The 71,178-nt window shown below is 47.0% G+C and overlaps 3 protein-coding genes, 2 long non-coding RNA genes and 4 pseudogenes across 5 annotated transcripts; 7 read left to right on the forward strand and 2 right to left on the reverse strand.

Moving 5' to 3' along the window:
- Positions 1-5,751: 5,751 nt before the first annotated feature.
- LOC136551066 (benzyl alcohol O-benzoyltransferase-like) lies at positions 5,752-7,361 on the reverse strand. Its single transcript, XM_066542655.1, has 2 exons — positions 6,858-7,361; positions 5,752-6,772 (listed from the first exon to the last, which is right to left on the reverse strand). The coding sequence occupies exons 1-2, from the start codon at positions 7,293-7,295 to the stop codon at positions 5,885-5,887; spliced, it is 1,326 nt and encodes a 441-aa protein (XP_066398752.1). The 5' UTR covers positions 7,296-7,361; the 3' UTR covers positions 5,752-5,884.
- A 1,745-nt stretch (positions 7,362-9,106) lies between these two features.
- LOC136548161 (exocyst complex component EXO70I-like) lies at positions 9,107-10,412 on the reverse strand (annotated as a pseudogene).
- A 4,333-nt stretch (positions 10,413-14,745) lies between these two features.
- LOC136549494 (uncharacterized) lies at positions 14,746-16,069 on the forward strand. The gene is made up of 3 exons (XR_010781929.1): positions 14,746-14,838; positions 15,672-15,751; positions 16,013-16,069. It is a non-coding gene; the product is annotated as an uncharacterized lncRNA (long non-coding RNA).
- Positions 16,070-16,600: 531 nt separating this feature from the next.
- Positions 16,601-25,558, forward strand: LOC136548162 (methylmalonate-semialdehyde dehydrogenase [acylating], mitochondrial-like). Its single transcript, XM_066539782.1, has 10 exons — positions 16,601-16,645; positions 16,747-16,898; positions 16,973-17,063; positions 17,947-18,027; positions 18,109-18,186; positions 24,722-24,757; positions 24,849-24,892; positions 24,978-25,056; positions 25,239-25,374; positions 25,452-25,558. The coding sequence occupies exons 1-10, from the start codon at positions 16,601-16,603 to the stop codon at positions 25,556-25,558; spliced, it is 849 nt and encodes a 282-aa protein (XP_066395879.1).
- Positions 25,559-30,927: 5,369 nt separating this feature from the next.
- On the forward strand, positions 30,928-31,443 carry LOC136548163 (uncharacterized mitochondrial protein AtMg00810-like). The gene has a single exon (XM_066539783.1). The coding sequence runs from the start codon at positions 30,928-30,930 to the stop codon at positions 31,441-31,443; it is 516 nt and encodes a 171-aa protein (XP_066395880.1).
- Positions 31,444-43,290: 11,847 nt separating this feature from the next.
- On the forward strand, positions 43,291-54,632 carry LOC136548165 (putative F-box protein At1g19160; annotated as a pseudogene).
- Positions 54,633-61,761: 7,129 nt separating this feature from the next.
- Positions 61,762-65,499, forward strand: LOC136551067 (uncharacterized). The gene is made up of 3 exons (XR_010782433.1): positions 61,762-61,897; positions 64,401-64,456; positions 65,371-65,499. It is a non-coding gene; the product is annotated as an uncharacterized lncRNA (long non-coding RNA).
- Positions 62,393-63,829, forward strand: LOC136550643 (zinc finger BED domain-containing protein RICESLEEPER 1-like; annotated as a pseudogene).
- A 5,611-nt stretch (positions 65,500-71,110) lies between the features above and the next one.
- The window catches only part of LOC136548166 (uncharacterized), a 5,879-nt pseudogene continuing 5,811 nt past the window's right edge, over positions 71,111-71,178 (forward strand).

Genomic DNA, 71,178 nt, shown 5'->3' on the forward strand with positions numbered 1-71,178 from the left:
GATAGATCTTTTTCCGAAAACTGCACGGATCTTAAAGTAAACAAACAATTAATTTTAGTTTTTCTTTTTGAGAATTACACAGTACAGTACGACAAGTTCGGCCCCTACCCGTGCCCATCGCAAGCCCAGCCCATACCATACCCACCCGAGCTCTTGTGGATCTTAACTGTTGTTGTACCATCTCAATCACTCCGCCGCCGCGCCTTTGCATCTCCCGGTAACTTGGCGTCGCCGTCGCCCCGGCGCAACAACCGCAAGGGCTGAGGGGAAGCAGAGCTCCATGGCGGCGGTGTCGACCGCCAGATCAGGTAGGGGATGAGGAGGTGGGAAAGCTGGAGCGCCGGCTCACCGAGGTAGGGCCGACATGTGTAGACTGTAGATGGGACGCGACAGCATGTGCAAGGCTGGCGGAAGCACTGGTAGATGTGGAGCGTGATCGAGAGCACCTATTTGTGTAACACTCGTAGCGAGGATGATGGGAAATCAAGCGAATGCAAAATCCACCTTGCCGCTGCCCTGCCTGCAGACCATGCAGAGATACACTTTGCGCGGGGGCCAGTAAAGTGGTGTACGGGGATACGAACAGATGGCCGGAGCCAGAAGCGAGGCTCGCGCCATCACGCTCGCGGTTCAACTCACCAGTCGCCTCTCCGCCGGCGTCCGCACTGAGACTGAAAGCAGCACAACACGCAACTGAACGAAAGCAGCATCCGTCAAGATCCTAAATATCGGTCTGGGCTGCATTTGGGCTTCGTTTGGGCATGGGTATTGGGCCGGTCCCAATCCAGACTCATGATGAAATTAAATTAATTATCAACTGCTTTAGAATTCGTGCAAGGTTTTTGAAGACGACCACCGGAGTATAACTCAATGTTGAAATAGGTATGAGTGCATGTGTTGAAATCCATAAAAACGCTGACAAACTCGGCTTATTAGTCTTCACATACTTGAAGTTAAGCAACAAGTAATTTAATTTGACTTGGAAATTGAAATTCGAGCTTCAAGTTAAGGTGTGGTTGGCTTTAACTCTTAGAAATGTTGCCTATTGTTATTGGTGAGAGAGAGACCGGTGCAATTTGTGCCAATCTGGTAAGGTCAACAAGCTATGCATGTCAACGTTTTAGGCTGGAAAATTTCCTTGCGATAGTTACATTGATTCATCACGTCAGTGTCTTCATCTCGTATATAGATGTACTTTTGTTCCAAATTATAAGATATTTTGGTTCTTTTAGATACATTGTTTTTACTACGTATCTAGACATTGTGTATATTTAAATAAAAAAAAGTTATGTACACAGAAAAGCTAAAACATCTTATAATTTATATTGAAGGGATTCTTACGTACACAGAAAAGTTAAAACATCTTAGCAAACTAGCACCATAAGACTTTTCTCCATCGATCGGCCCATGTAATGTAAGTGTTGTCCATGTACCATGAACACAAACTCTACAACTCGACCCATCACGCGGAATGTGGACAGCACGTCCCCGTGGCATAGGAGGGCCATTATCCCGCCTTTGGCATCAGAGACGAGGAGCTCGCCGGCATTAGGGTTCGGGGTTAGGGAATCCAATCACTGGTGCATGTAGAAAGTGGTTTGGGGGTGGACGTGACATGGTGGTGGTGGTAGCCGAGACAGCACAGCTGGGCGGGGGCGGCGGGGGCATAGCCCGCCTAGGCAGTGGAAGACTACGATTGGGCGGAGCTGGCAGTTGGGGTGTCATGGCACGAGTAGTTTCCGACCGCGATTAGGGAAGGGCAGGGTCGAGGAGTGGCGGTGGGAGGTGGGTAGCGCTGCGAGGCCACCGTCGGCCGCCGGTGGAGATAGTAGAAGCGCAGGGGAGGCGGGGCGGCCAAGGTGTCGAGGTCGGGTGCAACGGCTGCCAGAACTGGCAGGGCGAGGGCGGGGGCAGCGAGGATACCGGCGCCAAGAAAGACGAGTTCTACCATGAAGTTTTTTTTGGGGGGAAAATACCATGAAGTCTTTTCTAAATTGCGTCGTACTACATGATGCAGCCGGCCTATACATCATTGTCCTTGATCTTTGTTGAGATGCTTTTGCTAATCCTCAGTCGATCTGCACATCTCCATTTACCACACCACTCGTCGTGACCCACCGGATAAACAAATGGTTGCTTTGACACTGACAGTTACGTGCGAATGATTGGGATTCGGTATTGTATAAGCCAACGTTTCCTTTTGGGATGGGGCCAGCGTAGAGAGAAACCCTATGGAAGAGTCACTATGCTACTCCTATAGCCTTTCCTTATCGAAGTCGTTTGAGCTGATAGAATTTGGGTCAAATGTTTTGCCACAAAAGGTAAAAATAAAAATTGAAAAAGAAATGCTCGACGCTGGTGGTGCTGTAGCCCTGGCCGGAGCACGTAGAGTACACCACCACCGGCGTCGAGCTCTTCAAGTGGACAAGCAAATACATCGTGGAGCTCTCGCTGGGGTGGCCGGAGCCCCGGCCGGAGCACGTAGAGTACACCACCACCGGCATCGAGCAGCGCCCCCACTCTGCATCCCCGGCCCATGCCAGGCTCAGGAACCTGGCCACCGAAAGCTTGGCGCTCCGTCGTCATCCGCCGTAGCTGCGGCCGGCCTAAGCCAAAACGGTGCCCTGTCGAGACAAGGAAACACCAAGCTTTTGGCAAGGCGCATCAGCGGAGGGCAGAATGGACATTTCATCCTCCAGTTAAGGCACGTTAGAGGTAAAGTTCATGGCAGTGGTTCGTAGGGGACGAAATTTGTGAACCGGTGGTCGACAAAGGAAGATGAATTTTTCTGGTGTCGTATAAGGAAGTTGCATCTTTTATAATGGTCTACAGGGAATTCTCTCTTCAATAATTAGTGTGCATGCAACTCAAGTGGACTCTCTCTTTTGTAGTAAATGCCGAACCTGCTGCTCAGTGGGCGGGCGCAGCAGCTACATGGACCTCTTTTCTTTAAGTTGTTGCCGGTGCTTTCCCGGGCCGAGCCAGAATTCTTTATTAGAACGTGGGCAGGCAAAGCCCGAAGAAAGGCTGCTATCCCCTCGGCCTTCTTCCTTTTCGATGAAAAACAAATCGACATCTCAGTCTCCGAAAGCGTATCAAATCATCCCCAATATATGAAATTTCAGTCTAGGTGAATTTTTAATGGTTGGATACTGAATTGCAATCAAGTCTGGCTATATGCATGTTAGATTAGTGGTACTCTACTCAAAGTTTAGGTGGGTAAATATATTAGTACAAAAAATTCATAACCTGACTGGCTTAGACCTCTCATGAAATGCGGGATTTTTATGTATTCCATTTTGAGTAAAAAAAATGATTCGTGTAAAAAAAATTATACGATTTATGCACGTGAAAACCTGCGTTCCAAATAAATCTCAACTGGGTTGTGGGGTTAGGGGAGGGGGAGGATTTTTCATATACTTTCGAAACGTTGGTATGCTTATGCTTATTTACCGATAGGTGAATTAAGGTTTGTCAATAATTCTACTGACATGTCTATTCTCTGATTTATTTAAAACTTTGAAAAAAAATGGACTCCAACCTAATCCTTGGCTTCCCTGTGAGAGGTAGCGCCAATAAATTGATGCCCCTTCCTTCCGAGTCTGAAAAGAAGCAAAGTGCTTAAGAGAAAATCTATTTGTCACACCCAAATAAAAGTTATTAGATTAAAACAGAAAAATGAGAATAATTACACAGGCAGGGTAGAATATATATGAGGCAGAACAAAATAAGGGTAGAATGACCCAAATCAAGGAAAAGACATAGAGCGTGGCTAGCGTCCGGACGTCCGGAAGGACGCGCGCGTCCGGAGGCTCGCGCAGCCCGACTCCGTCCGCTTCACTCTGACACACGTGCACCCCGCCCTTGATGCTGCACCTGCAGCTCCTCGTGTCGAGACGGACGGCCGCGTAGCCCGCCCCCCGTCCACCTTGCCCCCGCCTCGCACGCGCACCCTGCCCCTCGTTGCACCCCGCTCCTTCCTTGACCCTCTTTGCCTGCTTGGACGGGACCCGGAGCCGGCCCCCAGCTCATTGTGCCCCCATCCGCCGATGCCTAGCTCTGCCGCGCCCCATCCCCCATGCCCGGGCCGTGCACCCATCACTCACCGTGCCCCCGTGAAACATTTGCAACATGAAACACTTGGATGCAACTTTTGTCGGACACAGATGAAACATTTGAAATATATTGTTGCAACGTATGTGTGAAACATATGCAACATTCAGATAAAACACTTGCAACTTGTGTTTGAAACATATGCAACATCCAGATAATACACTTGCAATATGTGTGTGAAACATATGCAACATCTAGATAAAATACTTGTTGCAACATACGTCTGAAATGGATGAAACTTTTTTTCAAAATGCTGAAAACGTACCACCAAAAACACTTGCAAAAATATGCAACATCCCGATCTACTTTTGCAACATCCATATGTAACAATTGCACCATACCTCTGAACACATACATTTGCAACAAAAGGGAGGAGAAGGCTGGGGCCGGTCGATTCCGGTCGTCAGGGTGGGATCTGGCGGCGCGGCGAGCGAGCACCATCAGCACCGCCCACGCTCGTCGGTGCCCTTGGTTCGGCCGGGGAAGACCTAAGGCGCCATGCCACGTGCGTCCCAGCGGCCATGGCGGGGTCAGCGGCGCGCCCGACGGACAGTGACGGAGTGAGCAACGCATGTGAGCAGCGTAGGGAGGGCGCGCGGCGTGGCGCGGCCGGCTATGGGGGGAGGGCACGGCGCAGCAACCTGACAAGCGCGCGGTGGGCGAAGGGGACAGACGGATGAGCGGCCACGCTGCTTCGAGCGCTGGCGCGGATAAGCATACGAGCCAGTGGGGATTTGTTTTTTTTTCTGAGAGAGATGGGGCCTGCTCCTATGGAGCTGCGTCCGGACTGGAGTCACGGACGCATGGGCGGAGCCACGTGAGGGCCATAGGGGGTTGCGCCCCCCCCCCCCCTGGTCAAGGGAGTTTTCTGAAGAGCGAAATGTGAGCAGCTGCGACGTACGTTATTAAGTGCAATACGCTTGAGTGAATTCTTCGTCTAGTGCTATCCCAGCACCTCTTGCCGAACTCAGCACACGGTGCTTCGATTAAAAAATTGGCTTGCACTGCTATATATGCACCTGAAGTCTTTGAACTGCTCTTCCTCCCTCCCATCCTCTCCCTAGTCTACGTGTAGGAAGGTAAAAAGTGACTTTTTATTTGTTACTAATGCTTGATACTTGATATGCTAGGACTTCATGCTAGCTTGGTGCAATATGCTGGACTGAAATTTACTAAGATATATAGCCTCTTTGACATGGATTGTGGCTAGCAATACCTTCTATTCTAAACGCTACAACTGCTATCAGGCACTATAGATTTTTTAGCTCTCATGACAGTTGGCTGCCACTGCCTACAACAATTGCTATACTACATAAAGATAATATGTGTTTCGCAAGCATTTCTCTTCTTCAAGCATTGGCAGGCATTGTATTCAATGATGTTGGAGCTCATCCACGATGTCATCAAACGAGTTTTATATATGCACAAGCACTTCATCTCATTTTTCATTTTACTTACTGGCTTCTCTTGTTCATGGAGCAAGCGCAAGCTGGAAGGTAGTAGCATCTAGCTAGGTGTGGCATGAGCTTATGGAATTGGCCCCTCTTGATTTTAGCTCAGGCTCCGCCACTGCACGGACGGACGCCCGGTGTTAGATCATTATCAAAGACATAGGTATGGATAACAGCCATGGTAATAAAGAAAGAAAATACAAATTTATTATAGAGCTGAAGACAGTACAACGATACATGTACGCTTGATTTTCTTTTATACGCCACCTCACAACATAACAAACACACCGAAACGCGCAAAACGCCGGCACTACAACTCTTCAACACAGCATCTTCACCTCGGACGCGAACCGGTCCATGGCTGACCGCGGCAGCGCGATCTGGACGGCGATGGAGTCCTCGTCGTCGCCGTTTGTGACGGCGACGATGAAGCTCAACACGAACAGCGCGCCCGCGGGGCCGCCGTACACGGGCTCGCCCCACCCAAAGTCGACGTGGCGGAACCCCGCGTGCCGGTTGTCGGACACGATGAGCATGTTGGCCGTCGCCAGGGACGGCCGCTCGCGCAGCGCCATCAGGTCGGCCGTGGACCGCACGTACTCGGCGCTCACCGCCGACCTCTTCACCTCCCGCACCAGCTCCACCGCGTCGCCCGGGGTGCCGCCGCCGCCCCGCAGCGACCCCGCGGTAGCCACCGCCGCCGGGTACACGCACGCGTTCCCGTAGTAGCCCGCGGGGAGATCCAGGTCGCGCACGCCCCGGACGCTGGCGGCGATCACCAGGCGCGCGTCCTCGTCCGCGGGGATCTCCAGCGCCGCCGTGCGGGCGCGCCAGATGAACGCCGCGAGCGCCTCGAAAGTCGTGGCCTTGCTGCTGCCCCGCTGCTCCGACAGGCCCTTCTTGATCGCGGCGACGTGGTCCGGGCCGAAGGTGAAGGTCCGCATGACCATGTCGTCGCCCGGTGGTGGACACGACGGCGGCGGCGGCGGCGGCGGCAACGGGTCGTACTCGTGGTGAGGGAACGATGGCCTTGGTGGGCTGCGGGCGTCCAGGATCTCGCGGGACCACACGGGCGCGACGGTCGGTTCCGGGAGGCCGCGGGCGAGCTCGCCGACGGCGCGCATGAACTGCACGATGCCCGCGGCGTCGCACATGGTGTGGTTTAGTCGGAGCGCGAAGACGAAGCCGCCGCATCGCAATCGGGTCACCTAGGGATACGTACACAACATACATCATTACAATGACATGCATGCATTTACAATCGTTCGCCACGTAGGACTGTGTGTTCTATACCTGGATAAGCAGCAAGGGGCTGTTGAGAAAGCCGCCGGAGCCTTCGACATCGAACAGGAGCTGATCCATGCAGGGGAACGGCGGCCTCAGCCGGGCCGCCTCGAGCTCCGCCAGCCGCACGTCGGCGTCCGCCTCCACGAACACCACGCCCTCGCCGGTGCAGTCGACGACCAGCTTCCGCCCCTCCACCTCCCTCAGCCTCCCGGCGAGCGGGAAGTACGGCACCAGCGCCTCGCCGAGCGCGCGGCGGACCAGGGCCGCCGGGTCGTCGTTGCCGGCCGCATCGCCACGGCCGCGGTAGAAGAGGACGAACGGCACATGCCAGCGCAGCCCCACCTGGTCCTCAATGTCGGACAGGCGCTTGGTCTCGCGTGGCGTCTGCCTCGCCGGGCCGACGAGCTCCGGCTCGCGCCGGCGCACGGCGAAGTCGAGCTTCATGGTGATCAGCACCAGAACAAACTATATGATGTATTGTGTCCCCCTTCCTACGTACAACCTGCTACATTGGAGCAAGTTTATAGAGGTTGCATTTGGAGATGTCACCACTGTGTGTAGTACTGTGTAAAAGTCACGAGTGCGTCTACGTCACCAAGTTGGATCGGGCCCGTTCGCTGTTCTGAAACTTGACTGAAATTGGCTGAAAACACTGTTCTGGCTAAATGCTGGGAAGAGAAAAACACTGTTCCAGCTAAAAAAAAAAGCCGAACAAGCCAAGTTTCAGACGAGCCGAACGGCCCCCAAGTTTTGGGAATATTACTCTCCTTGACATGGTGTTTCTAGATTACAACAATTTGTACCCACATGTATGTTTCTGTGCTGTTGCTTTCTCTCTGCCTTCTAAAACATTTATTTTAAGACGGCAATTCTCTTGCTGCTTTTGGGAAAAAAATAATAATACCCATATGTCTACAGAAATGCTATGCAACACACATGTGTTTTAGCACAAAAAAATACATAGATTTTTTTTATCTCTCTCCCTCTCTCTTTCTCACGTTGCCTATGGCTGCTGCATGCAATGGCTATAGCTTGATCGATCTTTTCATTGTTTCGGGCCCACCTGTCAACGGCCTGGTTGTCACCGCCGCGCTGACATACATGATCCGGTAACGGGGGAACCCAGTTGCATTAGTCTGCTCGCGATACCGCATGGTCGATGCAGTCGGCCGCTGGCCGTTGCACCAATTCCAGTGTAAAAAGAACAATGTCCGTCTACACAGCCTGTCGTACGAGCCAGTGGAAGGTGAAAACCAACACCAACTGTCTGAAAAGCACCAATGGATGAATGGAAGGATATCGATCGTCATATCAGAAGTGGCGGCGGCGGCAGGACGTCAGCAGTGGCAACGGCGGCGGCGACGGATCTATGATTTGTCCTTCCATAAAAAAAATTATAATATGTGATCTGTGGAGGCTAGAGGCTGGAGGTAGAAGAAGGGTGGAGGCTGTTGGATCTTAATCCTATGGTGCAAAAAAATTCATGTGTTGAAACTGCATAAAACACATGGTTGTGTAGTAGACAGACTCTATGTCTATTAAAAATTGTTCGTATGTAAGCTGATTGCTATATGGTGTTAATATGTTGGCTCCACTGCTGAAAAATGTATATATCAATAACAAATTTTCTTTCATGAAAGATAGGAACATCATTGTAGAGGTTATGGCTCTGCTTGGGAGAAGGTTGGGGCAATATACATGTCAATAAATTATATAAGTTGTTTTCATAGATAATATACATTGCAGCTGAAAAGTTATGACATATTAATATTTATATAACTGTAAGCACTCTACTTTTTATTAAAAAATCGCTACTACACATATAGTTCAACATCTTGAGAAATGGCCATCCCCGGCCCTATGGTACAGACTTTCACTACCGTTTTTTTAAAACATTAACATCCAAACTCCCAGAGACTCTCTATATTGTTTTTAAATGGTAGAAATAGAGACTTTAGTAAAAAACTACGCTCCAACAGCTTATTTAAATGAATATCCAAATATAGTCATCTTCTATTCTGGATTTTTCACTAGCCAAAAATAAGAGACAAGAATGGCTCTCCAGAGTATGCACGAGATATAGAAAAACTGTGAGTAAAATGCATGCGCATGGATAGTCCCTTACTTATGAGGGTGTGTCGATTTGGTTCATCAAGTTTGGAAGTGTATTTTTAGGTCCAAAATCTTGATCAGTAATGCATAAAAAGTTCATATCCCTTCGTTTTATGTTTCTATTTGTAGAAAACCCTCTATATTTATTTTTCTTTAACAGGCTTATCCCTCACGTGCAAATTAAGGGCCGGATCGCGGCGCCTCCTTTTCGTCCGGCGCCAGGTCTTGGGCGCCCCAGAGCTACTGCCGCTGACAAGCCGGACCAGTGGGGTCCACACCGCGTCCTAGTGCTCCCACGCCGCCTCCTCGGCCGCCGCCTTGTACCGGCGCCACATGGTGTCCACGCCACGCACACCAGCTTCGCTAGCTCCGAGCCCCGGGCACGCATGTAGATGTACCAGTACGCGTTCATGGGCATGACGTGCGATGCCACCGTGTCCAGCACACCCGGCGTGCTGCCTCGAAGTGCCGGTGCAGCGCCTCCAGCACGCTCGCCGCCGCCTCGTCGAGCGGGGTGCGGTCGCCGCCCTCGTCCGTGTCGTCATCCTCGTCGCCGCGCTCCAAATTCGCGTGCAGCTCGGTGTCCATGAGCGCGCTGTAGTCGTCGGACGCAAGGCACTTGAGGTAGTTCACGGCGTACCGCACGATCTTGGGCACGTGCCCAGCGCCGGCGCCGGCGCCGGTGACGTAGAGCGTCTCGATGCGGAGACCGAACTCGAAGAACACGCCGGCCGCGCTCCACTTCACGCGTATGCTCGCGGATGGCGACCAGCGTGGCCGACTCACTGGAGAAGAGCTCGTCCAGGCACTCCCGCCCCCGGACCACCGCGTCGAGCACGTCCAGCAGATTGAATAGCCTCTGCGGCTCGCGCACCGCGGCGGCCACGCCGTCCGCGAAGCGGAAGAACGCTGCGACGATGCGGGCGCTGATCTTGGCGAAGCACTCGGGCCAGACTGCCGGCGGCAGGGGCTCGAGCACGCGCGCGCAGAGCCGGTGCTCCGCGACGAGCACGGAGGCGATAGCCACGTGGAAATGTGGGCTCCATAGCGCCATGGCCGACTCCAGCGACTCCCACTCCATGGCGTCGATCTCCTCCGGCGTGTACGACTTGAGGTACACCGGGTTGAGCCGCATCATCGCCTTGGCCGCTCTCGTGTACCTCGTCTGACTAACGTCACCCACAGTTATTTCAGTTACTCACATCGCAACTGTCACAGCAAAAAAGTGCTAGGCTGTAGAGGTTAGGAAAATGAATCACCGTGACGTAGATGTCGAGGCAGATATCCAAGCAGTCGTTGCCGGCGAGAGTCCTGGCCATCTTTGCGACGCAGTGTGGGACGCGTGCGGGTGGGTGATGAGCGCGGCGAGCGACGCGTGATGCCTGTGGCACTGGGTGGAGCACAGTCGAGCGGCAGCACAGGTCGCGGCGGGGGCGAGTGCGGCGGCATGGGCCAGCCGTGACGAGCGCGACGCGTGCGTGCGTGCGGCAGTTAGGCCCTCTTTGGCACGGCTCATCTAAAACGGCTTCACCGGTGAAGCAAAAGCCGATGAAGCAAGAAAAAACTGGCTTTTCCCGACTTCTAGTTTATTTTAACCCCGGCTTACAAAACGGCTTCACGCTACAGTGCCTCGATTTGCGCAAAATAGATGAAGCCGAAGCCGGCATAAGCCATGCCAAAGAGGCCCTTAGCAGCGGCTAGGGTAAGCTTGTGAAAGAAAAATAAATATAGAGGGGTTTCTATAAATAGAAACATAAAAAGAAAGGGTAAGTTCGTACTATTGAAGTGGTTATGTGTTGGATTTATATTTGAAAATATTTTCTAATGATCAAACTTTTGTTGCTATAAATCAGGTCGAAGTATGTTGTTGAAGACCGTACCAAATCAAAATCATGCCCTTATGTTTTGACACAAAAGGGTGTATGCCCTAAGATTTTAGCCTGTGGAGGAGAATGGGTTAATGGACTAGTATTATTTAGTGGAAATTTGAGCAGATCTATATATAGGTACAGTATAAAGTATGAACCACGTACAGGAGCTAAAAATAGGTTGGCCACTTGCAAAGAATCTGCCGGGAAATTCAGTAAGTCTTGTGTCGATTTGAATTTGCATGTATTGCATCGATTACGACTAGGCTGCAGGTGAGAGCGAGGTGTGTATCTTTGACTTTAAAATTTGAAGTGTAATGTTTGGTTGGAGAGGCACAAGTGCTTTGACTTGGAACAACAAGAGCTGTAAGGGCTAGTTTGGATGCCAAATTTTTGGCAAAACGCTACTGTAGCGTTTTCGTTGTTATTTGGCAATTAGTGTCCAATCATAGTCTAATTAGGCTTAAAAGATTCGTCTCATGGATTTCGTCTAAACTGTGTAATTAGTTTTATTTTTTATTTATATTTAATGCTTCATGCATGCGTTCAAAGATTCGATGTGACGGAGAATCTTGAAAAATTTGGCATTTTGAGGTGCAACTAAACAGGGCCTAAGTCGAAGTGTCTACCTCTGGAAAACCGAAATGCTAGGTGTGGGTACAGTTACTAGTCATAGATACTCATATGGGCCCCGTTCGCTTCGCTGAAAAAAGCTGAAACACTGTTCCGGCTAATTTATTGTGAGAGAAAAATACTGTTCCAGCTGAAAAGACAAGCCGAAAAGTACGGTTAAAAATAGGTTGGCCACTTGCAAAGAATCTGCCGAAAAATTCAGTAAGTCTTGTGTCGATTTGAATTTGCTTGTATTGCATCGATTATGACTAGGCTGCAGGTGAGAGCGAGGTGTGTATCTTTGACTTCAAAATTTGAAGTGTAATGTTTGGTTGGAGAGGCACAAGTGCTTTGACTTGGAACAACAAGAGCTGTAAGTCGAAGTGTCTACCTCTGGAAAACCGAAATGCTAGGTGTGGGTACAGTTACTAGTCATAGATACTCATATGGCCCCGTTCGCTTCGCTGAAAAAACAAACTGAAACACTGTTCCGACTGATTTGTTGTGAGAGAAAAACACTAAGTTGAAAAGACAAGCCGAAAAGTACAACTAAAAATAGGTTGGCCACTTACAAAGAATCTGCCGGGAAATTCAGTAAGTCTTGTGTCGATTTGAATTTGCATGTATTGCATCGATTATGACTAGGCTGCAGGTGAGAGCGAGGTGTGTATCTTTGACTTTAAAATTTGAAGTGTAATGTTTGGTTGGAGAGGCACAAGTGCTTTGACTTGGAACAACAAGAGCTGTAAGTCGAAGTGTCTACCTCTGAAAACCGAAATGCTAGGTGTGGGTACAGTTACTAGTCATAGATACTCATATGGGTCCCGTTCGCTTCGCTGAAAAAAGAAGCTGAAACACTGTTCCGGCTGATTTGGTGTGAGAGAAAACACTGTTCCAGCTGAAAAGACAAGGCGAAAAGTACGGCTAAAAATAGGTTGGCCACTTGCAAAGAATCTGTCGGTAAATTCAGTAAGTCTTGTGTCGATTTGAATTTGCATGTATTGCATCGATTACGGCTAGGCTGCAGGTGAGAGCTAGGTGTGTATGAAAGTTTTACTTTTCTTTGACTTTAAAATTTGAAGTGTAATGTTTGGTTGGAGAGGCACAAGTGCTTTGACTTGGAACAACAAGAGCTGTAAGTCAAAGTGTTTACCTCTGGAAAACCGAAATGCTAGGTGTGGGTACAGTTACTAGTCATAGATACTCATATGGGCTCCGTTCGCTTCGCCGAAAAAAACAAGCTGAAACACTGTTCCGGCTAATTTGTTATGAGAGAAAAATACTATTCCGACTGAAAAGACAAACCGAAAAGTACGGATTATAAGACAAGCGAACATGACCATAATCAGATGCAACTGGCCGGGACAACGCAACGTACTTTTCAACAACGTTTCAAGTTGCACGGTCATATATGCTTATCCACGCCAGTATGTGTAGTGTAATACGTGTGGTTATTATGAATCTAGCAAATGGGACTACGAGGAGTAAACATTAGTCTAGCAAATGGGACAGCAAGAAGCCACTTTTTTTTAAGTAACAAAAGTGTCATTTTCTTCGTGGCCACGCATTTCTAAAGTGTCATTTAAAAGGAGAGTAACAAGTCCAATTTAAAGTGGACATGTCATATGCTGCAGACCGCTAGTACGAAGATTTTCTAAAGTATAAGTGATTATCTTCTAAGAGGTTTATAATAATTCGAATCGCTGCCGCCCGCGTTTCCTTCCTGTCATTAGGCGTGTTCAGAAAGCAGGCCGTGCTACCCATGTAGTGCATTCGGCAGTGGGCAACATGGCCCAGGTCTATAAGGTTCTCATGGGCTAGCGGGGCTGGGCTTTTCCCCGACCCACCGGGAATGCCCTCGTCTAGGCCATAAGCCCATCCCCGGTTCCGTTCACCCCTTTGCCCTTTGTGATGAGAATTTGGGCCTACAACAACACAGCTGACCCTTGTGAGGAGAACAGGCGATCCATCTCCAAATGCTACTGCTTTCTTCTCCTTGCAGAGTGCAGACTGACCATAGCTTGCCTATCCCTATATATGACAAGCATTTTGCCTGCGCTAGTATAGCCTGATTCATTATGCCTAGTTAGCGAAATCGTATGGCTGAAATTCCGTTGGCAGCATGAATTTGCTTTAGGCAACTTTTGTGTTTTGAACCTTGTACGAGATTGTCAGCATGAAAATAGGTCTCAACAGCACAGAAGAATAAGTCCATTTCAAATTTCTACAGCGCAATAGTGAACAAAATGTAAGAAATTTTTTACGCTTGCTGAAGTAGAAGGTAGCAAGTAGCAACATGTGTTTGTTGAGGTCAAAAAGAGTTTTAGCCCATTGAAGTGATAATGCCTGATCTTGCTGTGGTTATAGACGAGTCCGTTTGATTGAAATGGTACTGAACCCTTACTATGGTCTGGTCTTTTTCTAGTAAGACCCGCCTGGAAATCTTAGGTAGCATTTGGTTAGGAGACACGGTGGGACGAGATAGTTCTGACCCAGTTTTGAGGGACAGGATGACTTCATCTTGAGTTTGGTTGAGGGGACTGGGATCATCCCTGTCATACGTTTGGTTCGGGGACATATGAAAGTGGGATTTGGCTATGACATATGGGACCCACATGTCATATTTTTTTTATTTTTTCTTCCTCCTTTCTTCCCTCGTCTCGTCCGCATCTCATCTCCCACGCTGCGGGGCTGGGACGGAGCCCCTTGCGCTTGCGACCCCGCCCACCCATAGCCCCTTGCGCCGCCGCCATCTGCCAACAGTAACGGGCACAATCGCGTGCGCCCATGCTCGTCCCAGCTGAGATAACCCCATCCGTGAGCTTTCTAGGGCCGAGGTGAGCCCGGATATAAGGAGTATATATATCTCTTATTAGTGGGATGATTCTGTCTCTGGTTGACTCTGAATCAAACACCAAGTCAAGGTGGGATATCTCACCTGGGACCATTTCATCCCTGGAACCAAACAGTACATTAGTTGTCAGCGCCTCTTTGTCTACATGGACGGTGCCACTGACGGCCGGCGACAACCCTTCTCCGTGAGACTGTCAACTCTTTTTTTTCGAATTTTATTGCTCCCTCCGTACTAAAAAGAATATAATTCTAGTTTTTAGACAAGTCAAATTTATAGGAAAAAATCAACAGTTATGTCTTTGATTAGTTTAATATGAAAATATATTTTATAATCAACGCAATACGCAATGATACATAAATGTTAGTATTTTTTTTAAAATACTATGTGTTCGTCAGATTTGGTCAGTTATGTCTTTGATTAGTTTAATATGAGAATAGATTTGGTCATTTGAATGTTTCTTCTCTCCAATGGCTGCAGATGTTTCCCATAGCAGTTACATGTGGCAATACTTTTGTCCTTAAGCCATCGGAAAAGGACCCAGGTGATTTTTTACTTTATCATCAACATTTATCTATTATATTACTCCCTTCATTCCAAATTATAAGACGTTTGACTTTTCTAGATACGTAGCTTTTGCTATGCACTTAAATATACACTATGTCTAGGTACATTGTAAAAGCAACGTATTTAGAAAAGCCAAAACGTCTTATAATTTAGAATGGAGGGAGTACTTAATAAAATATGATCTTACATTCAACTAGTTCAGATCTTTATTTAAGACAAGTAGCAAGCAGCATAAGCATTCCCTGCACCCCTCATCGCCAAGCCCAACTAGTCATTGGGCAGATCCTTTTACCTTTATCCAGTTTCTTGACAAAATTTGTTGTCGTCATGATATCTATGAACTAAAACTTGAAAATATACATGGCTGTATGCCTACTTGCTTAGCTACCATTGCAGGTTAGTAACTAAGTTGCATGTTTCTTTAAATCTAATTACGGAAAATGTACTCATATGCATATATTCTTTTTTAACTGTAAGGGCTATGAATATGAGTACTGATTTTAATATGCGGTGTGTATCTGTTGCACCCAAATTCAATATTTGCACAAGTGTTATAAGATATCGCAAGGAAATGATTTCTCTGGGAGCAGAGAGCTGCTTACCACACTGGCTCATGAAAAGGGTTAAATGTAGATTATAGGTTGCACTGCAATTCTTTTGAACAATGGAAACTGATTACTCATGAAGAGCTGAAGATGAGGCATTACAAAGTAGCAAATACTACACAAAGTCCTTCAAATTGCTTTAAGTTTGACTAATTTGGACTGGAAATCTTACGGTATGCTCCGTTTTTTAAATGTTATACTACAGGGGCTGCTATGATGCTTGCAGAGCTAGCAATGGAAGCTGGTTTGCCTAAGGGTGTTTTGAACATTGTTCATGGTACCAATGTATGGTATTCTTTATTAGTTTGTTACCTTTCTATTTTCAATAATATGTTCTCAGTTGCCATGTATTGCTGGTGTTGGTAGTGTACACATGAGACATGACAACTGCCAATTTTTGGGCAACACTGCCTAATGTACTCTGTAGAATTGTTTGATCTTATTATTTTTTTCCTTTTTCAAAAAAAAAATTTATTAGCAAATTTAATTCTGCTGACCTTCATACCTGTTAGATTGTTTGGTTCTAATTGCTCTTCACCAATGCAGGATGTTGTCAACAATATTTGTGATGATGAGGATATTAAGGCTGTATCTTTTGTTGGTACCAATACAGTAAGTGAATCTAGTGACTTATCTATTTCTCTATTTGTTGTACAACTTTTGCTTCAATGATGTGTTGGATATTTTGTTCTGCATAATATGTACAAATGATCCTTCAACCTTTTCCTTTTCATCTTTGTATGTCATTAAGTTACTAATCTTTAATGCTCACTAAAAACCATTGGACTGCTCAAAACATGTCTCACATGTCTAATCTTTTGAATCAATGTTATCGTAATGCTTCAAAATATAATCAATTTTGATCTTTACATAATTTATTTATTTTGAATTTATCAAGATTCCAATAAGAGCTATGCATTTACGCAGTCATTTATGTTATTGTATTTATGTTAACAACATGCTAATGTGTTGTCACAATATTATAAAGAAGCATTTATAAACTCTAGTTGAACTTTTTACATTAGACTTACAAGCATATACTACATTGGAATAATGATGCTTCTAGTTCTGAAAGCTAGTCCCTTCCTTTTCTCAATTGAGCAATACTTTGTGATTTCTCTGTCTCAGGCTGGTATGCATATATATTCTAGAGCATCTGCAGCAGGCAAGCGTGTTCAGGTGAGTTTGTATATCTGCTGACTTTCAGTCAGAACTATTTTTTATTTTCTACCTTGTTATAAGTAGCATGATCCACAACATATGTTTCTGTTTCTTTATAGTGCAATATGGGAGCAAAGAATCATGCAATTATGCTTCCTGATGCTGATAGAGATGCTACATTAAATGCCCTTATTGCTGCTGGGTTTGGTGCAGCAGGGCAAAGGTGCATGGCATTGAGCACTGCTGTTTTTGTTGGTGGCTCAGAATCATGGTATACCCAATTAAGATGATTTTTTTTCTTGTATTGTCTTCTGAGGTAGCAGAACTAACCAAAGTTTGTCCTAGGGAGGATGAATTAGTCAAACGTGCAGGTGGCCTTGTTGTTAATTCAGGAACGGTTAATGATGCAGACCTTGGTCCAGTGATCAGCAGACAGGCATGTTTTGTACTGCCTCACAATTTATGTTATTTGTATTATGCAACTCGTGGATACACAGTGTTAATAACTCTGTGAATGTTAGTTACATAGAATTACCTGTTTTTCCCGAGATACAAGAGCTGTTTTCCCCTATATGATCTGACTATTGAAAGATTAAGAGGAGAATACATTGCATCCTCATTCCTCAAACTGAAAATGATTGGTCTATCTGAACTTTGGACCTTGATGAGCAACTATTGGTAAAAAGGAGATCCACATAAGTATGATATTCATCGAACCTTTTTGAACTTGGATGGGACACAAAGACCTTTATTTTGCCAGAGTAAAGTTCAGGGGCTGTTTTTTATTGTCAAAAAGTGTCTGCAAAAGTGTAAATAGGGTTCTTGATGCCCTTCATTTGTATGACCTGAATATTGAATAGAATTCTACTGGTAGGTGGTAATCAGTGCTAACACTGAGATGGACCTATTGTATTAAAATTAATTGGTTTGGGAATTAGTGAGTGACATTACTTTATCATAGTGTGAACTTTGTTTAGTACTCACCAAGTATCGAAGTTGATCTCTGGCCGCAACTTAGTCATGATTCAGGATAATAGAATGTTCTTTTGGCATATAATCATATGCGAGTTATCCAGTCTTGTTAGTATTTATGAATGACCGAAGTATACTAGCTTTTGTGTTTGGCTGTAAAACTATTATCAGCTTGGGATTCATACCATTATCGCAGTTACTAGGTTGCTGATCAAAATGAACTTCGGTTTATTGTGGGGATCTCTTATCTTGCAGTCTTACTTCACTACCCATGAAGTTTCTAGCTTCGTAATCAAGGGCTTTTGGGTTTTCACTGTTTCTTTTCTGCTAACATTCACTAAAATCAGGCAAAGGATCGTATCTGTAACTTAGTCCAAAGTCGTGTTGACAGCGGTGCTCGTATATTGCTTGATGGAAGAAAGATTGTGGTAATTTCAATAATCCAGTTGTTTATAGCCTGCTTGCAGTTGTACTACATCTTGTCAACCTGAAATCTCTGTAATATGCAGGTTCCTCAATATGAAGATGGAAATTTTGTTGGTCCAACTATTCTGGCTGATGTTAAAAGTGACATGGAGTGTTACAAGGTAGTTTTCAGAAATTGGTTATGAAATTTAACTTCCCATCTGAGTTGTAGGATTTAGGGTCGTGGAGAAGTGTTGGCCCACAGGATCACCGGCTCAGGTGAGTGAACCACTCCGCCGGTCTTGCCGAGCACCCGCTAGTGTTGCCGAGCACCCACTAGCCTTGCCGACCATGAACAGTCGTCGTCCGTTCTCACACACTATGTCTGGAGCTAGAAGAAGAGGGGCAAACAGAGCAAGCACGCACAATACAGGACACCAGTGTTGGCCGAAGCCCTGTGTGTGAGATGGCAAATCTGAGCTCTCTTTACTGAGTTGCCGTGGTAGTCTATTTATACAACTCTATCCATCTAGTCCTAGTACAGCTGCTCATGCTGTAACAGTAACTAGATAGCATACAGGGCTGACTCTGCGTCGGCCACTGCATGTGCCTACAGTGCTGCAGGTGAGCAGATCGACGCCTACACCTGCTGCGGCTACAGTACACACAGCAGGGTGCCTTTTCGGCACCACCTTCCCCTTGCTGTGTTCACACAAGGTAGCAGTAGATTAGCTAACAATTTTCCCCTAATCCTACTGCTAACCTTTGTACCCCCTTCATGCCGATCATCTCCTTCAGCTCTGTGAGTCGAAGTCGTCCGAGCGGCTTGGTGAGGACGCCTGCGAGTTGCCGACTAGTTTTGACGAACTCGATGACGATCTGCCCTCCATCGACACAGTCCCTGAGGAAGTGGAACTTTACGTCGATGTGTTTACTCCGGTCGTGCAAAACCAGATTCTTCGCGAGGGTGATGGCGGGCTGGTTGTCCACTATCAGTGCTGGTGGGTGAGCTTCCACGCCGGTCAATTCACCCAGAAGTCGGTGTAGCCACACAACTTCGCACGCCGCTGTGGCCGCTGCTACGTACTCTGCCTCGTACGTAGATAGCGCCACCACCTTCTGCTTCAGTGACAGCCATGAAATTGGGGCTGACCCGAGGAAGACAAGCACGCCAGAGGTGCTCCGTTGTCCGTCGATGTCCCCTGCCATGTCTGCATTGCTAAACATAGTGAGCTGCAGCCTACTCTCGCCGGTCTTTGGGAAGATGATCCTGTGATCTACCGTCTCCTTGATGTAGCGCAGTAGCCGTTTCACCGCAGCCCAGTGATCCTCTCTGGGATCCTCCATGAAGCGACTGACGTAGCCCACGGCGAACGCAATGTCCGGCCTCGTGTGGACTAGGTAGCGTAGACCGCCGACGATGCTCCGGTAGAGTGTCGCATCCACCTTCGCCGCGGTACTGGCCTTCGTCAGCTTCAGCCGCTCCTCCATTGGAGTCACGCATGGCTTGCACTCAGCCATGCCGCTCCTCTCCAACAGCTTCGAGGCGTACGCGCTCTGCCCGAGCGTGAATGCCTCCCTCCCTTGTCTCACCTCGATGCCGAGGTAGTAGGTGAGCGCCCCGAGATCGCTGAAAGCATCTAGGCCCCTAGTTGAGTTTCGGTGATTAATGACAATACAAGATTACTATGACTAACGTGTGTGTTACAGAGGCAATTAAGTTAGGTCATGGTAATGGAGATCAATTGGGCAATCAAGGTGGTCATGCCCCTACGATGGAAATCGTTTTGATTTTCAAAGGATGGACGACAAGGTTAAGGATGACTAGTTCTAAGTGTCGATTGGAGTTGGAGAGACACTTAGAGTAGTTTAGGACTTTATTTTTTCCTTTGGCCATACTATTAAGGGGGGTATGGACGGGTAGCTTGACCTAGATGAGTCTAGTGAGTTAGGTGTGGTGCACACTTGTTAAAACTAGCGCTAGGTAGCTCCTACATATGCCTAAGATCCATTGGAGCAAACTTTATTCACATATGATCGAGAGTTGGAAGTGAATAGAGGGTCAAATACTGATCGGACGCTGTTTCCGGTTTGACCGAACGCTGGCTCAGGTTCCGGTTAGTTCATTTGACCAAGGTGAATGCGTCTGGTTTGACCGGACGCTGAGAGGTCATGTGACCGGACATTGAGGGCCAGCGTCCGGTCGACTCCAGTAAGGTTCCAGAGAGGAAAAATCATGACCGGACGCATCCGGTCACACTATAAACACTGGAGTTCAGGTATACTGACCGGAGCGTCCGGTCAACATGACCGGAGCGTCCGGTCAACATGACCGGAGCGTCCGGTCACCCCGCAGAGGCACATAACAGTTCGTTTTTCAGCCCATGTTATAAATAGAAGCTCCACTAGTGTGTGGAGTTACTTTTGCTCATTTCAACAGCTGAGAAACATGTTTGTGAGTGCCAAGAAGAGCAAGGTTTTAATGAGGTGATTGAGATTTGAGAATCCCAAAGAGAGCCCTCATTAGTGAGATCAAGAGTAGCAAAGTGTGCATCCACCCTTCTCCCTAGGCTTGTCGTGGTCAAGTGAGAGTTCGTGCTTGTTACTCTTGGTGATCGCCATCACCTAGACGGCTTGGTGGTGATTGGAGAGCTTGGTGATCATCCGGAGAGCTTGTGGATGACCCAACTCAAGTTGTGAGCGGTTGTGGGTGATTCACCGCGACGGAGTGTCGAAGAATAAACCCGTAGAGAGCACTTGATCCTTGCGCGGATCAAGGGGGAGCTACACCCTTGCGCGGGTGCTCCAACAAGGACTAGTGGGGAGTGGCGACTCTCCGATACCTCGACAAAACATCGCCGCGTTCCTCCTTCTCTATTTACTTTGAGCATTTACTTTGAGTATTTCCTTTGAGCAATTACTTTGAGTATTTACATTGAGCAATTCAATTCTTGTCTTTACAATTCATAGAATTGCCTTGCTAGAGTAGGATTGGAACTTAGGTTGCAAGTCATTTGTGCGGTAGAATAACTAGAAACACTTCTTAGGCACAAGGGGTTAATTGGGCTAACCGTAGGATTTAATTATTGCAAAGAAAGTTAGAATTAGCCCAATTCACCCCCTCTTGGGCATCTTGATCCTTTCAATCGCTCGTTCGGAAATGAGCCGCCATCTCATTCTTGAAGCTGCTGATGTCCTCCGCATGTGCGCCGGCGACGATCAAGTCGTCCACATACACGTCGACGATGAGCTCTTCCTTCCCCCGTCGCTGTGTGTAGAGCGTGTGCTCGGTTGCACACCTCGTGAACCCAAGCTCGCCCAGCGTGGCGTCAAGCTTGGCGTTCCATGCTCATGGGGCTTGCCGTAGCCCGTAGAGCGCCTTGCGTAGCTGGAGCACCCTGTGCTCCTCTCCCTTGACGGCGAAGCCTGGAGGTTGCCTGACGAAGACTGTTTCCGCCAGCTCGCCATTGAGGAAGGCCGATTTAACGTCCAAATGATGGATGCGCCAGTCCTTTGCTGCTGCCAAAGCTAGTAGCAAATGGACTAACTCCATGCGTGCTACTGGTGCAAAGACTTCCTCGAAGTCGATGCCCACGCGCTGTACAAAGCCTCGGGCCATGAGGCATGCCTTGTGCTTGACAACGGTGTCGTGCTCGTCCCGCTTGACTTTGTACACCCACTTCAGGCTGATCGAACGGCATCCTGGAGGTGGATCGACGAGCTGCCAAGTCTCGTTTTCCTTGATCGCCTTCATCTCCTCCAGCATCGCCTGTCGCCAGTTTCCATCGTGCTCGGCTAGCGTGAACGTGGGTGGTTCCTCAGCACTGACGAGTAGCAGCTCTGGGTTGTTGAGCAGCCTACCCGTCAAGCCTGAGGGACCTGTGCCGTCGACGATGTCGTACAGCCTACGGAACCGCACCTCCTCACCTTCGTGGTAGGCGTCCACGAACTTAGTGATGTCACTTGGAGGTGAGGCAAATTCGATCGGCGTTGATGGAGTTCCCTGTTCCGCCTGAGTGCTCGGCAGAGCACCTGGACAGCTCGTCTCAACTCCTGCAGTGCTCGGCACGACTGCAGAAGTGTTTAGCCTCAGTCTTTGAGTGGTCAGGACCATTGCAAGACGTCTTAGCTCTACTACGGGAGTGCTCGACACTCGTCCTAAAGTGGTCGCCGCCACTACAGAACCTCCCGGCACCACTCCTGGCGTGCACGGCATCCCTCCAGAAGTGCTCGGCATCCCTCCCGGATTGCTCGGCATCCCTCCCGAAGTGCTCGGCACTGCCCTAGGAGTGCTCAGCTCTACCGCCGGAGTGCTCGGCACCCCTCCCGGAGTGCTCGGCACCTCTTCCCCAGTGTCTGCACACCCATGGATGACCAAGTGCTCGACGACGAAGGTGCTGGTGAAGCCTCCTGCTTCCCTAGTGCTCGGACTGCTCCAGTCCCAAGCGGCCTTCTCGTCGAACACGATGTCGCATGAGACAGTCACCTTGTCTCCGCGTGGGTCGTAGAGTCGGTATGCCTTGGTACCCTCTGCGTAGCCCAGGAACACCATGGGTGTGCTCCTGTCCTCTAGCTTGTTGAGGTTCGGCTTTGTCTTCCGGACGTGGCCGATGCAGCCGAATGTCCAAAGGAAGGACACGCTCGGCTTGCGCCCATACCAAGCTTTGAACGACGTCTTGCCCGTCAGGGCCTTGGTCGGAGATCGGTTGAGGATGAACACCGCCGTGGTCACTGCCTCACCCTAGAACCTTGCCGGCATGCCCTTGGCCTTCATCATGGATCGGGCCATGCCGACCACCGTTTGGTTCCGCCTCTCCACCACGCCATTCTGTTGTGGCGAGTACGGCGCAGTGTGGTGTTGCCCCACACCCTGATCCGCGTAGTACGCGGTGAACTCCACCGAAGTGAATTCGCCGCCGCGATCAGTCCTCAGCACACGGAGCTGCTTGCTGCTCTCGGCCTCCGCGCGTGTCTTGAACTTCTTGATCGCCGCCGCTGCTTCGTCCTTGCTTGTCAGGAGTTGCAGCCACATGTAGCGACTGCAATCATCCACAAGCAGGAGGAAGTACCACCGACCACCGCATGTAGTAGGCGTGATCGGCCCGTAGAGGTCACCGTGAACGAGCTCGAGAGCTTCCTTCATGCGATACTTGGCCGCCTTTGGGAAAGGTAGCCTCCTCTACTTCCCGGCCAGGCAGCTGTCACACAACTTGCCTCCGTGCTTGATGTGGGGTAGCCCTCGGACCATCTGCCCCAGCCGACCAAGCACATCGAAGCTAAGATGTCCGAACCGAGCATGCCACATCCATGGTTCCTCGGAGCGCCTTGCCGCCAGGCACACCGGCTGCTCTACCTTTAGGTCGAGCAGGTACAACCAGTTCAGGGACCTCTTCACCTTGGCAAGAAGTCTCTGCTCCTGGTCCCTAATCCGAAGGACACCATGCTTGATCAGAACTTCGCTACCGCGCTCATCCAGCTGACCAAGGCTGATGATGCTGGAACGCAGCTGCGGGATGTAATATACATCCGTTAGCGCGCGGTGCTCCCTGTTCTGGCATCTGAAGATAATGGTGCCATGCCCTTGGATAGCCACCTTTGAGCCATCACCAAACTTCACCGGCTCAGGCAAGTGAACCACTCCGCCGGTCTTGCCGAGCACCTGCTAGTGTTGCTGAGCACCCACTAGCCTTGCCGACCACGAACAGTCGTCGTCCGTTCTCACACACTATGTCTGGAGCTAGAAGAAGATGGGAGAACAGAGCAAGCACGCACAATACAGGACACCAGTGTTGGCCGAAGCCCTGTGTGTGAGATGGCAAATCTGAGCTCTCTTTACTGAGTTGCCGTGGTAGTCTATTTATACAACTCTATCCATCTAGCCCTAGTACAGCTGCCCATGCTGTAACAGTAACTAGATAACATACAGGGCTGACTTTGCGCCGGCCACTGCATGTGCCTATAGTGCTGCAGGTGAGCAGATCGGCGCCTGCACCTGCAGCGCTACAGTAACACAGCAGGGTGCCTTTTCGGCGCCGCCTTTCCCTTGCTGTGTTCACATAAGGTAGCAGTAGATTAGCTAACAAGAAGCAGAACTATTTGTAGGATCTGCTATCCGTATCTTTGAAGAATTAAAATATGGAGTGCACTGTAGGTTAATTGGTTCCAAATTGAAGTGCAAACCTTGAATATGTTCGACAGTTGACACAACCATTATTGGGAGCCATTATTCATTGTGAAAATGCACATTCTGAATTGTATAATGCTGATGCGCCATTTAACATAATCCCTGATTATGACTGGAGAACTAATGTTCCTCAGCACCCCACAAATGGGTCACAAATCATCTGCTTTGCATAATGCAGTATTGAAACTGCATGTGTTAGTTTCCACCTTCAAGCCAGTGCTTCCCAAAATCCCCATAAGCGGATTATCCTTTTGTGGTGGTGGAAGCACATATGCATGTATTAATGAACAGCTCATCAGATTTATTCATATTTCTCAGTGTCAGTGGTAGCTGCTGCATATATACTTCGTAAGCTGTGTGAAGAGTCTTACTCAAATTAAGTATTTTCTCAAATCTCAAAAACAAACTTGGAAAGATTGTACAAATTGGAGGTCAAATATTGCTGTTAGTTAGCAAGTCCTTCGCAACATAAATCAAGGGAACTTATCTGGATGAAGGTATATTGATTGAACCTTGCTAACTTATTGAAACAGGAGGAAATATTTGGTCCAGTGCTTCTCTTAATGAAGGTATCCTGAATTTCTTTTTTCCTTTACTTTCAGCATCAATAGGTTTTGCTGTGCTGCCATTACTGATCCTTTTCTTTTCTCAAAATTTCAGGCAGAGAGCCTAGATGACGCCATCCAAATTATAAACAGAAACAAGTAATATCTTTCTCCTCTATGCTTGTAGATCTGAAGCATTCCTTGCAATCTAGTATAAATTATATTTATTTGTCCCTGTCTGCAGGTATGGCAATGGGGCTTCCATATTTACAACATCTGGTGTCTCCGCCAGGAAATTTCAAACAGACACTGAAGCTGGCCAGGTATAGTATGTGTCATTTTCAAAAGATTATCACCAGATTGCATTGCATATGCTACTTAAAAAAGAAAAGAAAAGAAAGAAATGGTTCCATTCTGAATTTGATAAAACTAGGAACCAGAAGAAATGAAGTGACTCTTGCAGCATGTATTATTATTCAAAACGTTTTTATGGTTTCATTTGCAGGTGGGCATCAACGTGCCGATTCCAGTTCCCCTGCCATTCTTCTCCTTCACGGGAAGCAAAGCTTCATTTGCAGGAGATTTGAATTTTCTACGGTACACCCTTCTCAGCTTAACACCACTTGATCCTTCCCCCAATAGTCACAATGGCACTCACATAATCGCAAAGAGGTTCTATTTGTGAGTAACTAATTAACACGATGGCATGGGATATCAGGCAAGGCTGGCGTGCAGTTCTTCACCCAGATCAAGACGATCACGCAGCAGTGGAAGGAGTCGCCGGCGCAGCGAGTCTCCCTCTCCATGCCCACCTCTCAGAAGTGAGACGTCATGGACCCCTCACTCTACTCTCCAAAGCTTCACTCCTCTGGACGTAGACCCATGCATGGCCACCAGTTGTTCAGGTGATTGGTAGGCACGGCAGCACTCCATGCATGGCCATGATACTAGTGTGCTCGATCGCTCTTTTGTCGGACACCATGCATGCACATTCAAAACATCCAATTACCAAGATTTAGATATGAGCGCTGCCCATTCTGCTGTGTAAAGGTTAAAGAATATTGTAAAAGCCCCAGGTCTGTAGATCGAGTGTCATGTGTAAGCCCACAATAAGAGCAGGAATAAAAATGTCGCCGTGCTGGTTTGTGGTATTTGCCTGTGCGATTTCCCTCACAAATATGGCAACCTACTCCCTCCGTCCTCAAATATAGTGCATTTTGGCCATTTTTAGATAAAATAAGGAAAAATGCAATAGATGTATGTATCTCTTACTTACCTTCCTAATGTATTGAAATCTGATTCTTTTTCGCATAATTAAAAGGTGAACTCTTAGTCTCTTTATACAAAAATATGATAAGAACATGAATTACTTTCCTTATGTAAAATAATCACATATTTTATTTAAGTAAACATTATCTTCTTGTTCCCCGAATGCACTATATTTGAGGATAAATTTCAAATGCCAGAATGCACTATATTTCAGGACTGAGGGAGTAGAATATAAACCTGTGATCTCCACTAATTTTTGGATTATTAAACTGATAGCAATGCAATAATATTTTAAAAGCAAGATCCTATTCAATCATGACCTGCATTATACATTGCTTACCGTATGAGGACTTGAGGAGGCGTATGGCATTCTGAGAACAGAATTTCACACTGCCTAGTCTTTGAAACTTTTCCAGCCTTTGCCTAATTCATCGATAAAAGGATCAGAAACAATGTAGCACAGCTATGCAAGATATATCAGAATATATGACACGAGATGATAGATTCTGCTTCAGAGTTCATACAAATCTTTATTACAACAAATTGAAGACTCAGAACTGAGTGAACAACATAGGTTTGGCAAACCACTCCACCAAACACACCACAATATGTTCCATTTTGTAGACAAACAAACAATAAACTGGTTGTAATAATAAATATTAGCACATGACAGAAAAGCTTAGCATGCATTTTCCTAAAGATGGAGAATGAGGTTCCCATCTTGTGTAGTGAATAGCGATGATGTGGATGCCTTTGGGAAAGAAAATTCTGTAGCAAGCAAATTAACGTGGAAGTCTGAAACACTGGTCTGCGTAGTCGAAGGTTCAGCTTGTTAGATAGTCCACTGTTACCTTGTGTGAATACAGCAAAGGAAGGTGGCGCCGAAAAGGCCTCCTGCTATGATACTATAGCCGCTACAGGTGCAGGCGTCGCACGGCTCACCTGCAGCACTGTAGGCACATGTAGTGGCTGGCGCAGAGTCAGCCCTGTATATTATCTAGTTCCTGTAGCAGCATGGCAGCTGTACTAGGACTAGAAGGATAGAGTTCTATAAATAGGATACCATGGCAACTCAGTAAAGAGAGTTCAGATTTGCCATCTCCTATACAGGGCTCCGGCCAACACTGGTGTCTCTGCTGTGTGCGTGTATGCTCTGTTCTCCCTTCTTCTAGCTCTAGCCATAGTGCGTGTGGTCGGACAACGCTTGTTCGTGGTCGGCACGGCTAGTGGGTGCTTGGCAACACTAGCGGGTGCTCGGCAAGATCGGTGAGTGGTCAACTCACCTGAGGCGGTGATCCCATGGGCCAACAAGTGGTATCAGAGCCGTACAAGCGCCATCGCCAGACTAACCGCTGGCAATGACGGGCGGTTCAGAAGTGGGCGACAGCAGTGGCATTGCTGTGGCTGCCCAACCATGACCGGAGGCCGTTGTTCGCACGGTGCGGGAGGTCAGCGGCACCAGTTGGTCGACGCTGACTCGCACCAACTATGGAGACTGGTCGGTGACCATGAAGGTCAAGCTCAGAGCCCGACGGCTCTGGAATGCTGTTGACAATGGCACCGACAATGAGGAAGATGATATGTCAGTGTTGGAGGCTATCCTCGCTGCTGTTCCGGTGGAGTACAGGAAGTCGTTGGGGGTGAAGAGCTCTGCTAAGGAGGCGTGGGAGGCTATTACGGCGATGCGCGTCGGTTCCGACCTCACAAAGAAGGCGACGGCCCAACTTCTGAAGCAGGAGTACGCCAACCTCAAGTTTAAGGATGGTGAAACGGTGGAGGATTTTTCCCTCCGCCTGTAGACGCTCATCAGCAAGCTAAAGAACCACGGTGTAACCATCGACGAAGAGGAGGCGGTCTCCAAGTACCTCCACTCCGTGCCAGCAAAGTATATCCATATCGCTCTCTCCATAGAGACAATGCTGGACTTGTCCACCCTCATGATTGAGGATGTGACAGGCCGTCTACGGGCGGTGGACGAGCGCCTGGAGCAGGCGACAGCAACAAAGGACAGTGGCAAGCTGCTGCTGACTGAGGAGGAGTGGGCTGCTCGGAGGAGCTCCGGGAAGGCAGCCTGCTCCAGCTACGGTGGTGATGGCAAGCGCCGCGGCAGGGCTTCTTCGGAGAAGAAGAAGCAGGTCGACCCCAACGCCTGCCGGCGCTGTGAGAAGATGGGCCATTGGGTACGGGAGTGCCCAAACCGCAAGCAGGAGAAGAAGGCTGAGGCTCATCTGGTGCAAGCCAGCGATGAGGATGAGGCCACTATCCTGATGGCGATGTTCTATGCACTGCATGACGTCGAGGCCGAGGAGAAGGTGGAGGTGATGGCGGTGGAAGGGTCTACGAAGGCTTTGAAGGCTGTCAACATCGACAAACCGCGTGCCCAAGTCCACCTCGAACATATGGGCGCCGACCAGGAGCAGCGGTGGTATCTGGACTCCGATGCCAGCAACCACATGACGGGCTCCAAGGAAGCCTTCTCTGAGGTCGACGACGATGTTACCGGTACGGTGAAGTTTGGTGATGGCTCAAGGGTGGCAATCCAAGGGCGTGGCACCATCATCTTTAGGTGCCAGAACGGGGAGCACCGTGTGCTAACGGATGAATATTACATCCCGCAGCTACGCTCGAGCATCATCAGCATTGGCCAGCTGGATGAGCGCGGTAGCGAGGTACTGATCAAGGATGAGTCCTTAGGATCAGGGACCGAGAGCAGAGACTTCTTGCCAAGGTGAAGAGGTCTCAGAACCAGTTGTACCTGCTCGACCTGAAGGTAGAGCAGCCGGTGTGCCTAGCGGCAAGGCATACCGAGGAGCCATGGCTGTGGCATGCCCGGTTCGAACATCTCAGCTTCGACGTGCTTGGTCAGCTGGAGAAGATGGTCCGAGGGCTACCCCACATCGCGCATGGAGGCGAGCTATGTGATAGCTGCCTGGCCGGGAAGCAGAGGAGGTTGTCGTTCCCAAGGCGGCAAAATATCACGTGTCGGACGCTCTCGAGCTCGTCCACGGCGATCTCTGCGGGCCGATCACGCTAGCCACTGGCGGTGGTCGGTGGTACTTCCTCCTGCTCATGGATGATTGTAGTCACTACATATGGCTACAACTCCTGATGAGCAAGGACGAAGCGGCGGCGGTGATCAAGAAGTTCAAGACACGCACAGAGGCAAAGAGCGGCAAGAAGCTCCACGTACTGAGGACTGATCGGGGCGGCGAGTTCACTTCGGTGGAATTTGCTATGCACTGCGCGGATCAGGGTGTGGTGCCACACCACACCACATCGTACTCGCCACAACAGAATAGCATGGTGGAGCGACAGAACCAGACGGTGGTCGGCATGGCTCGATCCATGATGAAGGCCAAGGGAATGCCGGCAAGGTTCTAGGGAGAGGCGGTGACCACGGCGGTGTTCATCCTCAATCGAGCTCCCACCAAGGCCCTGATGGGCAAGACACCGTTTGAGGCTTGGTATGGGCAGAAGCCGAGCGTGTCCTTCCTCCAGACTTTCGGCTACATCGGCCATGTCAGGAAGACAAAGCCAAACTTCACCAAGCTTGAGGACAGGAGCACACCAATGGTGTTCCTGGGCTACGCGGAGGGTACCAATGCGTACTGACTCTATGACCCATGCAGAGACAAAGTGCTTGTCTCGCACGACATCATGTTCGACGAGAAGGCCGCTTGGGACTGGAGCAGTCCGAGCACCGGGGAAGCTGGAGGCGCCACCAGCACCTTCGTTGTCGAGCATTTGGTCATCCACGGGAGTGGAGACGCTGGGGAAGAGGTGCTGAGCACTCCAGGAGGAGTGCTGAGCACTCCAGCGGTAGAGCCGAGCACTCCTAGGGCAGTGCCGAGCACTTCAGGAGGGATGCCAAGCATGCCAGGAGTGGTGCCGGGAGGTTCTGCAATGGCGGCAACCCCTTTAGGACGGGTGCCGAGCACTCCCGTGCGCGGAGCCAAGACGTCTTACAGTGGTGCTGACCACTCTAAGACTGAGGCTGAGCACTCCTACAGTCGTGCCGAGCACTGCAGGAGTTGTGATGAGCTATCCAGGTGCTCTACCGAGCACTCAGGCAGAACAGGGAACTTCATCGACGCCGATTAAGTTTGCCTCACCTCCAAGTGACATCACTGAGTTCGTGGATGCCTACCACGAAGGTGAGGAGGTGTGGTTCCACAGGCTGGACGATATCGTCGGTGACATAGGTCCCTCAGGACTGGTGGGTAGGCTGCTCAATAACGCAAAGCTGCTACTCGTCAGTGCAGAGGAACCACCCACGTTCGCGCCAGCCGAGCACGATGGAAACTGGCAACGGGCAATGCTGGAGGAGATGAAGGCGATCGAAGAAAATGAGACTTGGCAGCTCGTCGATCCACCTCCAGAATGTCGTCCGATCAGCCTGAAGTGGGTGTACAAGGTCAAGCGGGACGAGCACGGTGCCGTTGTCAAGCACAAGGCGCGCCTCATGGCTCGAGGCTTTGTATAGCGCGAGGGCATTGACTTCGAGGAAGTCTTTGCGCTAGTAGCGCGCATGGAGTCAGTCCGTTTGCTACTAGCCTTGGCAGCAGCAAAGGACTGGCGCGTCCATCACTTAGACATTAAATCGGCTTTCCTCAACGGCGAGCTGGCGGAAACGGTCTTCGTCAGGCAACCCCTGGGCTTCGCCGTCAAGGGAGAGGAGCACAGGGTGCTCTGACTGCGCAAGGCGCTCTACGGGCTACGACAAGCCCCGCGAGCATGGAACGCCACGCTTGACGCCACGCTGGGTGAGCTTGGGTTCACGGGGTGCGCAACTGAGCACGCGCTCTACACACGACGACGGGAAGGAAGAACTCGTCGTCGGCGTGTATGTGGACGACTTGATCGTCACCGGTGTGCGTGCGGAGGACATCAACAACTTTAAGCGCGAGATGGCAGCTCGTTTTTGAATGAGCGATCTCGGGGCGCTCACCTACTACCTCAGCATCGAGGTGAGACAGGGGAGGGAGGCACTCATGCTTGGCCAGAGCGCGTATGCCTCGAAGTTGTTGGAGCGGAGCGGCATGACTGAGTGCAAGCCATGCGTGACTCTGATGGAGGAGCGGCTGAAGCTGACGAAGGCCAGTACCGCGGCGAAGGTGGATGCAACACTCTACCGAAGCATCGTCGGCGATATGCGCTACCTAGTCCACACGAGGCCGGACATCGCGTTTGCCGTGGGCTACGTCAGTCGCTTCATGGAGGATCCCAGAGAGGATCACTGGGCTACAGTGAAGCGGCTACTACGCTACATCAAGGGGACAGTGGATCACGGGATCATTTTCCCTAAGACTGGCGGAAGTAGGCTGCAGCTCACTGTCTTCAGCGATGCAGACATGGCGGGAGACATCCACGGACGACAGAGCACCTCTGGCGTGCTCGTCTTCCTTGGGTCGGCTCTGATTTCATGGTTGTCGCTGAAATAGAAGGTGGTGGCGCTTTCTACGTGCGAGGCAGAATACGTAGCGGCGCCACAGCGCCGTGCCAAGTTGTGTGGCTGCGCCGGCTGTTGGGCGAGCTGACCGGCGTGGAAGCTCACCCGCCAGCACTAATGGTGGACAATCAGCCCGCCATCGCCCTAGCGAAGAATCCGGTTCTGCACGACCGGAGCAAGCACATCGACATGAAGTTCTACTTCCTTAGGGACTGTGTCGATGGAGGGCAGATCGTCATCGAGTTCGTCAAAACTGGTCGGCAACTCACGGACGTCCTCACCAAGCCGCTCAGACATCTTCGACTCACGGAGCTGAAGAAGATGATCGGCATGGAGGGGATACAAGGGTTAGCAGTAGGATTAGGGGAAGATTGTTAGATAATCCACCGTTACCTTTTGTGAACACAGTAAGGGAAGGCGGCGCCGAAAAGGCCTCCTATTGTGATACTGTAGCCGCTGCAGGTGTAGGCGCCGCATGGCTCACCTGTAGAACTGTAGGCACATGTAGTGGCCGGCGCAGAGTCAGCCCTGTATGTTATCTAGTTCCTGTAACAGCATGACAGCTATACTAGGACTAGAAGGATAGAGTTGTATAAATATGATACCACGGCAACTCAGTAAAGAGAGTTTAGATTTGCCATCTCCTATACAGGGCTCCGGCCAATGCTGGTGTCTTTGCTGTGTGCGTGTATGCTCTATTCTCCCATCTTCTTCTAACTCTAGCCATAGTGCGTGTGGTCGGACGACGCTTGTTCGTGGTCGGCGCGGCTAGTGGGTGCTCGGCAAGATCGGTGAGTGGTCAACTCACCTGAGCCGATGATCCTGTGGGCCAACACAGCTTGTACTATTGATCAATGACCTGCCACAGTAATAAAGGAAGGAAAAGAAGGGGCTATTAGTTTAGCATTCTGTTAGTAAAACGCTACGGTCCTGCTTTACACGTGCCAAACAGGTTACCTTTGTATATTTAGGCAATACTGAGGCAAGATGTGATGAATTAAGCTTGGATCTCCTCGATCTTGATCGCCCCACTGCTGCTAGCCTCATTGCTACCTTCAGAACTCTCTGCAATTTCGGGCCTCTGGAAAACCATCTTCTGGCCCCTGACTGACACTTCAAGTCTAATCCTCTTGGATGCTCCCAGGCTTCTTTTATCACGACGTCGATTGTGGCGCTGATGCACGGGCTGTCTCCTCGATACCATCCGTTGCATCAGAAGTCAACATTATGGAGGTGATTGATACCCTCATAGGGTGGTCTGTATTTGGTGGGCCACCGTAGAACGGGCGATTTGCAAAAATGGGACTAGCAGCATAATCAAGAGTCATTCTTTCGAGTGTCATTTTTACAATTTTTTCCCGTAGAACTGGAACTCGGACACAAGCCACTCTAGGCTCGGCATAGCTCCTTCCTGGAATGTAACCCGTGGCACTCGGCTGTCAACAGTGAGGTACTGGAGCTTTGCGAACCCTCCACTGCTAATGGCTATCGGCTTTCTGGGGACACCTTCGAACCTTAGCATCAGGTTCGAAAGGTTGGGCATCTCCCGTAGAATCTTGAGATCCTGTCCCGCAGAATCTTGAGATCCTGTTCGAATGGTTTTGTGTGTCGAATCTGCACGCTAGGCCATGTGCGGCCTTGGGCTAGCTTACCCTTGCTCGTGTGTGACCGGATTTTGCATCAACACACTTTTTGGCGACTCCATTGGAGACAATCATGTTTCACTTTTTGGCGACTCTATTGGGGACAAGCATGTCTAAAGACAACGACACGAAGAAGGGTGATGCCACCATTCAAAACAACATTGTCTCGCCTTCATTAGCTCCTCAACAACCTTCGCCAAATGCTAGAAGCGATATTCATCACTGAACTAAAAGCAACTTGTTCGAGTAACACAATAGATCGCGAGGGAGTCGTCATCACCCAATACAAAGATCCCATCTTTGGTGACCACATTCAACTTCCATGTCTACAACTGTGGTAAAAGATGATGGAAAGGTGATGATCTGCCTCCTACTCATGCTTGATTATGCTAAGATTTTAGATGATTCACAAGAAGGTGATAATAACTCACTCTCTGCTATTAATGTGATCATGACATGTTTTAATTGATTAGAAAGTAAGCATGTTGATCATCCTACTAGTTTGCCTCATGGTGTGTCTACTAGTGGATCAGCCCCTATTGCTCAGCAATCTTAATATCGAATGCCTATCAACTTTTATGACAATCAAAATTTGTATGATGCCAATCAAGCCAAATTGTCCCCTTTCGGTGCATGAAATCGACAGGGCCGATATAGGTGAGGTTAGCACACAACACTGCCACTCGTCACGTACACGCCAAATTAGGCTTGCACTACCAAAAATTGTATTCTCGCAACTTCCATCTAAGGTAATTTTGCATCATGGGGAGCAGTTGGTAGGAAATTTTGTCATAACCACCAAACAATCCCCTGCTGACAAGCTCGTCAAAGTAATCTTCTGCTGCCTCCTCCTTACAAAAGAAACCTTCAGCGATCCATCGTCTGATCAAATCATCCCTTTTAAAACCGTGACCCTCAGGGTATATGCTGCAGTATAACAAGCAGGTCTTCAACATATGATGGGGAAGATGGTTGTACCCAAGCTCCAATGCAGTTTCCATTTTTTATGCTGAGCGTAATAGCGCTTCAATGTGATTGAAACTGCCATTTTAAACAGTAATAAGGTGTGTCAGTTTCTGCTATTTGATTGCAGCATTTTCTGTCATTAAATTGGGCAGTTTTTACTGCTTGATGAGGGGAATTGATGCACTATGAAGGCCTATAAAATCAGGAGACGTCCTGGTTGAAGGCTGTATTCACACGCTCACCTTCCCACTTGTTGTGCTGAGCTTCTCGCTGCTGCGCCTCGTCGACCTTTGAGTTCGGCGTGCACCGGACTTGAAGAGAGCGGGATCTCCGAAACCACTGCCGCGAGACTCCTGCACGGGGCGGCAATCAGGTTTTTGGGCAGCGTCTACACGCGACCGCTTGGTGATCTGCAACATCTACTTCAACACGTTCGACTACATTCTGCGCGGGATCATTGAGTAATTTCCTTGCGCAATCCAGTTCTAGTCAGTATGTTGCCTGTTTACTTGTGTTATATGCTTGCATCATTTTTTATCTATGAGTTTTTCCTCCAAACAAAATCTGGAATGTATTTTAGGCACATATTTCCAACATTCCAAAAACCTGATTGTGCCTATTTCTGTGATCTAGCAATGGCAAATAATGCATCTGATGCCATAAAACCTGAGAGGTTTGGAGGTGAGAACTTCCGCAGATGGCAGACAAGGTCCAAGTTTTGGCTCATGTCATTGGGGCTGTGGTGGGTGATATACCCTGTGTTTCCCATCATAGAGGAACAGACCATGCAGTTTGAGAATGCGAATAACACCGCATTGGGCTGCATCCTCACCATTTTGGCGGATCAACTCTATGATGTGTATATGAATTACTCATCGGCCACCATGCTGTGGGAGGATTTGGAGCAAAAATATGCAGAAGCCGAAGCCGGTCGCTGGCTGTATGTATGCGAAAAGTTCTTTGATTTCAGCATGGACAGTGCTAAATCAATTGTAACTCAAGCACACGACCTCCAGCTTCTGGTTGGCGAGATTGCACATTTGGGATGTGCTTTACCTCCAAAGTTTGTTGCAGCACTGATTGTTGCTAAACTTCCTGCAGAGTGGCGTGATTTTGCTACAGCTCTGAAGCACAAAAGAGAAGAGATTTCTATTGAAGATCTCATTGCAGCTCTTGATGTGGAAGAGAAGGCAAGGGCAAAAGATGTGCAGGTGAAGAACGTGCAGAACAGTGCCAATTTTGTTCAAAACAAGAAACAATTTAACAAGAAGAAGGGTCGGTCCCAAGGCGAATAAGGTTACTAGCTTTAAAAAGAAGAAAACAGAGAAGAAAACAGAGAAGAAGGATCTGAAGAATCTCACCTGTTTTGTGTGCGGTAATCCTGGTCACTTTGCCAAGGATTGTCCTGACCGCAAGGACAGGACCACTAAACTGAGCAAAAAGTTCACTAATGTGACCATTGGCGAGGCCTCGACTTCAGGAGGGTACGGTAAATCTCCTATTGTTTATTCTGCATTTCAGTCTATCGACTGGTGGGTTGATACTGGTGTAAATGTTCACGTGTGTTCTGATGCTTCCTTATTTTCTTCGTATCAGGCAGTAGGGACTTCCAGCGTCCTAATGGGAAATGGAACGCGTGCTTCTGTTCTTGGTGTTGGTACGGTAGATCTGAAGCTCACTTTAGGGAAAACCATCCAATTGAGGAATGTCCAGCATGCACCTGCGATAAACAAGAACCTACTGAGTGGGTCTCTCCTGTGTAGGAGTGGTTATAAGCTAGTATTCGAGTCGAATAAAGTTGTAGTGTCTAAATTTGGGGCTTTTATAGGAAAAGGCTATGACAGCGGAGGCTTGTTCCGCCTAAGTACTATGGATTCTTGTTATAGTTTGAATATTACTACTGGTTTGAATAAAAATTCTGCTGATGTATGGCATTCGAGGTTCTGTCTTGTTGGTTTTGATACAATTGCTAAAATATCCAGATCTAAGTTAATTCCTAAATGTGATATAGTCAAGAATTCTAAGTGCCAAACTTGTGTGCAAGCAAAATAACCTCGAAAACCTTTTAAGGCATTAGAGTCTGAGAAGAATCTGGCACCACTAGATTTGATCCATTCTGATTTATGTGAGATGAATGGTGTTTTGACTAAAGGAGGAAAAAAGTATTTTCTTACTTTTATTGATGATGCAACACGTTACTGTTATGTTTACTTGCTGAAGTCTAAGGATGAAGCGCTGAACTATTTTAGAATATATAAGGCAGAGGTTGAGAACCAGTTAGAAAAGAAGATTAAGAGACTTAGAGATGATCGGGGAGGAGAGTATATCTCTAATGATTTTTCTAATTTCTGTTCTAAGCATGGGATTATCCATGAATTTACACCACCCTATTCACCACAATCAAATGGTGTAGCTGAGAGGAAAAACCAGTCACTTATAGATTTGGTGAATGCCTTATTAGAGAGTGCCGGTATGCCAAAGATGTGGTGGGGGGAAGCAATCTTGACTGTAAATTTTGTGCTCAATAGAGTTATCACCAAGAGAAGTGACATAACTCCATACGAGGCATGGAGGGGCAGAAAACCCAATGTCAACTTTCTGCGAACGTGGGGATGTTTGGCGAAAGTCAACATTTCAGAGCCGAAGAAAAGAAAACTTGGGCCGAAAACAGTCAATTGCATTTTTATAGGATACGCTGAGAATAGTCCTGCCTATAGATTCTTGGTAGTTAAATCCGATACTCCAGAGATTATAGTAGATACAAAAATGGAGTCTAAGGCCCTGTTTGGTTGGGCTGTGGCTGTGGGAAAAAGCTGCTATGGGCTGTGAGCTGTGGAAAAGCTGCTGTGGGCTGTGAGCTATAGAAAAGCTGAAAGCTATTTAGTTAAACAAGTATAAAATATACCTTTTATCTTTATCTCTCTTGAAACAACTATGGAAGAGCTTTTTATTCCACCAATTTCGAAAAGCAGAAAGCCAAAAGCCAAAAGTAGGGTCAAACCAGCTTTCAAAAATGAACTACGGAAAATCAGCTGCTTCTGAAAAAGCACCCTCCAAAAGTAGCCCCTTTGGTTGGGCTTTTGGCTTTTGGGGCCAAAAACCAAAGCCAAAAGCCCAACCAAACAGGGCCTAAGGATGTTACTTTCTTTGAGGATATCTTTCCTATGAGACCGAGTAGCAGTACTTTAGAAAATCTGGATGCAGCCATTCCTAACTCTGAACAAGTTGAGAACATACCTCTGCGAGAGAATAATGAGGAGGATAACAATTCAGACATCACTCCACGCAGGAGTAAGAGATAAAAGGTTCAGAAATCTTTTGGAGATGACTTTATTGTATACCTTGTGGACGACGTGCCTATGACTCTGGCTGATGCTTATGCATCTTCGGATGCTGACTATTAGAAAGAGGCAGTCCATAGCGAGATGGACTCCATCATGACAAATGAGACTTGGGAAATCACTGAACGTCCTATTGGGTGCAAACCTATTGGATGTAAGTGGATTTTCAAGAAAAAGATAAGACCAGATGGCACGATTGAAAAATATAAAGCGAGGCTTGTGGCCAAAGGCTTTACCCAGAAAGAAGGTGAAGATTATTTTGACACCTATTCACCTGTGGCTAGGTTAACCACCATTAGGGTGCTCATTGCATTAGCTGCTTCCTATGGTCTACACATTCATCAAATGGATGTAAAGATAGCTTTTCTTAATGGAGAGTTGGAGGAAGAAATCTATATTGAGCAACCTAATGGTTTTGTGGCTAAGGGACAGGAGGGTAAAGTATGGCCTAAAACAAGCACCCAAACAATGGCATGAAAAATTTGATCAAACCTTAACCTCTGCTGGTTTTGTTGTAAACGAAGCAGATAAGTGTGTATACTATCGCCATGGTGGGGGTCAAACAGTGATCTTGTGCTTGTATGTGGATGATATACTCATATTTGGGACTAACACTGCCGTGATTGACGAGGTCAAATCATTCTTATCTTCATGCTTCGACATGAAGGATCTGGGTGAAGCAAGTGTTATCCTGAATATTAAGTTGATCAAAAATGAGAATGGGATTATTCTAAATCAATCTTATTATGTGGAAAAAATACTGTGTCGCTTTGGCTTTGAGAATGCCAAAGTATCACCTACGCCCTACGATGCTAGTGTAAAGCTAAGGACAAATAAAGGCGAAGGGTTGGACCATTTGAGATATTCACAAATAATTGGGTCCCTCTTGTATCTCGCTGGTGCAACACGTCCCGATATATCTTTTGCTATGAGCAAACTAAGTCGTTTTACTTCCAATCCAGGGAAGGATCATTGGGATGCACTAGAGAGAGTGTTACGTTACCTGAGAGGTACAATCGAATATGGAATTCACTATACTGGTTATCCATCTATATTGGAAGGATATAGTGATTCCAACTGGATTTCTGATGCAGATGCAATTAAAGCCACGAGTGGCTATGTGTTTACACTAGCAGGTGCTGCAGTTACATGGAGGTCATGTAAACAAACCATTTTGACGCGGTCTACCATGGAAGCTGAGCTTGTAGCACTTGACACGGCTACTGTTGAGGCCGAGTGGCTAAGAGAGCTACTCATGGACTTGCCACTGGTAGAGAAACCAGTTCCGGCAATCCTTATGTATTGTGACAACCAAACGGTATTGATCAAAGTTACGAGTACTAAGGATAATTCGAAGTCCTCGAGACATGTGAAGCGGAGGCTTAAATCTGTTAGAAAGCTGAAAAACTCCGGAGTAAATGCTGTGAATTATATTCGCAGTGAAAAAAATCTAGCAGATCCCTTTACAAAAGGCCTTGCACGGACAGCGATTTCTGTTGCAAACATGGACATGGGGTTGAGACCCATTTAGTTGCAAAGTAATGGCAACTCATTTCCTTTGATAGGAGATCCCTTATTTGGAAAATGAGAAAAACAAGTTACTGTTGTAACAGGGAGTACAGACTGTTTAAAAAAATTAAAATTACCCATGTTCCATGAAATGTACTCTCTTCTGTATGGAAGGCTGGCTATTAAGCCTTAATGTATTCTAGTGTCCACCGAGGGAAAATGTATTGTCCTATAGGATACCTAAAATGAATACACCTATGTGAGCTAAACTGTTAGGTCGCAGTTCATGAGAGTGGGGTACTCTTTGGAAAGCTCATGAGAAGATCGAGGAGCAAGACCTTTAAAAGCTCCGTTTGGACTTGGCGTTCTTGCAGCCTAGTACCAGTTGGATCTTCAAGAGAAATCTGACAGCAAAAAACTATGAATTCAAGGCTTAGTCCATTCATAAGCTGCTGGAAGATGGACCTGGTTGATCTAGGTGTAAGTTCAACCCGTACGGGACTTATACTAAAAATCTGGTATATATAAAGAATGTTCAGTACAGTAGCTTTGGAATTGGTGGGGGGTTGTTGGATTTAGGCCCATGTTTGGCCTAATTTGAAAAATTCCAAAGCATGCACAACCTATAGTTCCATATTGCTAATTCAAGGAGAGGTTGCCTTGCTTAAATATGGGAGTCTCCTCTCTATGCAAAATAGGTAAAAATGAGAGAGAAGGAGACTGTTGCTACACGCACGCGCAGCTCGAGCGCATTTTTCGCGTGAAAAATCGCGTGACTTGTGACTTGCGGCGAGCGCGACGCGTACGTGTACAGCAGGCTATTATTTGTGCAGTTTCCATTTTTTATGCTGAGCATAATGGCGCTTCAATGTGATTGAAACTGCCGTTTTAAACAGTAATAAGGTGTGTCAGTTTCTGCTATTTGGTTGCAGCATTTTCTGTCATTAAGTTGAGCAGTTTTTGCTACTTGATGAGGGGAATTGATGCACTATGAAGGCCTATAAAATCAGGAGACATCCTGGTTGAAGGGTGTATTCACACGCTCACCTTCCCACTCGTTGTGCTGAGCTTCTCGCTGCTGCGCCTCGTCGACCTTTGAGTTCTGTGTGCACCGGACTTGAATAGAGCGGGATCTCCGAAACCACTGCCGCGAGACTCCTGCACGGTGCGACAATCAGGTTTTTGGACAGCGTCTACACGCGACCGCTTGGTGATCTGCAACATCTACTTCAACACGTTCGACTACGTTCTGCGCGGGATCATTGAGTAATTTCCTTGCGCAATCCAGTTCTAGTCAGTATGTTGCCTGTTTACTTGTGTTATATGCTTGCATCATTTTTTATCTATGAGTTTTTCCTCCAAACAAAATCTATAATGTATTTTAGGCACATATTTCCAACACTTACTACACGCAGCCCTTGTTGTTCTTGACGCTCTTGCTCCTTTGCCAGTGCCGACATCATACAAGCCACTGCTGACGGTATACCACGACACATTTTCACAATACCATGGTCATGGTCAAAACCTTCTCCAACCACGTCAGGCTTCATATTTATCATTTTTTGGACAGCATTTCTAAGATAATAAATTTTGTAGACCAAAATCATGGCGCCACTTCTCAGTTATAGCAATAACACGACTTGTCGTGACAATTCTACTGCCCAGATTATTATCTGGTAGAAACATCTTTATGATTTTCCATTCTCCGTAATGCCAGATATCATCAACTATAACCAAGTACCTATAAAAAGTTTTAAAATGGACAAAAAATTGTTAAATGCACTTATTAATTGACAAGATACATAGAAATATGTCACTTATTCACTATGTCTGCATGATTTGTAATTTTGTCGGATACTCTTTCTAGAGATCCAATATGCATGCATCTTGTATTATTATATTAGTCCTGATTCCAAAAGAAAGGCATCACAAACTAAATCTCAATTATTATTGCAATATTTAAATAGAGTCATACACAATAGGATTCAAACAAACCGTGGCCTAAAGGCCTAATTCATGCATAAATACGCAGAAAACTTGAATGCAACAACATATACGCAGCAAGCACATCTGAAAGCAAAGGATGAGAACTTAAGGTGCTCATCAAGTCATGATGCAACCGTCATGGAAGCAATACATGAGCATCTTATCACACTGTTACTAATTAGAGACCTCAAAGTCTACACGTTAATTATAAGATGCCCTAGAAAAAAATATAAATCATAAAAATTCACTACTAAAAAAATATTTTTAACACAAGAACTTTCCTGCTAGATGGGGCTCAATCAAAATCCGCATCTCAAATGGTTTTTGAGCTATCCCGCCTCTAGAAATTAATTTTTAGAGATGATTGTAATTTTAAAGAGGGTTGATAAGCTGAATCACCTCTAAGTCGCCTGTAGAAATGGAGGCAGAGGCGGTAGGAAAATTTGGCCCACCTCTAAAAATGGGTGGAGCATAGTAAATTGCATAATTTTTTGCAAATTAAGTTGGATGAAGACAAATTTTATATTAATGTTATAGTAACAGAAGAGATCTACAACCTAGTAGTTGCCTACTTTTCTATTTCAATACATTTAGTGCACGAAAAAATTATTTAAAGTTTTTAAATCTTAAAATACTTTTTTTTTAATTTTCCAAATGATCTCAGGTAAAATAAAGATCTAAACCAAAGTTGTAGTACTAGAAGGGATATATACTTTTGTAGGTGGCTATGTTTTCATTTGAAAACATTTAGTACCTGGAAATTCAGTTTTTAAGTTTTTAGGTTTATTGAAATTCATTTTTTGAATTTTTAAAAGTACTTAGATTGAAGAAATGACCTAAACCAAAGTTGTAGTACTCTAAGAGATATGAAACTTTGTAGTTGACCTTTTCATTAATAATTATTTGGGGCTCGAAAATCTTGTTCTAAGAACAATTATTCAAATTTATATATTTTTTAATTTTTTAAATGACCTTAGACAGAGAAGTGACCTAAACTAACGTTGTAATGCTCAAAGAAATCTAAAATATTTTAGTTCAAAATTTTCTTGTTTGAGTTCATTTAGGGTCTCAAATATGACCTCGAACAGATAAGTGAATATAAAAGGAACAAGGTAAGGGAAGTATTGCATGAGGCCTGGGGTTGTGAGGGTGATCCCAGACAATCACAGGCATGCGAAAATTCATGCAACTTGTCACTTAGGCTAGTCTCGGTCGGAGTTTCATACGAGTTTTATTTTTATTAAATAGGTTGCCACATAGGTATTTTTTATGATATGGTAGTGTATTTAAGAAGAGAGAGAAGAAATGATATACTCTCTTCGCACGATTACCAATTTATATGGTAGTGTATTTAAGAAGAAAGGATGGATGCCATCTTAAGCTGTGGTGTGCTCTCCTCTTCTCCTACCAGGTGTTTGATGAGCGTATCCCTCGGTTCTTCCATCTCCACAAGCTCTGAAATGTCCTTGTGGACATAGGGCCAAAGTCGTGGACGGTGGCTTTTGTTCTTGAAAATAAGCTCGAGACGGTGGTGTGGGCAGTCTCCATCTTCCACTTGTTGCGGCACCGCTCCGACACATCGTCGGCCCTTCTCTTCAGATCCTGGAAGGGACTCGGCTGGGTCTTGTCCTCCTCCATGAAGCACCTGCCGTCGTTGCTGCGCTTCAAACTGACGATGAAGTCGTCGATGGCGTCGTTCATGTCGTCGGCGAGACGCCACGCTTCCATCCTCAGCTCCTTGCCTTCCGCATCGACATCCTCCCTCTCCCATATCACCCAAAGGATTGAGTGGATGGACTTGAGCTTGGACGTGATGAGCTTCACGTCCTTCCGAGTCTGCCGCCGAAGCTGGTACTCACGGTCACCGCGCCGCCGCCGCAGCAAAGCGCTCAGCTTCGCTACGACAGGACCCAGGGCCTGAGGGCCACCGTGGCTACCGTCACGGGAGCCTCTTCCATATCTCAGCTTCTGATCAGCTGGCCTTGTCAGCACGACGTTCGTAACCGCCGGCTGCCGGCCGAACGGCGAGAAGAAAAGAGCCTGCCGGCTGGATGGTCCGGGGGCCGAGCTGGTGAGTTACTTTGTGTCTATACGTCGAGGTGAATTTGCAAACGATCACTTGTCTATGCTCCCTCCGTCCCAGAAATAAGTTCGTTTTCACATTATTTAGCATACCAACGAGTGATTAATTGTAGTCAATTTTCTCCTATTTACTCCTATTAAATAGCGTCCTGCGCATTTCATCAACGAGTATCTATCTCTGTCCTATCGGTTACCGAGGCGAGATCTCAAACGAGCGGCCGCGGGTCGATCCCTCGCTCTGCGGAGTTTTGGTGAAGTGTTCCATGCGCTGGAAACGAAGAGCAGTTAATCTATGACTGCATGCGCTAAACGATGGGGCTGAGGCTGCGTTAATGCGGGGGCAAACTCGTCTCAGAAACGGTGGACCACCTCAAACGAATTTCTTTGTGAAAAGACTCCAAACCTCCAGAACGAACTGTTTTAAGGGACGGAGGGAGCAAACTCGTATCCGTAACTGTGTATCCAACTGCTTGCTTCCATTCTCAACTGTGGTTTGTGACCACTGCTGCCCAATCTTATGCATGTATGAAGAAACAAAACTTCCATATGACATGCATTTTGTTTGTTACTAGAATAAGCTGATTCAACTGCTGCATTCACAAATTGCTACTTCCCTGGTGTGCCTTGCGTAGTCTGTGATTGCATTTGCTAATTTAGCCTCGATCTTTAATGTAATCAGGGATTAGATTCTGTTTGAGAGCTAGCTAGACGGGCTTGGATGTTTGTGTGGTGTGGATACTGAGTTGCACTGAAGAGTTGTGCTATTTGTATTGAGTTGTCAGACATTCGTCAGAAGATGATTCCAGCTCCTCCACGGTACTGAGCCTGTACTATGTTCACGTTGCGCATTTTTATCTTTTTTTTTGATACAGTACTAGTAGTGTGAAGTAGAAGATAAGTTAATGTCACATGGCAGTATGTTATCACATTGCCTATGTTTTTCTCTCAATTTCTCGTGGTACTCCTTTGCACACCATTTTGCGTCCAACGGTACGACGATAAAATTGCATTTTTAAAAAAAATTATAGGAATTCTGAGATGGTGTCAATTTAGCAATCACTCAATATAAGTTGGTCTAATATAAGTTTTTTTTCTTTTCAAATTATAGGAATTTCTCTCAATTTCTCGTGGTACTCAATGACAGGCTCTACGGCTAGCTAGCAAGTACACAGATGAACAAAGACGAGACAGCCCACTTTGCGGCCCATCACTCAGGCTTCAGGCCCAGTCCAAAATCTAAATTTACATGAAGCCCAAACTCCTCTAGACACGACATTGTCCGCACTCCGCCGAGTGCTCATTAGCTCTAGCTCCGGCCGCAGCCACGGACACCGACCTGACGAGCGGGCGGCTCTAGGGTTTAGAATCCCCCGAATATCGAATCGAATTCGAATCTTCAGCCTCGGCACCGCCCTGCGCTGGCGCCGTCGATCACGACCATCTCCGGTGTCTGGTAAGGCCCCTTTGCCTCCCCATTGCTGCATTTTCCCCCTCGCATCGCATCCCCTCACCTCCATCCCGGTCCCCATTTTTCACACAGACTGCTCTCGAAGGGAGGCATGGAGGGCTGCTAAGACGAGCGCCGGCGCGGCGTCCGGCATCCCTGACGACCCCCGGTGGAGATCCTCTCCCGCGTCCCTGTCAAGTCCGTCTGCCGCTTCAAGTGCGTGGCCAAAGCCTGGTGCACTACTGGATTCAGGCACTTTGCCGACTGCAAAGCCCTAAATACACTCGGCAAAGGCCACTCGGGGAAAAAATGGTCGGCAAAGCAGCCTTTGTCGAGAGCCATTTGTCGGGCACTCGGCAAAGAAAACGAGCCGTCACGGCGTAGGAAACGGTGATGGCGGCTTTGTCGAGTGCCAACCCGGGCGACACTCGGCAAAGTTTTTCATTTTTTTTAAAATTCTTTGCCGAGCGCCGCCCGGGCTGGCTCTCGGCAAAGTTTTTTATTTTTATTTTTTTAAAAAAATTTTGCCGAGCGCCGCCCGGGATGGCACTCGGCAAAGTTTTTTATTTTTTTAAAAAAATTCTTTGTCGAGCGCCGGACGGGTGGCTCTCGGCAAAGTTTTTTATTTTTTTTAAACAATTCTTTGCCGAGTGCCATGGTCAGCAAAGCTGGGAAACGGGTTGGCGCCCCTTTTTCCAGCTTTGCCGAGTGCAGTGACCATTGCACTCGGCAAACTGACCAAAACCAGTTTTTTATTCATTTTTTACATTCCATCACGACAAACATAAATTATCACATATATCTCACATCCATCCAAACATACATCACATATTTATCACATCCATCGCATATATCACATTCATCACAATATATCACATATATCACATACATCAATCCAAACATCTATCACATATATCACAGTTATCCAAATATACCACTAGTGCATCACAAGTATATCAGAAATACATCACCAAGTGAACAACAAATGCAAATACAACTAATGCTACTCATCACCAAGGTGTAAACTGAGTGCCTGGTGAAGGAAAAGCTGGATCAGTCGGAGGCGCATGAGCTGGATTATTTGAACCCTCCGACTGAGGCTGCACAAAGGAGAAGAGATTGCATGCGTTAGACAAGATTACTTGGATAGCTAATCTAGGTCATACAAGCAAAGCACAAACGAAAACTCACAGGAGTAGCTACAGTTGCAGGAGTCGGAGGTGGAGCGAACAGCCCAGGTGGCACAGCTAGACCCGTATGTTGCCCAAGAGTCTGCATGAACTTCATCATTTCCGCCATCCTCTACGCCTGGTCCTCTCGCGCGGCTCGCTCGGACTATAGCTGGGCCGCCAGGTCCTGACGTTGCCTTGCTTCTTCTTCCAGCCGGGCCTGCAATATTTCACTCCAATGTTTCAGTAATGCAAAGCTAATTAAGGTGTGTAAAGATCAATGTACGACGAGTAAAACAGGAATAACCTTGAGTGCGTCGACCCGTTGCTGTGAAGCGCTTGGCCGTGGTCGTATGGCCGGGCTTGCGCTCGTGCTCCGTGCTCGGATCTGGGAGAGAGAGGGAGTAGAGGTTGAGTCGATGACGCTGTCACCAAGCCAGTACCACCCATGCTTCTTGCCTCCACCCACCCTCATGACGATCTTTGCATCAAAGTCCTCGGTGCTCGGGTCGTACTCTGGCCCATGGACCAACCTTGCCGCCGACGTGTACTCACTGATGCGGGTGTGGACGCTCAGGTTGGTGTACGCCTCGGGCGGGTCCTTCGGGTTGTAGGAGACGCCAGACGTCGTCTTGCCCTTGTGGGACATACACCATGCCTAGAAGTCGGAGCATTGCTGGCCACCATGTGCCTCCGACTGCGAGAAAGACAGCAAGATGATTAGAAATCAAGCATAATTGAGTGTCAGAATAGATAAATGAATTCACGTACCCATAATTGTTTGTATCCAGCGAGGTTGCAGTTGCCTTGATGGTGTGTTGGACCTTGCATCTGCAAACGCTGCTCCCGGGCAGCATCGTGCGTCTCGCCCACCCGGGAGTGAACCACTTGTCCACGATCATTGCCCAGCACTCAGGATATGAGGAGCACCACCAGGGACACATCTACACATCATCAAATATTTGACATATAAAAAGATCAAATTAAACCAACTTAATCTCAAAATGAATCAATATTAATGCTCTTTATCTACCTCAAGGAACTGGTCCCGGATCAGCGTCATCGTTCTTGCTTCTTCTTTGCTGACCTTCTCTCCAAGTTTCGACCCGTAGTAGGTTATGATGGCCTAGATGCGCGTCTCGTGATGCATGTCGGTAATGAGTTTTTTACAGGCTTTGGTAGCCACCAAATCTGCCCTGGCCTCAGATCCCTCCTCGCATCTGAAATAAGTCTACATATAGACGTGATGTATCCATTCATTATTTCAAGAAAAGTCCAATGAATGCGATGTATTGAGTAGTGTAGTGCGAGGGAGACTTACCCAAAACTCCGCCTTCACCCGCTTCGCCTTGTTGGGGTAACCCACATTGGGGGCGGTGGCGTAGTGGTCAAACATCTAGGCCGGCTCCCTCCTGCTGGCGTAGTCAACCAGGCCAGGGTAGTGTTGCCTACATAGAAGACCCAGGACGCCATTGACCAGGCGTCTATGACCACCACCTAACATAATCGTCCAGTTCCTGCACAAGTGATTAAGAAAAATTATTAGTTTCTCTATCAATTTTCAACATATCATATGAAGTGGTGGCGATTAAATCTAAAGTTACTTACTTTTGCCCTTCGGGGTGAATCGTTGGGCGTTGGTGAGGAAGCGGAACCGGAGGGAGGCTCGCCGGACCTCGCAAGTAGACGTTGGACGAACCAGACGAAGCGGAACCCGTACCATCCTCCTTGTGCGTCCCCTCCCCCTTGTGCGCCCCTCCTCCTCGTCTGTCTGCCGAACCAGCTCGTCGTCGTCCCCAGGTCTCGCCTCCTCCTCGCACTCCTCACGCTGTGTGGTAGGAGGAGGCGGCGACTGCCTCCTGCGGTCGCTGCTCCTCCTTCTCCTCCTGTCCGACGGCCCCTCACCTACAGCGGCATCTGTAGTGCGTGGTGTTTGGTAAAGCGAGGACACGTCCCTGTGACGGTCGCTTTGGCCCGCCATCTTTGTTCAATCACCTGCAATTAAAAAGAATAAACAAGACGTAATTAGAAATAGAAATAGATGCAAAATAAACAAAACATAATTACAAAAACATAGTATTACATGTATTAGAAATAATCTTCATGATTGGGATTAGCTGGATCATAGGTCTCGTCATCACTATCAACATTGTCATTGCCCAAATAATCAACACTATCCGAAGGAGGAATGTTGTCTTCATTGTCATTGCCTAAACATAATCGCTCAAGCATTTCAAAGTCCTTCACATTTTGCACATCATCTCTAGCGTCCTCGTCATCAACCCTTTCATTGTCTAGTTCCATTCCGATGGCTTCGGTTAAGTCTATCTCAAACCTCCCTTCTAGCCCCTCTTCTTGAAAGAACTCTCCGTCATATGTGTGTGGGTTGAAGTTGTAATCTTCATCGTTTGGGACAGGTAGTTTACCGTGTGGCGAGACCTTGTGCACGATATCCCAACCTTTAAGATGCCATTTGGTTTGGCACGCGTATGACGTATAATAAACCTGTGTGGCCTGTTGAGCCACAATATAGACATCGTCTCCTGGATAGACGGAATCCTGTTGAATTTTGACTAGCCTAAGATTAGGAGTCCGTCTCGTTACTCGAGGATCAAACCAATGGCATTTGAATATGACAGGATTAAAAGGTTTGGCACCATAAAATGAAAGTTTGTATATTTTTTCAATTCTTCCATAATAGTCGAGGCCATCAGTGCCGGACGTAAAAACTCCACTATTTGTGTTTTTTTATTAGGCCGACTCTGCTCGTAGCTTGCTGTGTAAAAGCGATATCTATTCACGTCATAACTGGTAAATGACCTGACCCTTAAGGCACAACCATTTGCAACATGTCTCAACTCATCACTTATAGACACATCGGTTTGGGCCTGCAAGCTCAAGCAGGATAGATCGTTATATTATTCAAACATACGAGCAACTTGGAATGTCGAACTAAGTACGAGCTAAATTGGACAGTACCATATTTTTGAACCAAGAAATGGAACCGGGCCTCCCTGGTCCCGCACCCTATGAAAGAAGGGTATCATTTTCCTACGGGGTAGGATCCCTTGATTGATGCTAGGATTCAAGAGATGCTAGGAGGCTGCATCTCTTGATTTGGTCTATCGCATAATGTTGCCAGGTCCACTCTAGCCTTAAGGTTGTCCTTAGACTTTTCAGTGTCCATGAGTGTTGCCCAAAGTGCCTCGGCGACATTCTTTTCAGTGTGCATTACATCAATGTTATGTGGCAGAAGAAGGTCATGAAAATAGGGGAGCCTCGTCAAGCCCAACTTATGAGTCCACATATGTTGATCACCATATCCCACAAAACCACCTTCTTGATTGGCCATGAGAGCATCTATCTGAGCATGAACCTCGGCACTAGTCATCATCCGTGGTGCAGGGTCTGACACTACGACAACTTTCATAAAGTTCTTGATGTCTTGTCTGAATGGATGGTCAAGAGGGAGGAATTGACGATGTTTGTCAAACGACGAATACTTGTCACCCTTCTGCAACCAAATGAACCTTAGACCTTCCTTGCATATTGGGCATGAGAACTTCCCGTGAACACACCAGGCGCAGAATAACCCATACGCTAGGAAGTCATGCAGGGAGTAGTGGTACCAAACGTGCATTTTGAAGCTTGTCTTTGTAGCTCGGTCGTATGTCCATACCCCTTCCTCCCAAGCACGGACCAATTCATCGATCACAGGCTCTATGAACACTCCCATATTACTCCTCGGGTGTCCAGAAATAATCAACGACAAGAATACGTTCTGTCGTTGAAAGAAGACGCCAGGGGGAAGATTGAGGGGGATAACGAACATGGGCCAACAAGTGTATGGGGCCGACATCAGTCCATAAGGATTGAACCCATCTGTTGCCAGCGCAACACGTACATTACGAGCCTCATCGGCTTTCTCACGATGTTTGTCGTCAAAGCGGATCCATGCTTCACCATCGGATGGATGTACCATCTTGCCAACATTGTATCGTTTGCCCTTTTTTGTGCCATGTCATCTGTTTCACGGATTCCTCGGTCATGTATAGTCGTTGGATCCTTTGTAGGAATGGAAGGTGCCGTAGGATTTTCATGGGGATCGTAAGCTACCTCTTCTGGCCATCACCAGAGTCTACCTCTAGGTATCTGGAGGATTTACACTTTGGACAGTACTTTGCATCCTTGTGTTCTTTCCTAAATAGGACGTAGCCATTCAGACAAGCAGGTATCTGCTCATACAGCATCTTAAGTGCACGAAGGAGTTTCTGTGACTCGTACAAGCTCTTTGACAGAACGTGGCCCACCGGAAGTAGGGTGCTAATCACGGCCAACATCTTATCGAAGCCTTCTCGACTTAGGTTTAACTTGGACTTCAACCCCATTACGCGTCCAATGGCATCTAGTTGAGAAACCGCTGTTAGATCATGAAGGGGTTTCTGTGCCGAGTCCATCATGTCGTAGAACGCCTATGCGGCTACCTCCATCTTCTCCTCATGTCCTTCAGCGAACTATGCTTGGTGAGTGTCATCTAACATGTCTGCTACCCCGGCATCAGCATCATAAGCCTCGATGCGTGGTCTCACCACCTCCTCTCCATACGATGGGCTTCACCATGGTGGACCCACCGGGTATAGTCCGGCATAAATGCATTCTTCAAAAGATGTTTACCTATGTTGTCCTTGTTTACCCTTTTCCTATTTGCACATTTGCTGTAGGGACATAAAACTAGACTCGGGGATTTAGCTACCTTGCCAAATACACGGTTCAAGAAAGCATTGGTCTTGTTCATCCATTCATTGGTGTAATCACTCTGACTTCTCCGGCCCATGTACATCCACTAACGGTCATCCATCCTCTAACATATATATCACCGAGCAAAGTAACCATCAATTGCATCTACATGGTGTTCCTACTGTCTAATAGGTGAGGATAGGTCCTAATCCTACCCGCGGATGCATAGATGAGGTTAGTCTCCATAGTCTACTCCTATCCGAGATAGAATTTTGGCAGCACCTCCCAGCTATTCTCCAGATACACGTCTTGCTAGGGAGAGTGTGTATCCGGAGAACAATAGGTTGGTGATGCCGAATCTCTATCTCGGATCGGAATAGACCATGAAAACTAACCCATCTACGCATCCGTGGGCTGTCCAAAAAACATGGACAATCCAAAACAGATACGGTCGTAGATATGCAAAGATCTACATACCTCCAACCATATCTATTTCGAACGGGAGACGCCTAACTGGGTTACGCGATCTACGACCATGATACGGAAAGAGGGGTTGTACCTAGGGTGGCGGTGGAGTCAGGCTAGCGGGGCCATGGCGGGTCGGTGCAGTGGCGAGGCGACATGGTGTAGGCAGACCCACAGCGGCGAGGAAGACGATCGGGGTCGCCGAGATACTCCGCCTCGGCTACGATGGCTCTTCTCTGCAAAAAAAGAACAAAATACTATCTCAGTTCAAATTTTTGGCAGAACCTTCCATGCATGGTGAGGTATCCAAAACCTGCAAAAAAACATACGGCACGATGGCCAACAACCACATATATATATGCATTCAATTCAACATATCATTGCCAAGTCTCATCCACCACCACCACCGCCGCCGCCGCCACTCTACTCTTCTACTACTACAACCACCACCGCCACTCTACTCTTCTACTACAACAACCACCACCACCACCTATTACTACTACTACCACCACCACAACCACCTACTATACTACTACTACCACCACCACAACCACCTACTACTACTACTCTACCGAACTCTACTTCTACTAAAACATACTACCACTACTACTCTACTACTCACCTATGGTGTCGGGGGCTGGGAGGGCGTCGGGGCATTGGGGTTAGCCGAGGCGCGTCGAGGACGGGGAGAGGATGGTCGTGGCAGTCGGGGGTGCACCGAGGACGGCCGGGGTCGTGCCGAGAGGGCTGGGGCGGCGCTGCCGTGGGTCGGGGCGCGGGCCGTGGGGTTGGAGCGGTGGGCATGGGGCGGCGAGCGCCAACGGACCGTGGTGTCTGGGGCGGCCGGCGGAGGCGCATCGGTGTGGGCGGGCCAGCGGGCGAAGGCGGTGGGGGCACGCCGGCGGGGGCGCGCCGCCGTGCGTCGACGGCGGAGCGACGGGGGCACGTCGGTGGGGTGGGGCGGGCGGGGGCGCGTCGGCGGGGCAGGACGGGCGAAGGCGGTGGGCGCACTCCGGCAGGGGCGCGCTGGCGGGTGAGCGGGCGGGGCGTGCGCGGGGCGGGGCGGGACGGCCGGCCGGTCGACGCGGGGCGGGGCGGGACGGGACGACGACGTGCGTGTGTGCGTATGTGCGTGTGTGGGAGGGAGGGAGGTAATGGTTGGGTGGCTGGTTTGTCTAAGTGTGGATGGGCCGTTTGCCGACTGCCCCGTCGGTTTGCCGAGTGCCAGATCGGGGCACTCGGCAAACGTGTTTTCCTTTTTTTTTGAAATCTAAACCCTAAACCGCACTGCATCGTATTTTTTTTAAAAAATACCACTTTGCCACGCTTTTTTCCGAGTGTCCCCATGGACACTCGGCAAAGGGAACACTTTGCCAAGTGCCTGGCAGCTGGCACTCGACAAAGAGCATGTTTGCCGAGTGTCAAAAGATGACACTCGGCAAACCATTGTTTTTGTATTTTGACCTCCAAACTTTTTCTGTAGTCCTCTTACAGTACTTGGTACTCCATGTCGAAATTTGGTACATTTCCCGAACTGTTTGCTATATTTAGTTAATTTATTTCATTTAATTGAATTTTTTCATAAAATGCAAATTTGAACTGCACGTGCATCGAATAATGGAATTTAATGATTCAAAAAATGATATTTATGGTATTGAGTGTAGTGTGAGGCTGTATCTAGGAACAGACCGGAAATTTCGAACATCTTGTTCACGAAACATGACCACGAACTTGCGGACAAATTATTTTTAAATTCTATAAAATGCAAACGAAGTCCGAAAATCATGAAACTTGTCGAGATGTCATGAGATCATATGTGGAGGATGTGATAAAAATTTGAGAAGGTTTGATGCACGTTATCACGTACGATGCTTACAAACCAGGACATGATATCACATGTGGAGATGTCCTGGTTTATAAGCATTGTACGTGATAACGTGCACCAAACCTTCTCAAATTTTTATCACATCCTCCACATACGATATCATGACATCTCGACAAGTTTTATGATTTTTGGACTTCTTTTGAATTTTATAGAATTTAAAAACAATTCGTTCGCAAGTTCGTGGTCATGTTTCGTGAACAAGATGTTCGAAATTTCGGGTCCGTTCCTGGATACGGCCTTACACTACACTCAATACCATGAATATCATTTTTTTGAATCATTAAATTCCATTATTCGATGCACGTGCAATTCAAATTTGCATTTTTCGAAAAAAATCAATTAAATGAAATAAATTAACTAAATATAGCAAAAAGCCATAAAAATTTACCAAATTTTAACATGGAGTCTCATGTACTGTAGGAGGACTCGAGAAAAATTTTGGAGTTCAAAAGTGGGAAAAAATAGTTTGTCGTTATTCTTTGCCGAGTGTCAGGGTCTGGCACTCGGCAAAGAAGTGGTTTGCTGAGTGCCTACCCACTGGCACTCGGCAAACCTGGATGGCAGGCGATGGCCGTTACCTGACGCCGCTTTTTGCCGAGCACCAGGGTTTGCCGAGGGCCTAACACTCGGCAAAAAGGGCCTTGCCGAGTGTCTGGCTTTGCCAAGTGCCTGAACCTCGGCAAAGCCTTCTTTGCTGAGTGTATATCGTTGCCGAGTGCGGCACTCGGCAAAATAGCTCTTTGCCGAGTGCCCAACTTTTAGCCCTCGGCAAAGAAAGTTGCACTCGGCAAAGGCCCTGTTTCCCGTAGTGGTGCGACCTCATTGCTGACCCCGATCACCAGAAGAAGTTGCCCCAAGCCATGCAAGGACTGTTCGTCGAGACGGGCGAGGTCTCCGAGGTTGACGACACTAAGTTGGCCCGTATCATTTTCAGTTTCATCGACCTGACAGTGAGGTTTGTGCCTCTGGACATCGACCCTTCCTTCTCCTTCCTGACGGAACCGACTGGGATCGAGACCTTCGTCTTCTTGGATTCCTGCAACGGGCTTATCCTTTTGGGGCACCGTCAGGAGCCGTCTGACCTATCAGTGGGTACATATATGGTGTGCAACCCAACCACAAAGCATTGGTCAGCCATGCCCGCTTGCGGCTCTCGTGATGCGCTAAGTCACACCTATTTGGCTCTTGAACTGGCGGTATCCTCTCACTTTCACTTGGTCCAGTTCCAGATGCCCGATGTGGACATGGAGATAGTGTTGTTGCATGTTTACTTGTCTGAAACTGGGACCTGGAGTCAAAACCAAATTGATGAACAAGAAGAGCAAGGACAGTTGGAAGGCTGGCATCATCAGTTTACACAGAGGTTCTCGACTATCATTGTGCCTTTGTTAATGGCTTCCTGCATTTGATAGTTTGGGGCCCAGATAGACAGCACATACTTGTTGTAGATATTCAAGGGAAGGCAAGAAGGATGATCACTGTGCCAGGTATGGCTGATGGGAGCCAAAGGCACAGCATTACATGTTATTTAGGTCAATCCCAAGGGCACCTACATTGTGTGACTATAGATTCTACTGATCAAAATAACGACAAACTATCCACATGGGTTCTTGAGGATTATGATAGACAGGAATGGGTGTTGAAGAGCACTGTGAACTCTTTGGATATCTTTGGAGAAACAGGAGTCACGCCAGAGTATCAAGTGGTTGACATTCATCAAGATTGTAATGTGCTTTTCTTTTTTCAGCAGTTGACCAGTGAGCTGATAGCATACAACATGGACCGTAAGAAAGTGAGTGTTATTGCGACTTTCAAAGATTACAAATGCCGGGGCGATTTTGCTCGTTATGTTCCCTATTTCTCAGAATCACCGGCTCTCACAAATAAGCACTGAAAGTGTGTGCTCTATGGACGATGGTTCAGTTTTTGCATAGTTCTGGAATCATCCATAAGAGCCATGCAGAGAGCATAACATCCTTCGTGGAAGACAGTGTTGTTGGGGAACTGAAAGAGAAGAGTGAGGAACCTGTCATTTTCATATAGTAAATGCAATGCCTTGTCTATGGAAAGACAGTGTAGTTTCATTTTATCCTTAACTATGGAAACATGTAGTAAATGCAATGCCTTGTTTTTATCTCTCGGTTCATAAAGCTTATTTTTCCTAGCATTCTCTTACCAGTTTATGCAATGCATTGTCGTATTAGCAAAACATTGAGAACTTTCAGTGCTTAGTTCAGTGCTATGGAAGCAGCTTTGACAAAGCACAATTAGCTTAGTACTTCAAATTTGATAGAACTGACTTTGGACTTAATGTGACCCATAGCATTAGCATGGGCAAATATGCTACTTGACTGAAAAAAAGACAGAGAGAGTAATTGATAAGTACGTCACCTAGAGACAGCTTGCACAATGTCTACGGCTACAAAATAAACTTCGCCACCAATCCCTCTTCCTCTCCACTCTCTTATTCTATTGGTATCTATGGGCGTGTTTGTTTGACTGAGTTCTGGGACATGCCCTAGCGGTGCAGCGTGCCGTGTTTGTTTGCTTGGACGTATCCGGGGCCTGGGCTGCGGTGGAGCCTACGGCCCGAGAAACGGAAATGGCCTTCGTTTCTGGCGGGCCTGGCTCTCTTCGTCGCCCACTGCTCGGTCTCGTCAGCTCTCGATCCGTTTTCTCTCACCCACCGCTCTCGCTCGTCACCTCTCGAACCCGAGCGCAGTTGTAGTCACAGCGAGCACGACGACGAGAGGAGCCCGGGCGCAGGCGTAGCCGTGGTCGCCTTGGTGCTCCCCTGGGGCGAAGGCGAAGGGCTTCCTTGAGGAGGCAAGGTGAAGCCCCCAGTCGCGTGCCTCGCTGCTGCTTGCCGCCGTCGCGTCCTCGACCTCCCTCCCGCACTTCCGCCACCTCCACGGCCTCCTCGTCCGCGTTCGCGTCCACCTCCCGCTGTCGTCCGCCCCGTTCCTCCTCTCCCGCCTGCTCCGCCGCCTTGCTGCCGCTCTGCTACGCGGTCACCGTGTTCTCTCCTCCCTCTCGCCGCTGGACCCGTTCCACACTGCCACGCTGCTCCGCTTCACACACATCACGCAGCCACCCCTGTAGACCTTCTGCGTCTTCTCCTGCCTTCGCCGCGTGCACGGCCGTGACCTCTCGTTACTCCCGTTCGCGGACGTGGTGTGAAGATCACGGCCAATTTGGAACGGCAGATTCGGTTGTTTAACCTAAGAGAAGAGATCCAGTTTACAGAGGAGATGCCAGGGGCGGTGGTCTTCAACCTGTTTGTAAAAATATCTGCAAGGAGAGTTAAGGGAAATTGCTTGGTGGTAAGTCTACCACATGTAGTACAGGGTGACCACATCTACCTTTGCAAGCAAACTAACAAGATCTCTAACTAGCCTTTCTCTGTAGGAAAACATAACCAAACACAGCAAACTGTACTTATTGGACCGGCCTCTTCCTGCCCTTGTTCAGATCGTTCAGGCAAACAAACAAGCCCTATGATACCTCTTCCAATTTTCGAATTATAGTTTCTTAAACTTTCGTTTTGTTCAAGATAATTTTTTTATAGTATTCTTTCATCTCTCTCCTCTTTAAATGTTGTTGACACGCTAGTAAAATATTTAACGTGGCACCATATTAAATGGCATAAAAAATGTCACGCTCCCAAATGAGGCCCCTCAGACGGGCCAAACAGGCCGGAGGGAGCCCATGACCCGGCGGTGGCTAAATCCGCAGAGCAAGCGCGTGCACCAGGGAGGCGCACGGCCTTTGGGGGGGGGGGGGGGGGGGGGGGGGGGGGCGACTCCTCCACCTCCCCATCGTCCCAGATTCTAGATGATTTAGGAAAATATAGATATTCAGGAAAAGTAGATAGAGATTTTGTTTAGAAAAAGGAGCTTAGATTTTGTTAGGAAAAGAGAGAGTTTGTTTTAGGAAACGAGAATTCAAACCTATAAGGACTCCTTGCTAGATTGCTTGGTGTGCAAGTCCGCTAAGGACTATAAATATAGTGGCATTATAACTATTCGTACTCAAGAAGGAAATAGAGCCTTGCTCTTTAAACAAATCTCAGCCTTGCTCTTTAAACAAATGCCGCCACCTCTCTCTCTCTCTCTCTGCCCACGCTCCCACCGTCAATGTCACCACCGCATACCGCCGCCGCCTCCCAGCCCGCCGTCGCCACCCGCCGCCCCTAAGCCACCCCCAACCGGCTAACCCCAAGCAGGACCGTGACATCTAGTATTCGGAGATGAGATCGATCCTATAGCCACCTCCACCCCCCACCGTGATCGTCGAGATGAAGAAGATGATGGGCATCTTCTCCATCAACATGAGCAACCGCTTGGATGAGCTCAACACGAAACTCGTCAAGCTCGACCTCCGCCTCGCCAACATTGAGCACCAACGCTGTCCTCAAGGTCCAATTTTTTTATAATTTGACCATTTTTTAAAGAAAATTTACAGGTTGGTCTGCTTTACAGGACCAGCCCGCAGTGCAACTTTGTTGTCCAATGGCATATGGACAACAGGTGCACAGGAGCGAAGGTGGGCATGGATGGCAAAGGCAAGGAAGGCAGTGTTACGCACGTCGTGTCGTGCACGTTGTGGGCCCACCTCCCTCTCCTTTCTCCTCCACTAGCAGCAGCAAGCACAGCACACAACAAACACACACGCAGCCCACAGCAAGCTAGCTACGCACAGTTCTGGTAACATTTATCACGCACGTCGCCCTGCTCCACCCACATCGCTGCGGTCGTCCTCGCTAGCCTTGTCCGCCTCGTCGCGCGCGCCGTCAACGCGCCAAAATACATGGCTCGAGGTCGGCGCCATGTATTCTGGCGCTGAGGTACCGGCCACATGAACGCCACCTAGGATGCCCTGCTGTGCACGGCCAGGCACCTCGAAGCCAAGATCTATGGCGTCGAGACGTGTTACCTCGGCGCCATGAGTCCTGACGCCGACCCCAGGGTCCAAAGATGAGTTTAAGTCTCTCAAGGGGCCAAACGTAAATTTTCTTCAAAAAAGGGCCAAATTATAAAGAATTAGGTCCTTAGGCACGTGAGGCCACAGCCAAGGTGCTTGAGGAGGAGACCAAGCATGTCATGGAGGATGCTAGCCGTGCGTTTCTCAAGCGCAAGCAAGAGACGGCCACTACTACTGTGCCCCTCGAGCTAGTGGACACCGTAGCAAACAAGCTGTTCACCACAGCTTCCCTATCTATACAGCCACCGAGGAGAAGCACCGACACCAGTCCGACGACTCCATGGCCATCACCGCTGATCATCATCGACAGCGACAGCGACATCGACGATGGCGACTACACCAACATCGAGCCCTGCTTGTTGATGCTCACAGGCGCCCCGAACTTAGGGGTGCGAGGAGGATGCACCATGCTCTTGGCGGGAGCTATCCTCGGCCAGGGCGTCCGGATCCTCGTCGGCCAGGGCGGCGACAGCAACAGTGATTCCTTAGGCCCCATCGCATCTCCATCTGTTGCCAGGATCCGTCCTCCGACATGCAGCGCACCTCTCCGCTGCCATGCCCACCGAGGTCTCCGCGCCCACTCCGTCCAAGAAGAAGCAGCCCTCCTCGTCCTCCAATAGCAAGAAGAAGTCTCTGGCCAACCAGAGAGCCTACATGGAGGTGAGGTGACTTCTTGGCCGTTGAACAAGTCTGCTCGGCTACTTCTCTGCCCCTATTGCTTCTCGTGCTTTAGTTATTTGTAGATTCCACTATGTGAAAAACAGTTTATAGCAACATGGCTTTTTTTAGGGGCGGCTAGCATTGGAGCAGCCCCTACAGTGGCGGTTTGGGATCCAGCACAGTAGCCGCCCCTACAAATGGCACAGTAGGGGCGACTGGTACTACGAGCCACCCCTACAAATGTCATGCCCATGGACTTCACAACTTAGGTCCGCATCTGCCTCCACCCCCTTGGTCTGTCCCTCGCCCCCTCTCCTCTCTTTCTCCAAAGCCACCGCCCCATCCATCTTCGGTCGCCTCCCCCTCCTCTCTTCCTCCGATGATGCCACCACCCCTTCCTCTTCCACCGTTGTGGCCACCATCCCCTCCTCTACATGCGCGGCCACCACCCCTCCACCGGTGCGGCCACAACCCCCTCTGTTCCCCTCTTAGATCTAGATCTAGAAGGGTGGGGAGGTAGGGCTTCCACTATGTCATGGCATCCTCCCCGGATCCGTTGCTCACGTCGCCGCCGCTCATGTCATGCCCGTCGTCAAGCCGCCCACATCGGAGGGCGTGGGTACCTCGTCTTCCTCCACCACCGCTGGTGCCGGAGGCACTCACAAGTCATCGCCGGGAGCCACGACGAGGGCGCAAGGGGTGGTGTGGGCTACGATGAGGATTAAAAGAAGGCCCTCCGCGCATCGTTGCTCCACGTGGTTGCGATTTGAACCCACTCATCCAACTTGTAGTTAGATCCATGTCCACTCAGGCGGGATCGATGTCCACTCAGGCAGGAGCGGCTAGATCCATGGCCTCTTAGGTCTCCTGTTGCTGCTGCGGTGGGGGACTCTACAAGTTTTTTTTACCTTATTGTTCCTGGTCGATTTTTGTACTAGCTCTGATATATGGTGCATCTGTTGATATTTTCCTATATATAGGATACCCTGTCCGTTGATTCAGGAGAAGGGATCCTATCAGGCACTGCCAATTCAAAGCACAGGTAATTTCTTCTGCATGTTAGGCTATTCTATTTACATATAATGTAAAATTCATCTGCATTAGTGAAAGTAGTACACTGGTTTTAGATGAAACATGCCTAAGATAACTCCATAAGAAGTACTATTTAACATGTATTCCTCTTCCTATTTGATTCTTTTACTATCCACTACTCTTGGATCCTCATTGCAATATTAAGAAGTCCATGTACCGTCTACCCCCTGTGTTGGCTGCTATTTCCAAAAGATAGCTTTTATTCATGAGGCTGCCATAATAATGTGCTCATTTTCGTGAGGAAAGACATGTTGGTTCTGTTGACATGAATCAGTTAGTACCAAGGAATGCGTTTTTAATCCACCATTTAAAATTCTTAGCGCCCTGTAATCACTAATTGGGAATCTAGAAAAAAAGAAAGATAATTATTATGGTTATACTTGAAATTTATCACATTAATTAAGTCTCTGTTATCTCTTATAAAACCATGAGAAGAGATGTATGTTGTATACACCATGGATTTTTAGTACAACCACATATGAAAAATTGTATAGTATACTAATATGAATGGGGGCATGTGAGTTTTAAGTCAACCAGTCGACTAGTGGTTATGACTAGTGGTTCTGTTATTAGATTTTTTTCACTGACTTTGATGTGTGACCAACAATGATGTGGATGATGATTTGTAAAAAAATATGGGCATGTAGGTCCTAAGTCAACCAGTCAACACTAATTAGAGAGGTCTGTGCACATATTTGAGTCTGAGTTAATTCTTTTTAATGTCCCAGGGTTGTGTTTGTCTGAGTGTCAATGTGGATGGCAATAGCTGCACGATTTCTGCTGGTGCTTTGAATGGTTTACTGAATAGTATTTAGAATATCCAAGGTGACACTTTCTTGATTTTCTCTTAAGCTGTAAATTCTCTATCTTAATTTGATAGCACTTTTATGGAGCTTTTGTGATTGATAATTCATTTCTTAATTTGTGTGCCTATGAACCTATCATTACAATCTGGACTTGTCTTATTAGCATTTAGAATTAGATTTAAAATAGATACAAGGAACCTGTAGTCATCAACTAATTATATCTTGCAAAGGTAACTGCACTCCCAAGGAAATTATATCACATAAACTGTCCTTTTTAATGCATTGGTCTGAAAAAAGCATTACAACATGAAACCAGATGGGGAATGACCAAGACACTATTAGTTTTGACCTCAAGACATCGGATGCTATCAACATTGCTTAGTACTCGACATATTAGGTAGAGGAAGCCACCACTCTGCCTTATTATTAGCCTTACCTGTGCGTATGGGGCTGCTGGTGGCTTCTTTCCTAACATTTTTCTCTTTGCTAGCATCACATTGAGTTGACATATTGTTTCTCATATCGTTGGATCCATGTTTTCTATTCGTGGGAATCATGTGTCTCGGAGCATTACCACAATGCTATGATATTCCTTATTTCAATTTACAAATTTCTTGTCTTATCAATGGCAAAGTTGCCCTGAAGTGTTACATATTCACTATCTTGATCTCCTTTGTCCTCTGTTTATAGGCGCGGGCTAATAAGATACAGTAAGATCTTGAGGAGCTTGTGAAATCTTTGAATGGGCAATGCAAGATATATGGGTTGAGAGCTAAGCCAACTACTTTAGTGGAATTTCCTTCTGGTAATTTAGTCAGATATTTAGTGGAGCTTATTTTGGTTGTGTTTCTTGTTTAAATGGATACTGTACACTAATTCCCCGTCTGTCAGCTATGAGCTAATGTAAAATACTTTAGTCAGATCTTACTTCATGTATATGAAATTTCTAATTAGCAATTGACTACTATGTGTATAGTTTGATGTGTCATGTATGGTATATATAAGCCTGTGGCATTGAATTATATATGTTCTGGTCAGATTTGAATTATATATGCATATATATATGTTCTGGTCGAATTTGAATTGTAAATTTGAAATTTTTTTGGCGAAAAATGTACTGTAGGGGCGGTTCTAGACTAAACCGCCCCTACAAATAGATATTATAGGGGCGGCTGGTACTACAACCGCCCCTACAAATTGATTTTGTAGAGGCGGCTGGTGTTACCAGCCACCAGCTGCCCCTACAAATTAATTTGTAAGGGCGGTCTGGGAACCGCCCCTATAAATGCATGATTTGTAGAGACGGTATGGTAGGGGCGGCTGGCCGAGCCACCTCTACAAAGCCTCACCAGCTGCCCCTAGAAACCATTCCTGTAGTAGTGTTCTAGACTAGATGCAAATCTGACTGCTTGGATTAACTATATTCAGATTTTGTGGTTGCTGCTTTGGATCCTTTTTCTGCCATATACTTTGTGTCATATAGCAGTGTCTGTTTGAGATTATTCATATTTAGTGTGTTTTCATCAAGCAGGTACCCACCTCCGCTTCCTTCAAAGTTTCTGCTGAAGCTAGATTTCCTATTCCAAGTGCTCATTTGGTGCTGCGTGGGGGTTTCCAAGTGCTGATTTGGTACTGCTTTGGTGTGTGCAGGTTGACACACATACGTGTACAGCAGGTAAAAGACCTGTTAACTTTCTTGGACTTTGGCAGTGATTTTACTATCAATTGAGCCCGAACATGTTGGTATATACTGAGTTTTATGCAAATACTAGGCGCACTGATTGGAATCGATCCATCCATCCATGCTATATGTAGAGGGAGTGGGCAATACAATTTGAATTGTTCTGCATCCATATCAGTTCACCAGTAGATGAAACTGTCACAGGCTGCATTTTTAACGCTGTTCCTTACATTGCCATTGTCCCGACCCATACATTTTTGGATGTTTTAGAACAAAAAATCTCATTAGTTTGCAGTGAGCTCTACAATAATCGTGAAAACAAATTTACAAACATTTTGCGGTCAGCTGTACTATTATCATGAAAACAAATTAGGCTTATAATTTTTTTGTGAAATTCAGCTTCTTTGCGTCTTACTTTAGTATCCTATCAATCGATTGTCATTCATTGGTTTAGGGGACTCTAATTTATTAGTATGAGTGTTTGATATTATGGAGAGGGTTTCATCAGCAATAGCAGCAGAAGTTGAGGATAGTCTTGATGCTATCTTCACTGATCAATCAGGCCTGTCAGGGAAAAAGAGGGCTAAAGTTTGGGCTTATGTTGACTCAGAAATTGTTGATGGAATTGAGAAGGTTGTCTGCAAGTATTGCAAGCTCCAGTTGTCTTCTGTGTCAGAGAAAGGGACAACTCACTTGAATAGGCATATTGGATATTATTGGCATCATATCCCTCAAGAGGACAGGGACAGATTCTTAGCAACTTTGAAGAACAAGTCTGATAGAGATAATTCTGTATTTGATCCTGTTGTATTCAGAGGTCTGATTGCAAAGTACTTCCATAGTGCTGAGATTGCATTTCAAAAAGCAGATGATCGTGCTTGGAAAGAGATGATAAATTATGCTCAGCCTTCATTCAATGTGGTGGGTCGACAAACTGTCTGATGTTGTATGAAGAAGAGAAATTATAGCTACATCAAAAGATCACAAAGTTGAAGTCTCATGTCAGTTTAACTGCTGATTTGTGGTCGTAAAAAAAAATTGGGGTATCTTGGAGTTACAACTCATTACATTGATGAAGAGTTTGAGCTCCATAAGAAGATTATTGCATTCAAGCAGATCTCTTTCCCCCATAACTCATTTGTTGTGCAAGATGGCATCACGACTTGCTTGATGGAGTGGGATTTAGTTGATCGTGTGTTCACGGTGACTTTAGATAATGCAAGCGTGAACAACTGAGTGATTAGAGACTTGTGTGCCACTTTAGGTGCTCAGATGTTCTTTAAGGGTGAACACCTACATGTTAGATGTGCTGCTCATGTGTTCAATATAATGGTCCAAGCAGGATTACAAAGTCATACCAAATGCAGTTGGAAGGGTAAGAGACATTATCAAGGTTGTCACATCTACACCTTCTTGTCTGTAAACATTAACTCAATCGTTCAGGCATTAGGTCTCAAAGGCAAGTTGGGGCTAGTTCTAGATGTTCCCCACCGCTGGAATGCTACATATGACATGTTGAATGAAGCTCTGAAGTATAAAGTAGCTCTCAACAGATTCGCAGATGAGCAATATCAGGATGTTCCTAGTGAACAAGATTGGCAGAAAGCTGAATCGCTTCATGAATTTCTAGAACAGTTCAGTGAGGCTACAAAAGCATTTTCTGCGGATAGGCATCCAACAGCCCATCTCTTTCTGAAGATGTTGATGGCAGTCCGAGATGTATTGCTTGATGAGACGTGGAATACCAATGAACTGCTCAATGAGTTGGCTGAAGCTATGTAAACCAAGTTTCAGAAATACTGGGCTGCGCCTAGTATGATACTTCTCATAGCTGCTGTCCCGAATCCATCCATGAAAGCTGACTTTGTCAGGTTCTTTTACATGAATGTTGAGAATGCAGAAGCGGAAGCGAAGATGAGAGCTTAGGCAATACTTGAAGAAATATTATCTAGAGTATGAGAGGATTGTGAGGAACAACACCGGTCCTATCTTCATTTCATATGAAGAGGAAGTATTAAGTCAGGGCGATTCGAGTTCTTCTGGACTTTGTGGCAAACGACGTGTAGAGTTTGCATTTGCTCAATTTTCATCACAAAACTCGAGTACTCGCTCAGAAAGATCAGAATTGGATATTTATTTGGATGATCCTAGAGTAGTTGTGAGACAGACAGAGAACTTTAATGTTCTAGCATGGTGGAAGAAAAACTCGGATGCCTATCCTATCTTGTCTTTGATGGCCAGAGACTTCTTGTCTATTCCTGTTAGCATAGTGTCCTCAGAATCTGTTTTTAGTGCTGCTGGAAGGATACTTGGCAAAAATAGGACATCTCTCTCTCTCTCTCTCTCTCCAAAAACTCTTGAAGCGTTAGTCTGTGCGAAAGATTCTTTGATTGGCTTTAATGATGCAGAAGAAGGTGATTATCATATTTAAGATACATATTGCAAAGCCGGTTTTGTTTACAATAGTGGTTTAATATGTTTGTCTTGTTCAATGCAGGTGAACCAATGACTGGACATCGCATGTTTGAATCAGATGAAGTAGATGATTGACAGGTTAGTGCACTAGCTGTTGGTTCACTAGAAATGTGTTGATCAGCCACTGAATATGAAATTGACTTCTTTAAATCAGCCATGCTTCACTGCATATTTTTTTGGTATTAGATTATGGTCTAATCAGCCACTGCATTAATATATGACTAAGTGGATTCCAGCTTCACGTATTAGCTACTTAGCTACAATAGGTTTTAGTTGTTTGTTTGCAGCCACACCTGCAGCCTAGGAAAGCTGCAGCGAGCACTCTATTTGTAGGCAAATACTTCCACCTTTACCAATCAGTTACTCTGAACTTTTTTCCTTTTTGAAATGCAAATACTTCCAATTGCCATATTCTTAGAATGAATCATTCTTTCCTTGAGCTTCATACAGTTCATACATAAGAGACACAACATTTAGGAGGCATTCAGTTTATTTGACACAGTGGTGCAGCTATTTGATTGAGTAACCGCCTCAAGATAACATAGAAAATTGCAAGGAAAAGGAAAGTGCTTCACTGTTCATGACTCAAGAGGGACGTCATAACTTATCCATAGATCTCAACCTTTTCGTACTCACACGACAGTCTTTGTTTGTTTCTTTTTTCTAGTGCACTGGAGATATTTCGTTTATCTGTCAAGGTACAATTCTAATGATAAACAATTTAAAAGGCACTAGCTAAGTACTTACCATTTAGAATTCTCATCCAGGTGTTTTTTGCTTGCCTCCCTGACTTTGTTTGGTTAGTCGGCATATCAAGTTTCCTTGTCTTGTCTGATGGCATAAAACTTAGTGATAGTTGTGCTGATTAGCTTGCTATGCTGATCTGTTATTGTAGCTGAGGGAACTGGAAAGGGGTGTAGAAATCCTTGTACCGTAAGATTGTTGAAAATATATATTCTTCCCTTACATATGTATATTTGATTCATTTGCAGGTGTTTAGGCTGCACAATCACTTCAAATGGTTAAACTAAGCAACTCGCTTGTACTATGATGATCTTGTACCTCTTCTAGCAACTCGCCAGTCAATCTGCAGAACTTTTGTGTTTGCTTGTTCTAATTCCATTGTAATCGAACTGGATGTAATTTATTGATTGTCTGTCAGTTATCTTGAACTATTCGCCGTGTTCGCTTGGCTGATAAGTCATGGCTAAAAGTACTGTTGGCTAATTTATTGTAAAAGAAAAATACTGTTTGTTCGCTGAAAAAGTACGGATTATAAGCCAAGCGAACAGGACGATTGACGTTTTGCTTGTTTGCTAGTACATTTGAATATAGTATGTGCCGGCCCTTGGGTTGTCAGTGCTGATCGGCCCGTATAATTAAAAGGATCAGGAGTGGGTTAGGATAGTGCAAATTAAAGGATCGGATTGGATCGGGCTATATACTATAATTTCAAGTTGGAACAGGATCAGGCTTACAACCTAATCACACAGGATTGGAGTGGGGCTTGGAGCGGATCACGACCCATTCCTAGGCGGCGAGTGACACTACCGGAAACAGTGGCTTTGCCGTGTGCCACAGGCACTCGACAAAGCCCACAAAACACTCGGCAAAGGATTTGCCGAGTGTACACTCGGCAAACAGCACTCGGCATCTACAGTGCCGGCAAATGTCTCTTTGCCGAGTGTTTTCTATCGGGCACTCGGCATATACTTTGCCGAGAGCTGAAACCAACGCTCGGCAAAAAAAAGTAACGCTACGGCGCGGAGACGGTCACGGCGCCTTTGCCGAGTGTCCCGGACCTGACACTCGGCAAACCTGACATCTTTGTCGAGTGTCAAATCTCGGGCACTCGGCAAACCTTAATTCTTTGCCGAGTGTCAAATACTGGACACTCGGCAAACACTGGCCCAGAAAGTACAAATGTTGGCTTCTTTGCCGAGTGTCTAGTATCTGACACTCGGTAAACATGCTGTGTAGATGGGTCCTATAAAAATCAATTGCATCTATAGGTTCATATACTGTCTAATAGGTGAAGATAGGTCATAATCCCATCCGAGGATGTGTAGATGTGGTTAGTTTTCATGCTCTACTCGTATCCGAGACAGAATTTCGGCAACACCTCCCCTCTGTTCTCCAAATACCGTCCTAGCAGGGAGATTGTGTATCCGGAGAACAACAGGGAGATGCTGCTAAAACTCTGTCTCGGATCCGAGTAGAGCATGGAAACTAACTCTATCTACACATCCTCGGGCTGTCCAAAAAACATGGACAATTCAAAACAGATACGGTTATAGATATGCAAAGATCTGCATATTTCCAACCGTATCTGTTTTGAATAGGAGACGCCTAGCTAGGTTACGTGATATACGAACATGATATGGAAAGAGGGGTGTAGGATGCCTCACCTTGCTGTCCTGCAAAGTGACGAGTCGAGGACGGTGGGGAATGATCCTTGCAATAGCCTCTCCTGCAACAAACGAACATAATAGTGTCAATTGTAAATTTCGGCAGCACGTCCCCTGCACAGTGAGTTAACCAAAACCTACAACAAACCAACGGCACGATGGCCGACAACCACATACAGAGTCCAAGAAATAATGCTGAAACAACTTGTTGCAGAGCTAACAAAGTTTCACTAGTAGAGATCAGACCTTTCATCCGAGGCTAAAATGGGCTCTAGTCCCGGCATTTTTTGCGTCCGGGACTAGAGAGACCTTTAGTCCCGGTTGGTGTCTCCAACCAGGACTAAAGGTCCCTGCCCAACGGCTACTGCGCTCGGCACAGTGGTAGGGGACCTTTAGTCCCGGTTAGAGACACCAACCGGGACTAAAGGTGGACCTTTACTCCCGGTTGGAGCCACCAACCGAGACTAAAAGTCCTCTAACCTTTAGTCCCGGTTGGTAACACCAATCGGGACTAAAGGGTGACCTTTTATTTCGGGTTGGTATTACGAACCAGGACTAAAGGTCTCCCACCCGGGACTAAAGGTCCCTCACGGGTCAATTTAAAAGTAGGAGCGCAGAGGACTATGTCACATGCGGTGTGCAGTTGAGTTGGTAAGGAATCTATACGTGATGAGAGAGGTCTTGTGTTCGAATCCCACATAGCGCAAGCGAGGTCTCAAGAAATTTGTTTATTTTTTGTACACCCTTTAGTCCTAGATTCTTACTCCCGGTTGGGAAACCGGGATTAAAAGGGGTTCCCAACCGGGAGTAGAGCCGGTCTCTCTACCAGTGTTTACATGAAAGTGCGAGCATCCCATAGCCTTGGAACTAATCATGACTCAAACCTAAAAAATAAGGTGCATTGCATTGCTCCCATTTCATCATTACCATAGCCATTGGACTAAAGAAAAACTCACAGCACAATTTTTAGGAAAACTAAGATTACTATGCATTCATATTGCAACAAGCGTACAATACCTAAACAAGCATGGATTTGCCAGATATAAGATTAGCCAAAGTGCACAGTTCTAACCAAAATAATAGCTGTCAAAAATTAAGTAACATGCAAAAGATCCCAAGAGTAAGCTGTATCCTACTGGAAGGAGCCTTGAAAACGGATTTCAGAAAAACTACCACCATAGATTATTTTTATACACCCTTAATACCTGTCTCCTACCATGCTATTTGAGGGTTTGTTAACAATTACCACCTAACCTAAGTTTGTGCTAGATTCCTAATGCATACACGATATAAACATGATCTGGGAACTGTCCTAAAAACAAATGAAATATAAGTGATTAGAAGAATATTAATATCCTTTTCTTGTCAAAACTGACCTTGACTTTTAATCTTTAAGATCTATAACACTTAGCAATATCCTAGTAGAAGAGTAAATGAATGCAAGGACAACCTGATACATCACTCTGAACTGCCTAGCAAGATTACATAGTTACAGGTGCAACTACAATCGAAGCATACATTGCGATGGCATTACATGTCCATATGGAAGTTAATTATACTCTGGCAAATAACTAAGCATGAGTGCATGACAGTTACTACTCAACTCAATAACGTTGACTAATCTCTTATGCATCTAAATTAGCCCTTTGCCCGTTTCTACCAGGATCATAGTTCGAAGCAAGTACCCTCCCCTCCCCTCAACACACCTCACGACACCAAAGCTTGGATGACTAGTGCTGACATACCACGATCAAGGAAGAGATTTTGTTCTAGCCAAACAAAAACCAACTAGTGTGCCAATGCTGATTGTAGCAGGTATATGTCTAAGAGTAATGTACCTAGAGTTCACAACCGTGTCCTAGAACAACACCAACCCCATTCCACACGCAAAGGCTAGGGCTTGCTTCATTACCAGGAAGCGACGGAAGCGGTGGGGAGTCCGGTGCCGGGAGCCTGCGTCGTCGGCTCGTGGGGGCGGGCGCCGGGTGCGGGACACCGGGGGCTGAGCGCGGGGTGCTGGGAGCCTGCGTCGTTGGCGTGCGGGGGCGAGCGCTGGGGGCCGGGCGCGGGGCGCCGGGAGCCTGCGTCGTCGACGCGCGGGGGCGGACGTCGGGTGTGGGACGCAGAGTGCCGAGGGCTGGTAGGGCGGGCGCGGGCACGGGGCCGGCGGCGTGGTCTGGTTTGGGCACGGCAAAGTGTTTGAGTGTGTGCGGCCGGGTGCGGCACTTGGGGTGGTTACGAGGGAGGTTTGCCGAGTGCCCGCGATCTAGCACTCGGCAAACCCCTATTTTGTTTTTTTTTTTTCATTTTCAAAACCTAAACTATTGCGCGTGTGTGGAGCCCGTAAAGCTGTTAGCCGAGTGTCCCAGTTCTGACACTCGGCAAGCAACAGGTTTGCCGAGTGCTATATCGCGGGCACTCGGCAAACCCGTTTTATTTTTTTCCCATTTCCAAATCCTAAACTACTACGCGTGTGTGGGGCCCTTAAAGCTGTTTGTCGAGTGTCCCAGTTCTAACACTCCGAAAACTATAGGTTTGTCGAGTGCTAGATCGCAGGCACTCGGCAAACCCGTTTTATTTTTTTCCATTTCCAAATCCTAAACTACTGCACATGTGTGGGGTCCATGAAGCTGTTTGCCTGAGTGTCACAGGTCTGACACTCGGCAAAATCCATGTTTGTCGAGTGCCATCTCAGGGACACTCGGTAAACTTCGCAAACTTTTTTTTCATTTTCCTTCTTTTACCATGGCCTCCACGTATGATATCACGAGATCTCGACAAATCTCATGATTTTCAGACTTTGTTTGTTTTTTTAGAATTTTAAAACCATTCGGCCACACGTTCGTGGTCGTGTTTCCTGAACAAGATGTTCGAAATTTCTTTTTATTTCCTAGGTAAGGCCTCACACCGAACTCAATAACATGAATATTATTTTTCTACTCATTTTATTCTATTATTTGAATCACTTGCAGTTCAAATTTGACTTATACCAAAAAATTCCTTGAAATACAATAAATTAATTAAATATAGCAAATGGATCCAGAAATATACCAAATCTTAACATAGAGTACCACATGTTGTATGTGGACAGTAGAAAAAGTTTCAAGGCCAGAAGAGAAAAAAAACTTATTATTTCATGCAGTTGTAGCTCAAATTCAATGTATATCAATTAAAATTCTATAATTGCACTTAATAAATTAAAATTATCAAACGGATCAAAAAAATTACTAAAATTACACATGAATCAATCTTGTTCTCTATTGCCTATACAAAAAGTTTTGAAATCAACCCCCAATTCAACCGTCACTTTGACTCTAAATCGTACCGAATCCTTCTCAACGCTACGATACGCTACCATTCTTCTTCTCAGATACTTCGGTTTGTAAACATCATACGTGACAGATTATGCGAAACCTTCTCATTTTTTTACCACGGCCTCCACGTATGATATCACGAGATCTTGACAAATCTCATGATTTTCAGACTTCGTTTGCTTTTTTTTTAGAATTTAAAAATTATTCGGCCACACGTTCGTGGTCGTGTTTCCTGAACAAGATATTCAAAATTTCTTTTCATTTCCTGGGTAAGGCCTCACACCGGACTCAATAACTTGAATATCATTTTTCTACTTATTTTATTATATTATTTGAATCACTTGCGGTTCAAATTTGACTTATAAAAAAATTACTTGAAATGCAATAAATTAATTAAATATAGCAAACGGATCCAGAAATATACTAAATCTTAACATAGAGTACTACATGTTGTATGTGGACAGTAGAAAAAGTTTCAAGGCCAGAAGAGAAAAAAAACTTATCTATTTGCCGAGTGCGAAAAAAAAACACTTGGTAAAATTATTTCTTTGCCCAGTGTTAAAGGAAAACACTCGGTAAACTTCTTTGCCGAGTGCCACTAACGGACACTCGACAAACTCCTAACGACCGACACACTAGCTGACGGATATCCACGTGGCTGTTTTTTTGCCGAGTATCTCTGTTTTGCCGAATGTTTTTTCTAGTTCGCCGAGTGGTCTTTTTTCAGCACTCGACAAAGATATTAGTATGCCGAGTGTAGTTTCTGATGTACTCGACAAACAACTTTTTTGTTGAGTGCCGGATAGAATGCACTCGATGAAGGTTTTGACACTCGGCAAATCTGGTGTTTCCGGTAGTGCGACGAGCCTCCGTCCCAAAACCCCAGTTCTCCCTAGTTGGCTGCGGCATGGTAGCTCTCGCCGGCGATCAGCCGAGAAATCGCCAACTCTGGGAGAGATCCAACACAACCTAGGTGGAGGTGATCTCGCGGCGACGGCGTTGGGTCAATGATGCGTGACATTCGGGAGAAGTTCCGGGCGGCGCTGCCGGTGACGAAGGTGGCGCCAGCGAGGGCCTT

This window comes from Miscanthus floridulus, chromosome 4 (genome assembly GCF_019320115.1).
Source record: "Miscanthus floridulus cultivar M001 chromosome 4, ASM1932011v1, whole genome shotgun sequence".
Classification (NCBI taxonomy): domain Eukaryota; kingdom Viridiplantae; phylum Streptophyta; class Magnoliopsida; order Poales; family Poaceae; genus Miscanthus; species Miscanthus floridulus.

Excerpts from the sequence above, each read along its gene's own strand:
- LOC136551066 (XM_066542655.1), bottom strand. The coding sequence starts at position 7,295 with ATGAAGCTCGACTTCGCCGTGCGCCGGCGCGAGCCGGAGCTCGTCGGC. Across the intron at positions 6,773-6,857 it reads GCCCCTTGCTGCTTATCCAG|GTGACCCGATTGCGATGCGG; the intron begins GTATAGAACACA and ends ACGTATCCCTAG.
- LOC136548162 (XM_066539782.1), top strand. The coding sequence starts at position 16,601 with ATGCATATATATTCTAGAGCATCTGCAGCAGGCAAGCGTGTTCAG. Across the intron at positions 18,187-24,721 it reads GTGACATGGAGTGTTACAAG|GAGGAAATATTTGGTCCAGT; the intron begins GTAGTTTTCAGA and ends TTATTGAAACAG. Across the intron at positions 24,758-24,848 it reads CAGTGCTTCTCTTAATGAAG|GCAGAGAGCCTAGATGACGC; the intron begins GTATCCTGAATT and ends TCAAAATTTCAG.
- LOC136548163 (XM_066539783.1), top strand. The coding sequence starts at position 30,928 with ATGAGCGATCTCGGGGCGCTCACCTACTACCTCAGCATCGAGGTGAGA.